The 60,948-nt window shown below is 41.0% G+C and overlaps 2 protein-coding genes across 2 annotated transcripts; one reads left to right on the plus strand and one right to left on the minus strand.

Annotated features, from left to right (window-relative positions):
• Nucleotides 1-27,604: 27,604 nt before the first annotated feature.
• Nucleotides 27,605-36,239, plus strand: slc7a14a (solute carrier family 7 member 14a). Its single transcript, XM_040137565.1, has 9 exons — nt 27,605-27,911; nt 28,283-28,519; nt 30,824-31,041; nt 31,197-31,343; nt 33,486-33,694; nt 33,793-33,940; nt 34,414-34,909; nt 35,007-35,243; nt 35,941-36,239. Exons 1-9 carry the CDS (start codon nt 27,605-27,607, stop codon nt 36,237-36,239), a joined length of 2,298 nt encoding a protein of 765 aa, XP_039993499.1.
• Nucleotides 36,240-44,260: 8,021 nt separating this feature from the next.
• On the minus strand, nt 44,261-48,415 carry cldn11a (claudin 11a). Its single transcript, XM_040136368.1, has 3 exons — nt 47,935-48,415; nt 47,401-47,565; nt 44,261-45,230 (listed from the first exon to the last, which is right to left on the minus strand). The coding sequence occupies exons 1-3, from the start codon at nt 48,158-48,160 to the stop codon at nt 44,965-44,967; spliced, it is 657 nt and encodes a 218-aa protein (XP_039992302.1). The 5' UTR covers nt 48,161-48,415; the 3' UTR covers nt 44,261-44,964.
• Nucleotides 48,416-60,948: the final 12,533 nt, after the last annotated feature.

Here is a 60,948-nt window from a genome sequence, read left to right on the forward strand (position 1 = left end):
TTGCTTAGAAAATATTTTTCCCTTTTCAATGACCTTTTTTCAGAGTGAAATGTTGTACAATCCTGAGAACAAAATGTCTGCGAGATACTAAACGGGGGGAGTCTGTCAACATTTCAGGAGGGAGCAGAGGAATGGAGACCTACCTCTAAGACAGACCACTGACGTCTATGTTCAGTTGTTCACATTTAAACTTTGACCCACACAGTGCATTCCCTTCACCTCAGGGATGGCCCTAAATGTCTTCTTCCTGTCTATGTCGACTAAACAGTAATTGGGGTTCCAGTTCTGATGTCCCCCAAGGCTAAAGAAGAAAAAAATGGACATGCCTCACAATATTAGATGAGACACTGGGGTGAGGAGTAGCTGCTGTGTTACCTCTCATGGCATGGGAACCCCAAAACCTAGACACCCCGCTCTATATGCATGGACTGAACAGAACTGTGACAATGACTCAGCTTTATTGGGCCAGAGAATGCCCACACCACCCATTTACTCTTCAGTAAATTCTCCACTTTCACTTCTCCTGTTTATTTTTCTCTCTAAGTTGTAGTGTTCCCCTTCCACTCCTGTCTAGCTCCAGCCAAACAGCTCCACATTATCATTTATTCATGGCCTGTTTGCAGCACTGGGATCTAATTTGGCCAGTTGTTCCTTTTTGGGGTCTGGTGGTTACCGCTCCATAGGGTCGCTGTCTCATATCTGCGAGTATAGGCGTGTTTATGGGTTTTCTGTGTGTGTCTGAGGAGAAACAATGGGAGTTGAAACAAGTGAAAGACAGCATAAAACAGAGGATGACATGTAACCAGAGGAGGGAAATAAAGAAAATTGAAAGAGGGATAATCTACCTGAAAGTGGATGAAACAGAAATAGAGAAAATGGGGGTTTGCTGGATGGCTCTATTCTTTGTAATGAGATACTGAAAGCTCTTTGTTTGTTCTCCTGCACCTGGCTGGGGGGTGGACATAAGCCTGAGAGGCAGATGTTGAACAAGCCCTTCTCTTTGTGTCGCAGTTTGTCTGTGTGTGTTTGAGTATGAATGTGCGCGTTTGTAAACGGTCCTGGATGCTTGTTGAACCTCGGTAGCATTTGTAGTTTATTAGATGGTGATGATGATGTGATCAGGATGAAGGAGACTCCGCTGACACCGTCTTGATTGCATATAAAGGATTATTACAAAGAAGTACAGCGTCAAATCAAGCACCTGCAGGCCTGCTTGTGAGAGGGTATGAAGCCAACGAACCACTCTGAAAATCACCCTTGACCACCGATTCTTAAATAAGGCAGTTGTTTTTCCTGAAAAACGTCACTAACCTATGGCTTTACGTCCAAAGCATTTCCTCCTCTTCAAACTGCAAGGCACCCTCTGAGGACCTTTGACCTAGGGCCTTTGACCTAAGGCCTCTATTTAAACACATAAATTCAGCTCTACATTGTGACCATACACCTCACATTTTAAAACTGTGCAATGATATTGTACTTCAGGGGTTAAAATAAAGCATGTGTGTGTGTGTGTGTGTGTGTGTGTGTGTGTGTGTGTGTGTGTGTGTGTGTGTGTGTGTGTGTGTGGCCATACAAATGTATAGGTTTATTTGCTTGGGTCTCAGACCGCTCATTAACTCCACACTGTGTGTCTGATGAACTAATACAGGCAACCAGAACAGATGAAAGACACACAGCAGCATGTAGGATCAACATTTACTCGTTTGTCTGATGAGAGCAAAGATCTTTAAATCAAACCTTTTTATTACCTCTTATTGCCTACATTTATCACCCTTTCCAGCTAATTAAACTAAGATATAAATAAAAATTAGACTGGTCATGCCACCAAGAATCATGATTAGTTAAATTTACATATGACTGGATTTTATCTAGACTAAGTGTTATCCTGGACACATACACAGATCTTTCCATTCTAGCAGCTGAGGTTAAGTTGCCCTGCTCTCTGAGGGCATCTATTTACTAATTTCCCCGAGGATGGAGCATACCATCTCCATAATAAAGGGACCACCGTGCTCCAGCAGGTTATTGTTTATTTAAGCTTATTAATGAGTTAAACTGCAAGACAAGATTTGAGAGCAAGAGGAGACAAATTCACAAGAGCAGAAGTAACGGTGGGTAAAAATGGCAGCTTTCTGTGCACTTAGTTCAAAATGTTTTGTCACTGTTTTCTCTTGCTGTTAAATCAGATTCCGAGTGCTTTAGATCGTGAGCAAGGGTGCACAAGGGTTAACGTGCATTAATTTCACTCAAATGACCACACACGCTGAAAACCAGCGTGACGCTGTAAGGGACCCTAACAGGATGACGCCTCACTTCCAGGACAAGTCCACTCAATTTTGCTTCTGTGAGTTTAAATGGGCATGCGTGGAATAAGACTTGCCAAAAGTAAGTGTGCTGCTTTGAAGATCCTGCGCAATGGTCACGACACGTTCTCAAATCTTAACTTACAGATGAAGTACTCAAATGTACTTGCTCAATCCTTTGTAATGTACTTCTATAAATTGGACTGCTATATCAACAGCAGGTCGGGTAAATACCTTGTTTGTTCTTTGGTTTAGCCTGGCCTATGATTTGTAGTGTGACACAAAACGGATGGGACTAGTAAGAGTATCATTGAACTGCATGAACAAATTAGATTTGATTATCCCCAGTTCCTATTACGACAACAGGTTAGCAGACGTTTAGAATACAGTATCTACAATTTTCCTCTGGTACTGAGCGTTGGGCTAACACTAAAAATAAAATGGGACGTTCAAACTCTAAAGCAATAACACGGATAAAAAAAAGTTTTTGTATGTTATATAATGCATTAATTCTTTTAAAATAGGTCAGACACAGTGTCAGTTGTATTTAAAGTAGTTAGCGATACCGCTGTGAAGCAAAATCAAACTTAGATTGATTTTTGCCATGCCAGTAAGTTACTGAGCTTCCACATTAGTCATTATGTTGAGGTCACTAAAGTAAAGGGTAAAGGGATAGACAGAACAAAAAAAGTCAGCATCATAAAGACTGATAATGGTGGACAGAGGGACATGGACAGCAATCGAGACCAAAAGGAAAAGAGGAAGAATAGGCAAGAAAAGAAGAGAAAAGGTGAAGGAAAGACAAAAACAGAAAGAGCTGTTTCTAAAGGTAAGGCATACTTTATTGTATTTTAGTGAAAATTAAAGTGTGTGACTGAGTCTTTGTACCTGCATCCTTGTGTGTGAGTATTTATGTGTGCATGGATGTGTGCTAAATATATTGCCCCATAAAACTCAGGTAAATAAAGTCCTTCAGACTTACCCCAAGGTTCATAAAAATTATAAATTGTTAACTATCTAACTAACTATTACTACTAGTTGTAGAATGAGTCTGTCTACTTTATAATGAATAGAATAGGAGCTAAACCAATAAGTAATATGTATTTAAGTGCTTTGTTTGGCTGTTTGCCAGTTTGCAGGGACTTGCATGGATGTGCACATTTTAAAATCACGGAAGAGAATTTTCACATATACAGTACGTACAAAAACAGGTATAAAGAGACTCACGCTCAAAAATGCACAGACACAATGCACACATGTTTGGCAAACATTTTTAAGCAAAGCCACGTTGAAAATTTGTATTTAGCAGAGGTAGAAGAAGTGCTTGTGTCTTTTACTTAAGGAGCAATACCACAGTGTAAAAATACTCCGTTACAATCAAAAGTCATGCATTCAAAATATTACTTAAGTAAAAGTACAAAAGTATTGGCATCAAAATATACTCAGAGTACCAAAAGTAAAAGCCCTCATTACGCAATAATGGGCCATTTCAAAGTAATCTAATGAATAGTATTGGATTATAATTATTCATGCGCTATTCCATACAGTATTTGATACTACCTGATATAACTTAGCAGATAAGGTGGTACTACCCTGCTGGTTGAGGCAGGGATGAAAGCAGAATATGTTTCAAAAATAGCTATAACATGATCGTTGTCTTAGTGTTAAACTGGAATTTTGAGGATTATTATAGGTCAAAAAATATTGATAAAGGACGTTGGTGTGTTCCAACCAGCTAATTGCCAACCTTGGCCTTTGCTCTGGGCCTGTAAAATCAGAGTATTTTTGGTGAAAACAGCTGCCTGCTGCTCCTTGAAAATGGTGTTGATTAAAGTGAAATCTGAAGACTTTACAACCAAAACAAATCAGCTAAAAAGAGGCTAAAAAAGCTAGAGACAGCCACAAAGTTGACTGATATTTTTCTGTAGGTTTGTCAATATGAGCAAATAGTGACTTTCACATTGTATGTAGTCATCTGATTTATTGTTAAAATAAAAAAATGTTGATAAGCGGAGGTTTATGTAAATTGTGATGACAACTGTATATGGCTTATGGTGACAGTTGTAAAACATCCCCTGTAAATATCACTGAATTTCCCCAAAACAACCTCCAAATTTCCTGAAATTTGCAGCATCTTCTCTGTGCATCTCAGATGAACATAACCACAGGGAGATCTCCTTGGGACATCATTATCTATCTGGGGTGTTACATTGGAGGGATATCTACAAGTCTGGCAGTTTTATTTCAAGTCTGAAAGGCAGAAGGGACCTGAGTTGGTTCATGGTTTTCACTAAAAATAGATATGATAAATGACCCTTGACAATCCTATTACCACCCACCTTTAATTGCTGTACAAAGAAGCGTATCTATTTATGTGTGTTTGTGTGTGCACATGACGGATGTAGGGGACATCATGTCATCACCCAGGGTAAACACCAGGGTAAATGAGTCACGGCTGGCCTGGGTCGGATTTCATTAACGGGCAAACAGCATCTATCTTTATCTATACAATGTGAAATCAAGATGAAGAGACAGACATGGCAGGAGTGGGATGTGCAGATGGAGACTTAATGATGATTTCAAATGTGATGACGGGGCAACTGAAAGTTGTGCAGACAGTAAAGACAATACTAGAAAATATGAGTGATAGAGGGAAAGAGGGAGATTATGAAAATGAGAAGATAGGAAGACATCAGCTGTTTTTTGTCTGCTTTTTCATAAACTAGAACATAGCCCCTCCCTCCATCTTCCAGCTCCATGGTGATCTGCACGTGTGGGTGAAGGGGGGGCAAACAGAGGAGAGAGAGAGGGAGCAATACTGAGGGAAAACATTCAGGGAAAGAAATAAAGAGTGAATGAGAGCAGAATGGTCAATTTCCCCAAGGCAGAGTTGGTAAATTACAGTTTCCCCTCTCTGACAGAACACTTTGACTGAAGCTTATGGCTATGACTGCAGCGGATCCACACATTATCACACACCACACACACAAAGAGGTGCAAATGCTGCAGCACAGATCTCTCACCCTTTTTATTTAATTACAGAAAGTTCTACAGAAATATTAAAATGCTCCACTCTGATATGAAAAACACTATTTCCTATTTGTTTTCTTGATCTATCTCACCGTGTTCCATTTTCACTTGGCTGCATGAGCAAAATGTCTCCCGCATGTAATTGAGTCATTTATTGAATCTTTAAATATTATATTTCCTGGGCCCGCATGGTGAGCTGCTTACTGTATATTGGTTGCTTGTAATCTGAGAAAACTGTAACGAACAGAGGCAGTGCCATATTTTGGCATATTTTGTGACTGTGCTTGTGTGAGCTGGGCAGCGGGAAAGTTGATTATGCTACTCGAGCGGCAAGCTCTTACACCCAAATTATGTATATTGCCAGTGCATTTGAACAACTTCTGATCTGCTGCCACTACGGCATCTCTACTCATTTTTCGCATGACCAAGAGGTCACTTGTTAGGAAAACATATGGCTTGTTTTAAGGGTCTGAAAAAATGATGCACACTGTGTGTACAGGTGCATAATATGAATTCAAGCTAACTGTTGCTACTGTACAGTTTTGTTCATTATGAAGAATGAAACTGCAAATTTTTAACTGCCATTTTCCAAGCCTATATATTGTGAGTATTAAAAACTAAAATGACTTTCACTTTCACTTTAATCAGCTTTATATTTGCCTTTAAACATTTTTTCCACGCTGTGTGACACTATCACATACTGTATCCAATGTTTTTTTTCCTGCCTGCTCTAACACTTTACACAAGCTATATGAACTAACAATGAATACAATATTCACATCCCACACAAAATGCTTGTACAGCCGCACGGCATAAAATGGTGATTTTCCTTATTTTTTTCTGTAATTTGGAACAACTGATGGGACTGTGATTGGTGAAAACATCCAGACAAATCTTTGACACAAGTTGATTTGCATCAGGAAGAAGTTAAATCATCTCAGCCCAAGACAATATTTTCACTGTGTCAAGAAAAATTTGATTTTAAGTCTAGTGAGGATAAGTCTGTCACCCGACTTCTGTTTAAATTGCTGCATTCAAATATCTCATCTTTGAAAATGTATCTTCTTGACATCTTAGCACTGCTTCACTTTCTACAGTAAAACAGATTGTGCCTTCATCTCTTTACATGTATTTGTGATTATGTGTGTGCTAATTTCTAACACACAAAACACACGCATGCGCTATACTTAATGCATTTAACGTTGATAATCAATAAGGATTTGATAATGATACAACTTACAGAGTGCTCCTCCCATCCTCCCATGGAAAAACAAGTAGTTGGCTGACACACTAATATACACCTGCATGTTTATTCAGTGCCAACACACGCAAACACACACACACACACACACACACACACACACACACACACACACACACACACACACACACACACACACACACACACACACACACTTCCTCTGTCTAAGCTGCATTTGAAGCTGAACCCAGTGTATGAGAATAGATCTGAGATATCTTCATCAGGGAAATGTACAAAGTACACTGATAGTGTGTGTGTGTGTGTGCTTGCATGTGTGTGAAAGAGAGAGAGAGAGAGAGTGAAATAATGAGGAGACAGCAAAGGGGAAGTGAGAGGAATGTGAAACAGGGAAGCTGCAACATGGAAAATGTTCATCCAGTGCAGATACTGCAGTATATATTGTCAGGTTACCAGTATGTGGTGTGTGCAAGTCCACGAGTGCTTGCATGAAAGAAGAAATTGGTAATGATCCTTCTGCCAATCTACTCTATCGATCAATCAAAATGGATAGATATAAATTTCAACATTGTCCCTGATACTACAAGTTAGCTTGTGTTTTTGCCTCCTCATCACAATTTTAAGCCTCTCCTCATCCCTCCATCCCACATTCCCTCTTATGGCTTTCTAACATTTTCAGGAGCAAACAGGCTCTGCAATTTCCTCTTGACTGAATTATGGCCATATGGGGGGAGATTTGTCAGACTAAAATGCAGTGTTGAAGCCTGCTCTCTCACTCCTTAGGTGGAAGCACAGTATGCTGTTAATCACTTCTGAAACAAATGCTTCCCATATAACACAAAATTACACACACACATGCACAACAATCGATACACATCCACAGTTGGAAGTTAAAAATGCGCGCACGCACACACACACACACACACACACACACACACACACACACACACACACACACACACACACACACACACACACACACACACACACACACACACACAATAAGCCTGGTTTGGGTCCAACTGTACAGAGCTATTTGTCTGTCCCTGCTGTGCTGTAGAAGCTGTTCATTGGGCCTGTTTTGTGTGTATATGTGTCTGTGTGTGTGTGTGTTTGTTATGGTGTGCAGTTGCTGAGGCAAAGCACCAGTGGAGGCCGTCGCTAATGAACCCCTCCTTGGCGCGAACACCTGTGGGAATGGCCGACCTCAAAAGAGCTGCAGAGGATCATGGGACGGGACCCACCATGCCTCAAAGAGACTCCACAAACCATGGCATTCACTCACAGCACTGCCAATTAGCAGTATGAGCCTCTCCAGGTTTTGCCTTTTGCAGACCAAGTCTGTGTCAAATTGTAATTGCAAAGGCTTAACCAGGTTTGTTTTAGCTTGTTTAGATGACAATTGAGAAGGGGTGGCCAGGCAGCATGGCGCATCGAGAAACACAGTGTTTAGAGAACCAGGCAAAAGGTGTTTTAAGACATTAGTGTTTTCAGTGGCAGAACATTTAATATTCAGTTTTTGTAAAGGAAATAGTTTGACATTTTGGGAAATTCTTTCCTTTAGTTAGGAGAGTTATTTGAGAACATGGTTCTTTAAGGATGGAGCTGTCTTTGGGAGACGACTCACTCTTGTTCTAGCTAGCTTAGCGTAAGGCTCTATCTAGCATAGCGTAAAGACTTGGATGGGGGGACACAGCTCTATCCACAGCCACGTTTCCATCAAGCACCAGCTAATTATAATGAACTTTATTATGTTTTGCCTGGATTTCTTAGTCTTCTGAAACAGCAGTTAGACCATAGCAATTTATCTTTCAGTTTAAATAAATAAAGCAAGACTTTCTAAAGAACTGTTTTAAGCTCCTCTGGTCAGCCTTTTAGGATGCAGGGGAAAAGCTGAGTTAATCTTTAGGTATAATTTTCTGAATCAGGTCCTGCAGATTGAAAAAGGGGGAGATAGGCTCCAAGAAAGACAGGGCTGGCGCGTCCTTGAAGTAACTTCACAACCAGCCTATTCAAAATAGAAAACACTTCTTGCTCAATCTATCCCTCTATCCCAACTCACTCACCAATCGTCTGTTTTGCCCTCTTTATATCCCCTGCTATCCCTTTCTGTCTCTATTACTCTCCTTCTGTCTTATCTTTAGCTCATCACCTTCCCATTTCCCTCACTTTTTTTCATTTAGCCTTTGCTCTCTTTTCCTGTCTTTATCCCTTTTAAGCAGCCCTCTTCTCAGTTCTCCTCCCTTCATCCTCCTCCACCACTGGTGTGGCAGAGGGAGAAGCAGAGAGAGAGGACAGCTACTTCTGGAGATTGCCTTGAATAATACATGCCGGCTAGAGCGGAGTCGAGGAGGCTGACATGGATGGAGGAGAGACTATTGAGCTGGATATAGAGTTTTGATAGGGTGTGAATATGGAGCATTTATTATGATGAGCTATGAGCAGGCAGGTTAGTTGCAGAGTTGAAACATCGGATTTAATAAATAAATTGTATCCAAATCTAAATAAATTAGATTCACACATGCAAAAGGGAAAAGCGAAGCAGCACATGTGCACACGGACACATCCATCGACATGTTAACAGGCAGTGCATTGTGTTAATAGTTAAACATCTCTTTGATATATGTGGTAGAGGTATTGACCCTACCAAATTCTGACATCTGAGGAAGCAGGGTGTTTATATGTGGGTGTGCCCATTCCTGCAGGCTCTGATCTGCCAGATATGAAGGGTCACTCCTGTCCTGCGGCCCAGTGACCTCATCAGACAACGTTGTATTATGGGTTTTGGCACTCGGGTCTCAGAGCCGTCTCTCTGCTTAAGGCCCAGTGATAGTGAGTCACCTCTCACTCACACACATGCATGCACAGACACAAAAGCTCTCACACTCACACAGCAGCTGGACTGCAGGGTAGCTGACATTTAGCAGTGGAGGAAAAAGCAGAGCGTGTGAGCTGGGAAAAACAACAAAAGAGCTGCTGCCATAATGGTATCAAACAACTCATTGTACTGCAGAATGGGAGCACAGAAAATCAGATGTGTGTCTTTACACTGCACAAACTTTACGTACTAGTTGGTCTGCCCCTCTCCTTGCTGCAACAAAATGAGTTATGTTTTATAATAATGAACTAATCCTTTGCCAACTGACCATTTGCTAAGCCCTGCCCTCTTTAGTTACTCTTGCACACAGTTTATAATGATAATGGTCTCAGATTTACCTGTTGAGATTCTTACAAATTTTTTAAACAATGGGTCCTTGATTTCAGACAGAGATAGATAAAATCAGTCTTCTAATTTCCTTTGATTTTGACAGCTGAAATGACAGTTGTTGACGGCAGATTTGATTAGCTCCAGATAGCCAGTTAATCAAGCTAACGTCAGCTCCGTGAGTTGGTTGAAAGCAGATTAAATAATCTAACGGAAATAACTAAAGCAAGATTATTGTTTTAAAACGATAAATTTATTGTTTTAAAATGATAATCTTGTAAAAGATATCTTAAATATGCACTTGGTGGCTATGTGCATCCTATTGTGCTTAACGACTGAGGCTAAATCTGTAGGCTATGTCCCAGACAAAACGTCAGTATCCTCACCAGTTGATAATCCATGTAGAAGACATGTTAACATAGGTATTTACAGTCTCCTTCTTACTGCAGCCCCATTCACATTGCTTTGGCATGTAGAGTAATCCGAAACTTGACTGAGAAGTGGGGCTTAGTTACGGTGGTTAAACTATGAATGGACAATTGCTGTTTGAGAAGGGGGGATAGCCAGTCAGCCGCCCAGTCATTAACAGTCAAAAAATTCATTTCTGCTTCTGTGTCCAAGTTATGTTTCATTTTATTTTGTAAGACAAATTATAATGTACTCTATTTCGTGATCAAAGATAAGTTTCTCGTTTTTTATCCTCTTCATTTCTCAGTGCAATGAAGACATGAAAGCAAGAGACTGGATTTGATAAAAATGCCAAATCTCAAACTCGTCTGGTTATCACCTAACTGTGCTGGTGTAGAGGCATGGTCTATCAGAATGATTAAGTGAACACACACAATGGTGTTTCTTCCATAAAATGGTTGCTGCTGTGCCTCCGACGAAGCAGCATTTGGGCCCACGTGACTCTTAAACATTCTGAAACTGCACAGATGAAAATGTGTGAGGCTGAATGGTAGTTACTCTATGTGAGTTGGATCACTGCATCCCCTGGTAATGCCGTTAAATCCTGCAAATGCAGACGCATTCACGGCCTCTCTCTACCTGTCAGCTTCTCTCTCTTCCGTGCACACGCAGACACACACAATGCGGCTGACATAAATAGGTTAACTATGGCAAATAACTTGGCCATCTGTTGAATATTTGATCAGAGACCGGCACTGGTTTAATAATTTAGCAATAGGCCTTTACATGACTCTCACTGCCACTGCCTTTGGAAATGAATGGTGGATGTTGGGGATGCATGACATTACACACAACTGCAGGGCTCCAAGACGCCCTCATGTCATTGCATCCCAGGAAATGTCACATGCCTATAAAATGTCCAATACCTGTCTAAATCTGACGTCATTAAGTTTGACATAGGACGTGTCCTATGTGACCTACACCGCCCACTTTGCATCAATGAGGATGATTTGTTGCTGCAGCTCTGTGGCAGTTTCACAAATTATTGATCTCTCGCATGACCGTAAAGCAATTACCAGATAAATTGGGAGAAAATTTCTTCAAATGAAACTGTGAAAGAGCAAACTGTGATCCATTACTCACCTTAACCACTATGGTGGTGGACAAACCAAATTATGTTTTGTCTGTTGAAGCCAGTAACATACAGACTTGTAGTTTTTCCTGCTAAAAGGCTAAAAAGTGGGCAGGAGGCCGAGGGGCTGGGCTGTGTGAGGCAGGAGTTGCTTAGTGACATCCCTAGGCAAGAGAAAAATTGAGAGCGACACAGAATTGCAAGGCACCTCTGCTCGAGGGCTCTTTTTTTAGGTGGAGGCCTTTTCACCTCCAGAATTCCCTGAGGCCAAGCGGTGGAGGACTGTGGTGGTCCCGAGCTGTATCAGTTTGGGCCGTTGGCTGAGGGTGAGGATGGTTACTCCTGCGTTTTTCTCACATGTTTAGCCTATGTAAAGTCCTTTTCTTTTCTTTTTTTTCAAAAATCCGAATAACTGACATTTATTTGGCACAATCAATTCTTTACAAATTTGCAAAAACTGTTTGATGCTTTCTTTGACTGAATTACATGCAAACTAGAGCCTAGACATTAGTTAATCTGAATCAGGTATTAACTCCTTTATTTAAATTGACATATATTAGATGGGTAGTTCATGACAGAAAAATTAGTCTTTTTTGTGGACTACCAGCAATATAGGGCACTGAAAAAAATGCATAAAACAGCTTAACCTATCTTTAAATGATCTTTTTTCAAGAGTAGGTTATAAAAAGTACATAATAAGTATGATTTACCACTATATAGAGAACATAAAATATGGGGATATTGTGGGCACGTTATGGCAATAATCCTTGTGTCATGGCTGGATCAGTGGAAATCACGGGGGTGGGCTGGAACAAGGACGTCCGGTCAAGCTCGGTGTCTCCTAGCCGGTCGGGGGCGATCAGGAAACAAACCGGATGAATAATACACCGTGTCGTCGGTCACATGTCGTGCAGAGGACTCCTGAATGATTTAAAGCTTTTTACATCATCAGCTTCACCCTCTCCCTCCCTCCCTGCTTCCCTCCCTCCCGCGCTGTCTCCCCGCTGATGCACCGCGCAGCCCGGAGATGCTGCTGCTGATGCTGATGACCGACTGCAGCATCCGACATGGGCATCCTTTAATCCGGCCGTGCCACAGTGAGTGTTTTTCCACCACTTTTCTCTTCCTTTCATCCTCTCGTTATCTCCAGCTAGATCACCCATCCACTCCTTTCCCTAAATACTACCCCCCCACACCCCTTCACTCCTCCACCTCCACCCTCCTCTCCTCCCTTCTTTGTTGTCTTCCTTTGTGCAGTTTTTATTTTTTTATTTTTTTTTTTATGAGCGGTGGCGCATAACGCGGCGAAAACCGTGCGTCCTGACAGACGTGATGTTTGGCGACTCCGCGGAGCGGACGGAAACGTCGGGAGAGGGTCTCTTCCTGTATGTGCACCTCACCTCAACGGTGTGCGTCTTTGCGTGAAAAAAGGGAAGGGAAGAGAGAGTTTAGGGCGGGTGTCGTTTCTCCCACCGGACTAGAGCTGCAGCAGGCTACGTTCCGAGGGTCGAGAAGAGTACAGGAAGAGACAGAGGGGCGACTGAGACCCGACAGCAGCAAGAGGGTGGGACGTTTAATGAAGTGTCTTCTTGTTTTTTGTTTTTTATTTTTTATTTTTCTTGCAGGTGAGAACATGTGGTTATTGATTATATGGTCTGCTTCAGAGAGAGAAAGGGGATAAACAAAGATGCCACGATGAGACTTATTGTCTCAGGAAGGGAGAGGAATGAAGAGGGCTTTTCTGTGCTTTCGTTGTGTAGAGGTACATAGTTTTTTTCAATCCTTATATTACTCTGTAGAGGTATGGTAGCCTATAATGAATGATATAAGATACAACAAGGTTTTTGCAAGGGCCGAATCACAGGGCTTTATCACAGCGCTGCCAGCTGTTACGGCACAAATTCACCTCTGTCACGCAAAAACAGTGACTTTTATCTATCTATCTATCCGTCTGTCTATCTATCAAGCAGTGAGGCAACATAATGTGCCGCTGGATGTATTTGTGTGTGTCTGTGTGAGGACAAGAGCACTCAGACACTGAAAGCCTCGAAGCTGTAGAACTGGGCTAATCCCTAATGACATGGCCAGATCCCCCTCTCCCTCTCTCTCTCTGTCTCTCTCTCTATCACCCACGAGATCTTGCCTCTCTTTTCCTCTCCTCTTTAACTCTCTCTTCTCATCCCTCATACTCAGTTGTGGTGACGTGCTGTCCGTGGTGCTGAAAACAGCCATCAGCAGATTGCCTGCTGACACGCTGAGGCTTGATGGCGCTGTCAGGGCTCAACAGGTGCCTATTACCTACTGTAAGAGGCAGCTGCCCAGGAACAGAGAAAGTTGATTCCGGTTGTGATTCAGTCACTGTTAGATGGAGGTTGTGTTTGCATGTTGGAACGGTGGGTTATTGTTGGACAACTGCATGACCACCACACAGCAAGTGATTAAATTGTCAATATAGAGTGATACTTTTTAAAGCACTGTAGGCAATTCAGGTCTTTGGTTGACAAAGTCAGAACATTTTCTTCATGCTGATACTCCAAAATTCAGGAAATAACAAAAACGAAAGTTTCGGTATGACCCATTGGGAAACTATAACAATACGGACAGGGATGCTGCTTTAGTTTTGAAAATACACTAGGGTAGCAATTACAAAAGCTTGAATTCTAGGCTCCCCTAATATAGTACCAAAGAGCAAATCCATGTAAGCCAGATGTATAATGAAGCCAAAAACAATTGAGGCCAAACAGGAGGAAGAGAAATACGGTGTTGATGATGATGATGATGATGATGATAGGGAGGGTGAAAACAGCATCAAGAAGTGGAACCAGAAGATTATATAACTGACCAATTTAGCAACTGCAGTTTGTCTTCCTGCATATCCCTCACACACACACACACACACACACACACTCACACTCACACAGCCCCCGAGACATGCAGGTCTCACATCAGAGGGCTCAGAGTCACATGTAAGGCCACAACACTGGAGCAGCTTGAGGTGCAGTGACTTTGCTCCTTGCTCAAGGGCACTTCAACAGTGACGGTGGGCACAAATGGCATGACTGCCTTTTAACTGTAACATTCCAGTAGGTGTTTTTTAGAAAGATTGGCTGATTAGCTTGATAAAGATCTGTTTTTAAATTATTTTTAAGGCTTTTTTTTTGTGCCTTTATTAGATAGCAATAGTGGAGAGATGATAGGAAGTGAGGGAGTGAGGTCCCCGCCTGGATTCGAACCGGGAAATGGTCGGCGTCTTAACTCCTAAGCGACAGGGGGGATGGCTAAAGAATACAATCTTGAGTATTCATTCTTTTTCAACAGTTCCCAGCACATGTACGGACTAAAAATGTTCCTTCATATAAATGTAACTATAAAGAGTATGGTCTAGACCTGCTCTACATGAAAAGTGCCCTGAGATAAACTCTGTTATGATTTGGCGCTAAATAAATATAATTGAATTGAATTGAATTGAACTTTAAGTATGAAGATTATTAAACTTGTGAAAATAACATAAAATAAAGTAAATATTTCCTGTTTTAATTAAAGTATTCTTTGATCTAGCCTTTGTAAGTTTTGCTTAATAGTGGCTACTTTGGCTACAAGTATTTATGGAATAATGACACCAGACCAAACCCTTGTGTTTTTTGAATGGGGCAAGGGTGTGTTTTAATGACAATGAATTCAGTTTTACATTTGTAAAAGAATGAATGTGCTGTTTTTTGTTCAAAGTTCAAATAGTCTCACTTTATGTCACCAGCCTAAAGCTCGAAATACACAGAGTAACTGTGTAACTGCAGGGCTTATGAAATGCTGTTGGTCCCACATTCATCTTTATTAGGGATAATGGATGTTGAGTGAATCCTGTGTGAGAGTGTGTGTGTGTATTGTTTTGTGTGTGTGTTTGTGTGGGTGTGTGTCACACACAGCCACACACACACACACACACACACACACACATACACACACAAACAAACAAACACACCATAAGCCACCATAACCATATATGAATGGTTGACTGGCCCTCACCACCCTTTCTCAATCAGATGCTGCTCAGCACTGACGTCAGTGAACTTGCCTGCCCATAAAGGCTAATAGAATCAAAACCTCACACACACACAAACAAACACACACACACACACACACACACACACACACACACACACACACACACACATTGTATCCTTTCCTTTGTTTCTGGCAGCAGCACAGACAAACACACACACACACACACACACACACACACACACACACACACACACACACACACACACACACACACACACACACACACACACACACACACACACACACACACACATTGTATCCTTTCCTTTGTTTCTGGCAGCAGCACAGACAAACACACACGCACACACACACGCGCACACACACACACACACACATACATACATCTCTGGTAATTGGTTTGGTTCAACAGGCGCTAAAGAAGGAGAAAAGAGAGGGAGAGACAAAGAAAAGAGACAGACAGAAAGAGAGACAGAAAGATATTGGAGGGCCAGTGTGTGGGAGGTGTACGCCCTCGGGCATTATCATTACAATGTAATCTGATCTCTGTTATAAATTTGTGACTGTGGTTGCTTTCCTATAGATATATCAGTAGTTTTGAATACATGTTCTGCTTTTTACCTTCATCTCTTGTAATTTTCAAAACAAGATGCCCTAATCTTCACTTTATTATATTGATAGCCAGTGACTCACAAATCTAATAGCTGTTGCGTTTTAAGATGCTGTATCTAAGCCACAAAAATAATCTTTCTAAAGAGCAGATAGTTATTATAGATGGCAGGATAATACCTATAATTTGCTTGTTCTCTCTTCTTCTACTGTAGGTAAGAAAAGTCTGCGCCTATTAATGTATTTGCCAGTTTTAGAACCAATAGCTATCTGTTCTACTGTTGGTTTGCTTTAGTTTTCAAAATAAATAGGCTCCCATGGTTTATAAGAAAATATTAAAATAGCAGACAGAGGCATTATGTTGCAGTGACAAACACAGTCAATCATTTTGCAGATTCACAATGTCGTTCTAATCTGGAGGCTGACTGAAAAGAAAAAAAATTGCATGTCTCTAAAGCTTTAACCCAAATATTCCCCATAATAGTTCTCCCTTTCCTCAGTTTAGTGTTTAGAGTTGCCAAAAATAAAGAGAGCTATAAGAGGTCGAGGTAATCAGTCTTACAGAAGGCAACAAAGCTCTAGCAAAACAGACATTAGGAAATTCAAACTGTGGTAAGCACACAAATAGTCATCAATGTTACAGGAAAGAATAAAATTACACTGATATGATCCTTTTTGTGACATCGTGGAGTCCATTATGAAACTTGAGCTGTTAAAAGCTCATAAAACCATTGTTACCTACCACACTTTCACTGCTAGAAAATGCTTTTGTTTGGAATTGGTTTATGCTCCACTTTCATGTTTTTACAACCAATGGACCCTCTTCAAGAACTGTGCGGTTTATACTGTAACCACACACACATGTATTTAACAGTAGTAGCTATGAGGTTGTCCTTTTCCATAAAAGACGGTTACTACGCTGACACTTTTATACTCCTACTAATATAAAGACCAGGTACTTAATACAAAATGCACATTTTGGATCCCCATTTAATGTCATTAAAAACTGAGGTTTCTATATTGCCATTTTCAGCTATTAATATATGAAAGAAAAAGGTTCTGATGCCAGCACAGACAGACACAAACTGAATGTGCTGCAGGCACAAGATATGGCTTCATTTACCTAAGCCAGGCCCAACACTATTGAATATCACACTACAAAATATGTCTGCAATGGGAAACTGGATTTATCAGAAATTAATTCAGTAGGAGACAATGAGAAATATACTCATCTAATGACCATTTAAAAAAGCACAGACTCCTGTTCTGGTGAATCATGGTGGTGCACACTAAGCTAATCTTAAAAGTCAGAGTTGTTGTTGGTCTGAAAAACTTGTTGATGGACAAACACTAGTTCAGGGAATTTATCCATGTGGTTGCCATGGTAAAGCACTCCAAGGTCGGCCCCTGGGAAAAGACAGAGAAAAAGAAAAACAGAAACAAAGACACTCAGAGAGCGAAGGGGAGGAAATACACTTGAGAATCTAGAAAGGGTAACAGGTGAGGGTGTAATCGATGAAATAAAAAGGAGCATCAACTGTCAGCACATCCTTTGACCATAGTGAGTAGTGCGCACAACAGGCATTGCACTCATTTGCTGGCAAGCAGTACAGGCTGACAAACAACTCGCTGCACTCTCACAGAAGAGCTGAGCGTATGGAGGGGGAGAAAACCAGAGAGAAAGTGAGGAGGTTGTAGGGTATGAGGGCAAAGAGATACAGTAGATACTGCCTGTGGCTATGTCAAATGCATTTTCCTTGAGTCTTTCTGTCATAAATGACCAGGGAAATATATGTTTTAATGCAGTGATACTATATAGAAAGCTCTCTCAGATGCTACAGAAGGACAATACTGCCCGCAACAGGAATGGGAATTAGCAAATTGGATCGATAGAGACAAGACTGTAGGGGAAAATGCGTTTTTGGCAACAGCTGGCAGTAATTCCTTTTTCCATTATTTCTGAGTGTTACAAATAATTTATGGTATTGGGGTTTCTCGTCAAAGAATTAGTCAGCAGAATATGTCTGAAGTCTGGAACCAGAATCAACTAGCCAGTTTTAGGTCCAGGTTTTAAGCCTTGTCTTATAGCCTAAATGTCAGGTGTGGTTTATACTCAGTCATCAAGTTAGTCTACAACTGGGGTTAGTCCCTGATTGTGTGAAATGACCCTGTTGTTTTTTCAGAGCTTCAAGCCACACAGACAGAGATGTCATTGATATGGCTGGTTAGCCAAGGGGCCAGAGGGAGTGACTCCGTTGTTTTTATTTATCTTGTAGTTTGGAGCCTGATCCATTTTGCTTTAAGCTTCAGGCTCCCACTGTGCTGCATTAGGCCAAGATAGATGGGGATGCGGCAGGCAAATTTGTGAGTGAAGGGGGCTGGCTGACGGGTCAGTCATGCAGAGCAGTTTGCCTGTACCCTGGAACCAGAGCCAACAGTTGATACACCTTGAGCAGATAGGCAAACACACTACTGATTTTTATTTCTGTTCCCTCATTACTGACAAATCAACATGTTTGAGCTTAACGGTCAAAACCAGAACTGAATCAGACCCATCGGCAAGCCAGAAAATGAGCCAGTATGTCAGTAAATGAGTAAACTGGTCAGACAGCCAACTAAGTGAAGCAGAGGGACATCCTTGTTTGTGTTTATATTTGTCTACTACCAGTTACAATCGTTTTTGTCAGTGAGACATTGCACTAATTGGATAGGAATGACTGGATGCTGGATAATATGTAGCCAGTCATTTATATGTTTTTACTGTACCGCAGAGTTAGACTTTGCCTCACTTTGTTTAAAGCTTTATGTAAAGCAAGACTTTTTTCACTTCAATTTTGGACCCAGTTTCCCATGTTTTCTCGATAAATTTTGACCAGTATCCTCTACTGGCACACTGATCATTCGCACTGTGTGGCATCCATATTTTAAGTTCCAAGGGCAATTCTCCAAAGTCTGCTAGTCTGCTAATTTTGACTTGTGTTCCATTTAATTAAATCCAGCTTTCCAATGAATAAACCAGCGTTTTCACAAGTCCAGGAGGAAAGGAAAACGATGAATGACAACTTATTTGAAGATCTAGACCACAACAGCATGGCAGGTGTTCCAAGTAATGATGATCTCGTGGGATTGCGGACGAACTAGCACGCCACTTTCGGGGACATTCTGTGTGTCGTTCTTATCCATTCTAAGCTTGTGATGTGCCATTTAACACCATTTTGGTTAGGGCTAGGGAGAAGGTTAGGGGTTAGTTGGTTGAGAAATGAAGTGGCAGGAAACGACATGCGAAAAGCAAAAAATGCGTGGTGATAACACCAAAAATGACTTAAAGAAATTGGTGTGTTGTTCATACGCTATTGGGTGGGACCAAACTGGATCAAAGAGCTACATCTCTGGCGGGACCATGACTGATTTGATGCTGTGCTCCTATTAACACACAATATAACACAATCAAAAACCTGTTTCAATTCAAATTTTCAGAGTTCTCTACATTTTAGCACTACGTTATTCATGTTTTTGTTTTTTTTACACACGCACTGGCCTTACAGCACTATCACCTGTCCTAAATGATAGTTATACAGCATGTGTACCTGATTGCTCATACATAAAGAAGAAATAATAGCAAATAAAAACATGACCTTAGCATAGTCCACTCATAATACACTCCTCAAAATATACATATATAGCAGGACATAAAGTATATGACATGTTATAAAAGCTTGAATCATTATGTAAAAAATATATTTGCTTAACGGGGCCCTCACACCGTAATGAGACATAAAAAACCATAAATGAAAGTTACACATTCATCATTTCCTCATTTCTTGGTTTAATTATACCTTAGCCATTGTTATACAATGTATTTGTTTACTCTTTCCAAGATGGCTGTGTCTTTTCAACCCCTAGTGTCATCATTTAACAAGGTGAAGTGAAGTTTCTTGAATAGCTCCACGTGTCTGAACTAAAGAGCAGTCATAGATAAGAAGAAAATGAAATTTGTGCATCTGAATCAGAAAGACATGGCTAGATTAGGATCTCCAGTGTCATCTAGGGATTAAATTTCAAATGGCCCCCAACAAAATCAGGATTCTAGTGTATTTCATTTAATATTGTCTATGGTCCTTTTTTTTTTGTTTTTTTTTTAAATACAGCTGTTAAAATCTCCATGTGCAAAAACATTTAGTCAAATACTTTCTTGGATCTCTGTACAATAAGCCTGTTTTTTCTTCTCTTTATAGAGCTCCTATTAATAAACCCATCATGGCTCTCAAGTTAGTCTACTAAACCAATCGAGAAGAACATGGGGGAGGTTTTACAAAATCACCGTGATGACTTTTTTCTTTTCTTGCACATGTCGGCACACTGGTATCCTGGGTCCTCGGTGCACACCCAAGACACCCTTCTGGTCGCTTAGACCATGCAGAGCTAGATAATTTCACATTTGTAAATCAAACAAAGAATCTATCAGAAAATTACTGAGCCAGACGGGCAGCCTGCTCAGTGAAACTGACGGGAACATCACAGTTCTTACTTAAAAATCAGTCTCTGAACAGTTTAGACGGACTGGGATAGTTGAATTGTGACTGATGACAAATGAAATCAACCTGGCAGGCGGCAATTTTCTCTTTTGCGTCAAATGAGAAATCAGATTCATTAGGTCTGTCAGATAGGGATGCTGTGGCCGGTAAAGCCAGCCACTGAATTAGCCAGACAGTCACCAAAGTCAGTCAAGCGCAAGAAAATGAATCTAGGACTCCATATCTTCACTTTATAACCAGCCAATTACTGCTGATATCTCCTCAACTGGGTCTATTTTAATGGATGGTTTTCTGTGTTGCAAATAAGTTAATTGTTTTTGACCTACAAGAACACAATATTAAAAATAAAAATTAATATTGCATTTAACAATAAGGCCTACAGAAATGGAAGGAGCAGTGATTAAATGAGCATTGATATACTGTTGGTCACAGTGATTGATAGTAATGCATTATCGTGTTCAAGAGATTAGACTATTGACTGCATGGTGCTCTGAGCACCAGTCCAGAAAGGCTGGCCTCATAAATCTTAAGGCACTGAAGTAGAGCTGTGCACACACTCACAAATTAATTTTGCACAGTCATATTTCCTCTATCTATCTATCTATCTATCTATCTATCTATCTATCTATCTATCTATCTATCTATCTATCTATCTATCTATCTATCTATTTATCTATCTATCTATCTATCTAACTATCTATCTACACATGCACTAGGCTGTTTATGTAACATTGTCCTTTGACCTCCTTTCATCCTTTGCTGCCAGGCAGACAGACAAACATGCAAACAAGCAGATAGAGACCAAACGTAGGCAGACACATAACAACATGTAACAGCTTGACTCCGCTTTATTAACATGACCAAGAAATCTGTCCAGTCGCTGTTTAGACATTTCACTCAAATGATCGTGGTGGTGCAGGATAAAAAGTCAGGTAATCTCCAAAACCAGTAGGATTCATCATCTGGTAACCATGACTGTCTGTATTTGTGCCAATCCATCCAGTGGTTGTTGGGATATTTCAGTCCAATTGGTGAACCGACAGACGGACTGACTTATTCAGACGCACCTTCCATTAACATTTTCCTCAAAAGCAGCATGCCAAAACATCAGCTGGATTTAGGCAGAGTGAAAAAGAGGAAAATAGGAAACTAAATTCACAGAATTTGACAAATTTTCCTGACTCAGGTATTCTACCAGATGATGAGTTGGTTCCTCGTTGTTTTGTCTGTGGGCTATAAGAACTGGGCCAGGGCACCTTGCCAGGTTTGGTTTTTTGTAGGGATAAGGGTCTTGTGATGCAGGACGGTTGCCAGGTTGATTTGTAGTGAATCAGAAGGGCTCTCAGCCTTATTAAGCCGATGTAGCTCTTACTGGAAAGGCAATGAGAGCTCAATCAGGTTATTCAACCAGCAATTCAGACACGGGCAGGGGCGGACACAGAGACAGGCTTAGTCATAGCTGATTAGACACAAGGATGGATGTTCTGACAGCTCTCTTATCTGGAGACGAAACAAACTAATGCTAAGATGCTAGAGGTGTTGATGACGATTAAGGTGACAGGCATTAAACTATTGATTTTTTAAACAGCAGCACTCTGGCTGAGCAGATAATGGGCGTTTGTTTAGTGATATAATACTGAAGAAAGGTGTTGTTTGAAATTCTATTACATTGCCTGTCTGTGTGTAACAGGGCAGCTGTAAACACAACTTCAATGAGTTGCTTACATGCTGGGAGACAGCAGTTTTTCAAATCTTGTTATTTTCTGTTCGTGCTGTTTTGTTCACATTTACGCTTTTATTTTTTTAATGGCTTGTGATGAAATGGTGAGAGCAGTTTGAGTAATTCCATGGCTAGAAGTTTAAATAAATATAAAATTTATTACCTACACTCTCCCTCTATTAAATAATTCAGTAGCCACTGGCAGTTTAGTTTGTGCTCTGTATTAAGGCTGAGAAGAACAGCACTGTGCCTGTCTCTGTCTTGGAGAAGTACCAGATGCCATTGTTTACATCGTGAGAGATGTAATGAATTTTTATTAGCGAGATATTTTTCTCTCTCTCTCATAGACTGTAGTCATCTGGGATTCATTTGATTGCACTGGTATTGTGCATCAGATTTGGGCAGTGGAAGTTAACTTTAAGTCTGCTGCAACCAGAGAATGCCTACCTTAAAGGAATAGTTTGACATTATGGGAAATACACTTATCGGCTTTTAAATGAGAGTTAGAAGAGAAGATGGATACCACTCTGTATGTCTGTGTGTGAAGTTTGAAGCTGAAATCAGGAGGTGATTAGTTTAGCTTAGACTGGAGTCAAACAGCTTTTTGCAATTTGAAAAGGGCGTTTTTGGCCATGACGGTATAATTTTATATAATATACAGTGACAGCAGGATCTGAAAATACCTTTTGTTATGACAGCTGTCATGTATTCTAAGGCATTTTCGGTAGCTACCTGGTTTAGCTAGTGCTTACTGTAAGATTAGCCTAGAATGGGTCAAACTGGTTTTGCTGTGAGTGAACGGGAGGCTCCGCTGGTTGCTTGGAAACCTAGCGGTGATGAAAAGACTCCAGAGTTTGTTCAGAGCAAAGCTAGCTGTTTTCCCCTGCTTCTAGTCCAGCTTCCTTTATGCTAAGCTAAGCTTTTTGCTTCCTGGCTTCAGGGTGGTATCGATCTTCTCATCTAACTCTCGGCAAGAAGGCAAAGCATATTACCCAAAATGGCAAAGTATTCTTTTACTAAACTAGGGAACACAGATAAAGGGCAATTTATTATTTCAATATTATTAACACTACCAACATGCGGTAGTTTTACGAGATATAATATTTTCCACTTTTCCAGCTTGGGAGTTTACAACATCCAGGCATTAGTTCAGGGAGAGAAGGGCTGCTGTCTGACGGGGCTGCAGCCCCAGCTAGTGGTGGATGTCTCCATAACACAACAGTTAACCAGCGTTGTACATTAATAAAATATTAATGATTAGTTTGACCAACTAGTATTTGTGATGCCGACTAGCAAAGGTGGCGACGTTTAATTGTTTAGTTGACTTATTGCGCACACCTTTAGTTTCAACAAAGTTTACATACTCTCAGCCTAACCTTTACCCTGGGAAGTGCTGTGAGTTTTCCAGCACATAGCAGATGGAACACCTTCTGCCGCAGGGCTTTGTGCAGCTCTGTTTTGGTGATCTATATAATATCACGCACTCAACACGGCACAGGTGGTGGTCACTGTCGATGAAACTAGCCAGAGAACATTGAATGTAACAGATGTTTTGGAAAACAAGCTACTTGCATGATTTGATTTGTAATATGGATTGATGAAAGGCTGTATGTGTGTGTGTGTGTGTGTGTGTGTGTTTGTGTAATATGCATCCCATAAACAACAATCTCAAACAGAGCCTATGTCGTCCCAAGCCATAGTTAAGTTATACCATGCATACTCACACACACACACACACACACACACACACACACACACACACACACACACACGCACACACACACATCCTTGTACTTCTATCTTTGTGAGAACACTCATAGACATTTTGCATTTCCTAGCCTCGTACCTTAACCTTAACCATCACAACTAAATCTCTCTAACCTGACACTAAAACCCAAGTCTTAACCCACAAACCCCTTTAAAGTTGTGAGGACAAACCAAAATGTCCCCACTTTCCCAAAATCTCCTCACTCCCAAGGTCTAAAACTCCATCTGGTCCTCTCAAAGATAGAAGTACAATCAGACACACACACACACACACACACACACACACACACACACACACACACACACACACACACACACACACACACACACACACACACACACACACACACATTTATTGACAAAGCTCAACAGGATGATCAACCCCCAGCGCAAATGAAAAACAGATTTGCTGTTTCTCGGTCTGCACATCCTCCTAATCTGTTCATCTTCTCCTGTTCTCACAGACACATTCACACACAATCACTTATGCACTCACTACTGAGTTTTAAATTGTGCCCACTTGCGTGTGTATTTTTTTTGGTTTGTCTGTATATGTATATATCTGTGTGTTTGGGATGAGTGTGTATGTGTATGCCATTAATGTGTTTTAGCAATAGTGTTAAAAGTTATGTATAGACATTCAGTTTCTGGTGTAAGGATTTGTTGAATATCCCTTTTTGTGATCAATAGTTAATTGGCAATCGGCAGTGGAATATCTAACTAAAGAATAACTGTATAATTTAATTTCATTATGGACTAATTTTCAAACATGAGATAACCCAATATCTTGATTGAATTATACTGCTGAAGTAAACTGAATCACACTTTTGAGTATCTTTGGGATCACAATGAAATCCAGTTTTGAGCCAGTTTTCAATTAATTACATGGGTCACTATTTCCAGATTTTTACGCCAGTGAGAGTGCCAAACCATTCGCCCTGAATTCCATTATGAAAAATAACTGGCAGGTAAAATCCTTGTCTGTCCAAACAAAATGTGGGAGAATGTTTTTTTTTTAATTTGAAAAAGTAAACTTCAGTAATTTAGAAACAAGTTACAGTCCTCTGCCCGCATTAGAAAAATGAAAGTGTACTGCAGCAAAGACAGGTACGGTGGACACTGCCAGCATGAGTCTCAGGGCCATTGTTTGATGATGAGAGCCCTAACACTTGTAGGACTCCAAAAATACTTCACCTGCATCTTGCAGAGCTTGCATATTGTATGAGTTATGTCAAGCTCCTTCTCCCCTCAAGAAAACACAATAAAAAATGTGCTGAAACGTTTGAAGATACTCTAGACTGTTCTAGTGTGTGTGTGTGTGTGTGCGCGTGTGTGTGTTTTGTATATCATCCGGAGGCTGCACTGTGCTTTCATGACATAGTTTTCCTTTTCTGGCTCTGGGTTAGCAAGGAGGAACCATGATGATAACATCATGATAACATAATAATGTACAAGAATCAATTTTCTCTCCTTCAACCCACCTTTTGATTTTGATGAAGGTTCATATTTTGATGCGACTTCTTTTTCTTTTTTTTCTTTTTACCGACTCTGTTACATCCCTGCAGCTGAATGGACAACACATACTATACTCGTGTGCCACTGTTTGTTTGGATCCGTTTCATGTCACATACCTTGCTTTTCTTGGCTATCCTTCAACAAGCAAATTGTGAAATCTGAAAATCACAGCACATGTGAGCCGGCTGTGTGACGGGTCAAGAGCCTCCGCCCCAACCCAACACTCACCATCACGCACACAAATGTATTCACCTTTTCGGCTTTTTCTACCACTGCACACGCTCATACTCTCACTAAATGTAGTGACAATAGCAGCATCGGCCCACTCTGGTTAAACAGCTGGGTAATAGCATTCATCATTTGAGTGTCTCATATTATAGCTGAGAGGCTATGTGAGTACAATGTACAGTATGTCAGTGTGTGTTTGTTCAGTAACTTGCGCTTGTTGTTCAAAGTGGATGAATGGTGAGTGTTAGTTCGCTGCTGCTAAGAGAGAGAGGTGGAGAGGTGGACTGGGCTACAATTGATGAGTATAACATCTCCCTTTTCAACAGCATCTCTTATCACACTATTACTCATATGACATCAGAGACATGGTTGAATAGGCTGTGGAAAGGTACATTAAAGCCCGTACAGCTTGGAAATGTCCCATCATTGTTAAAACATAATACATAATTGTTATAATTATTCCGCAGGAAAAAAATCTACAGATTTGAATTGTTTCGCTGATTGCTTACGTTCATATTCAGCAGCACGTTTCTTTTGTTCACCACCCCTCCGCACGCACATTTCTGAAATTATTCCGACAGACAAAGCGTTTTCAGTTTGTTTACTACAATTTCGAGGTGAGGTCATGCCTTTTTGCATTGCTGCAGAATACACAGTTGTGGAATAATTATTAAGATCCCTTATATAAATAAAATGAAAAAATATTACTGAACGATTTACTTCTAAATCATATTGTAGTGTTATCAGCAAAATGTACTCAAAGCATCAAAGGTAAAGTAATACATATCCAAGAAAACTTGGATGTCAAAACTTCCAGTCCACAATAATTCAGTTAAGTTATGGACAAAATTACTGGGTAGTTATTAGTTTATATACTAATCTTTCAAGGAAAATTTTGAATTGACGCAAATCTGTTTTAGTGGTAGACAAATTATCAGGTAATCTTTGTGTAATTTTCACCCAGTAATTTACAGGGTTTTGCAAGTACAGTCTCCATCTGCAAATAAACTTGTAACTATAGCTGACAATAAATTTGCATGAAGAGCGTAATATTTCACTCTGAAATGTAATGGAGTAAATGTATAAAGGACCGTAAAACTCTAGTGAATTACAGTTTCCTCGAAGTTTTACCTAAGTACAGTACTATAGTAACACGGATTCTACATATATAAATCTGTAATGTGAGACTTGTGAAAATTAGTCACATCATAAAGCTACCAAGCAGTACTGTAGAGTCATATCATAAATTCATCTATATCACAGTGAAATCACGACAGCTCTGTTTGGGTCTCTATTTACAGATTGGAAGAGGTAAAGTGAAATTATATAAGTATATACAAATGACGACACGTATTACTCTTTCTCCCTTCTACAAACAAGAGAAAATGTTTTGGCGTCCTTTGCCGTCACTCGTGAGCTTGGCTACTATAGCAACAGGGCTACAGGGAGAAGATTGCTAATTAGCTGCTTCCTCATTCGGGTACGCTTCATTTGTCGAAGAATGTGTAATAGCTCTCCACCATTGGGCTCCTGTGTCGTGGCGTGTACACTCAAAAATATGCATTGTCTCGGACAATTAATAGGAGGTGCTGTGATATGCTGCATAAATAATCTGACCTTTGTTTTTCAGATAACTCCCTCTCTCACCATGTGGGGAAAAACTGAGATGGCATTCCACTAAATCAGGATAAGAGAGCGAAGTAGCAGAAAATTGAGGCACGGGCGACAAGATCTTCTTGCATCATTTGGATTAGGAATAATTCCTCTTCCTCAGTGCTCTACACAATTTTTTTCAATTGCTCAAGAAAAACTGTGAAAGAACAAAAGGAAAAGGATCAGAGAATCAGTATCTCTCCACCCTTCCTTTTGAAATTCTTCCCTTTGACTCTGACCCTTGACCTTTAGCCGTCAGTATGAGCGGTCTGGTAGGAAAGCTGGACCCTCGCAGAGTGCAATGGGGCTCGACATGGAACACCTTTACGTCCCGTGTCCTGAGGACCAAACCCGTGGAGTCCATGTTGGATTCGGCCATGTCAGGCACCAGCTCCCACGGGACCAGACTGGCCCGGGTGTTATCTACGGTGGACCTGGTGTCACTGGGTGTGGGCAGCTGTGTTGGGACGGGGATGTATGTGGTCTCGGGGCTGGTAGCCAAGGAGATGGCTGGCCCGGGCGTCATTGTATCCTTCATTATCGCCGCTGTGGCCTCCATACTGTCTGGTGAGACTGGAGCAAATGCAGATACACACATGCATACACTATCTTCTGGTCTTAAATCCTCTCTTACTGTCTCTTTCACACAGACTAGACTAATTATAAGATACTATATTCCACAGTATAGAGGTTACCTTCCTATCACATTACACTGATATGATTTATATGAAGAGCCTTTTAATAACTATGCACTTATGACAAGGGCAAAGACATTGTACGGGCAAAAGTATAATATGAGAGGCACTCAAGGGATATCTTAGCACTACCTTAATGTTCCTGTCAATCCCTTCATCTCAGCCCTTCACTTGGAATATAATGCAGTCAATTCACTGACACATGTATGTGTGTCTGCATGCATGTGTTCTTCTGTCCCACAGGAGTGTGTTATGCAGAGTTTGGCGTACGTGTGCCTAAGACCACAGGTTCGGCCTACACATACAGCTACGTGACTGTGGGTGAGTGCGTGGCGTTTTTCATCGGCTGGAACTTAATTCTGGAGTATCTGATTGGCACGGCAGCGGGGGCGTCGGCCCTCAGCAGCATGGCGGACTCGCTGGCCAATCACAGTATCAGCAACTTTATGATTTCACACATTGGGACGCTCAATGGCTTGGGTGAGTGAAAATAGGATGTGTGCCTGTAGAGTTAAATTAGGATTTTATTTGACTGCTTCTAATTTTGAGCTTTTTTAAGTTTAAGCTTTAGGCTTTGGATTTACATTAGATTTAGATAAAGCTTTAGATGTGGTTGCACTGCTGGGGTCAGTGATATGGTAGGGGTGGTTTAAGGATCTCGTACTGTTATGCAATAGAAAGTCAGCATGGGAGAAAACTGTACGGTAAATTTAAATTTTTTTCCTCTCATTCTCTGGAAATACCGAATGCATAGCGAATACAATGTATGGACAATAATGTATAGTTAAAATAAGGTAGGAAAAATCTACACCGATCAGCTACAACAAACCAGTTACTGGTTTTAATGTTGTGGCTGATCGCAGTATTCTCGTGTAGTTTATTAGGTGGTGATGATGATGCGAAGGGGATGAAGGAGACTCCGCTGACACCGTCTTGATTGCATATAAAGGATTATTACAAAGAAGTACAGCGTCAAATCAAGCAACTGCAGATCTGCTTGTGAGAGGGTGTGAAGCCAATGAACCACTCTGAAAATCAGCCTTGACCACCGAGTCTTAAATAGGGGCCGTTGTTTTCCTGAAAAACGTCACTAACATATGGCTTTAGCTTTACCTCACTTTTCAGACTGCAAGGCACCTTCTGAGGACCTTTGACCTAGGGCCTTTGACCCATGCCTCTATTTAAACACATGGCTTCAGTTCTACATATACGACCATACACCTCACTCACTAGCACATTTTTTATTTTGGTTGATTGAGCTAAAATAGTAATTGGAGTCTTTTACTACATTTTTGCAGTCTACAGCTTATCAGCAGTCAGTCTATCAGAAATGAACGGAAATTCACGTAAGTGACCTCTGGAAAGAACTTGTGCTTTTTCCTTCTGACTCTCCGCAAGAATGTCAGAGTCAGCTGCGTCCTGGATTGAATGACAGTTATGTCGATCTGTTGACCCGAAGGAGCAGATTTAATAAACCGTATCTTTAGTGTCATTCAGTATTTTTCTAGTAATGTTGCTTTTCCCTTACAGTCTTGAATTACTTTGTGACAATATCCGTATCACCAGAAAAGATGTTGAATGACACTGGCGAAGTGGGCTACTCTATATGAGTGGCAGCACATCCTTCAAATTTTAATTTAAAAAAATGAAACAAACAACATCTGGGAAACCATCCAGCCCATACTAGATTTTTTTTCCAGGGAGCATCCAAATGACGTTTCTGATGTTTCTGATCTTGGGAATCAAGTCGTTATGGAAAGTAAGATCTTGGATTTCTAAATGATTCATGCAACACAGTTTCCCATGTCATAAACCGTACCGTGAGGGGAAGGCCTACTAATCTGGTGTAATACTATAGCTGGCGTGTGTTCCAACTGTGTTCCTATCTGGACGATACTGCCCTGACACTCTCTTCCTGTTGGACACCAACAAAGGAGAGGTAATGGTCACATGACAAGCAGCAAGGCCAGCTGTTCCACACCATAATGGAAAGTTACTGTTTCTTTTTCCTGCTGAAAAAACACAGCCGTTTCTCCACACCCCAGAGGAAATAAAAAATTTAGCTGAAAATACATCTCATTAGTTTTCAAACATACACAGAGTGTGTTCTTGTGTAACATATGCTCTGTTGAGTTGGGTTTAATAGTAATTATTGATATATTGTTTTATTGTGCTAAGTGACGGAGTGCGTCTTATTTAGAAACTCAGTGTAATGCTTTATTGTGATTGACAGCTTACTTGACAAAAATAGTTTTAAAGTGGCTTCTTTAAATAGTATACTTGAGCTTGAACATCCCTGGAAAAAATATCAACATAAGCTTGAACTTGTTTGTGCCAAAGTTTTAATGTTGTGGCTTTTGTTGTTTAGCTTAACTACCATCTCTGTTATAACTGAAGAGCTTCCTGTGGTTGAAAGCCCTGGAATACAAGACAGAAAACAACTTTGACAACAGTTCTAATAATTGATCATTTAAATAATTTGTCATCCAAAAGTGCTAAATATTATGTGCTTCTCATATTTGAGGATTTGCTGCTTTTGCTTTGACATTTAAAATCTTTGGGTTTTGGACTGTTGATCAGACCATGGGCTCCAAAAAAAAAAAAGAAATTTATAGGTTATTAATAATGAAAATAAATGTTAATCTCAGTCCTAGCCCATAGATCAGATAATGTATCCAGGTTTGTTTTTTGTGAGTAGTTTCATATCACCGGCCGCCAAAGTGGATGGATGACATCACTCAATGTATTTCTGTGTATTTGTGCATGTTTGTGTTTCCTTTCTAGGTAAAGGGGAGCAATCGTACCCAGACCTGCTGGCGCTGCTGATAGCACTGCTGGTGACGGTGATAGTGGCTTTGGGAGTGAAGAACTCTGTGGGCTTCAACAACGTGCTGAACGTCATCAACCTCATAGTGTGGGTGTTCATGATGATCGCCGGGCTGTTCTTCGTCAACGGAGAGAACTGGGACGAGGGGAGATTCCTGCCCTTTGGCTGGTCGGGGGTATGCACACACATACAAACACAGAAAGAAATCCTACGTCGCAAGCAAGCAAATAAAACATGAAGAATGACACGCAGGTGCGTAAGAAGATTATAGCCCATCTGCTTGTGTTCTTTATGTAAGCCACCATTCCCCTTGCTTCTTCTCTGTCCCAGGTGATGCAGGGAGCAGCCACCTGTTTCTATGCCTTCATTGGATTTGACATCATAGCTACAACAGGAGAGGAAGCCAAGAGTCCCAACACCTCCATCCCCTATGCCATCACTGCCTCACTTATCACCTGTCTCACTGCCTACGTCTCTGTGAGTTACCAAAGACTACAGACATACCGTATACACAAATGCTAATAATAAATGTGTCATTTTGTTGGCATAACGTGTGTCAAATTTGTTAGCATTTGAGACATACAAAAGTAGTTTAAAGACATGTAAGAATGCAGAGCACCCTTATCTTGTTACTCAAAGTATCCCTGTCACAGCAACTAAACACATTTTTCATAGCTGATTTTAATTTTCTTCTGGCACGCAGCCTGGTACTGAGTTGAGGTAATGACTTGGCTCACTGACTTCAATGTTAGAAAATTAAATTTCTATTTCACAAATGAATATCATCAGATCGATTGTGGGAAGACAGTAGGGCTTTAACCGCAGCTTGTAATTCATTCACCCACATAGTTTTTTGAACATTTTGAAACAAAAATTTATGTGTAATATAAGGAATTACCGCGTTGAGAATAAAAGAGAATTTCAGTGATTTCTAACTATCTTTTGTTCACTATTTGGTGATTGATTATTTTCACTGTCTTTTTCAAGATGACATATTTTAGAACTACCGCTGCTGTATTATTTATCATTGTTCATCTTCAAGCCTTCGGCTTTAGCCTCATCTTTTATTGACTTACTTGTGAATACAGACTGAAAGTGTTATCCCAAATTTTGGGAAGAATCTGACAGAGAGATGGAAAGATCAAACATCAAAATGCGTCCCCATGCACTCCAACTGCGTGGGTGTGTATCCCATCTTTGATCTTTACGTATTCAGCTTGCACAGCCTACCAGATTTCTCTACTTTGACACGTTTGTGCTGGATGGTTGTTGCTATGGGTACAGTGTAAAAGCGGCCTATCAGGGAGGAGAATTCTTCAGCATCACCTGGGGGCAAATATTGCATCAACTTCAGAACTCACCTACTTCTCTTTGAAAACCGCGTCTCTCTATTTCTTTTCGTCTCTCAGTCGCATCTGTTCCTCCGTATCGCTTGTCCTCCAAAATCTGTTTTGTCAGCCTCTCTTAATCTCCATCTTTCTTTGATGGCCCTCACTCTCAAACTTTTCTGCTCCCATCAGGATCCTCTAGCAGCTGCAGTTCAACATCCCAAATTATTTTAAGCATTAAGCACATTACATGTCACACCTAATTTTTCTGGTGACAGTGGCTTTACAGTACATTTGAATAAGACAGTGTTAGCTACACACTTTAGCTATATTTAAAATTGTCAAAATTAGTAGGGCTTTTCCTTCAACGCTCATAAGTGGGCATCAGTACAAATTCACTAAAGATTGCCATGAGGAAGAGAATAATGTTGAATGATGTTTCTGAAAGCCCCTCAGTAACAGTCAGGAGTCACACGAACTAGCTGACAGTGAGCTAAAATGGGCACTGTAGGATACAGTTTGGGATCAGCTTTGCCCTCTCAAACAAAGACATTAAAGAGGATCTGTTGTAGGATTCCCTCTAGATAAGTATAGTCCCCTTTGACTGGGTCACACACACTGCCAAGCAGCCTGTGCCTGGATTGGACGAGGGGTTAAGGGCACCAGACTACTAGGGAGAAACTGATCTCTCTATCTTCCTCTCTTTGAGGGTTAGTCTTTTTATTATTTCTCTCTCTTTCTGTAATCTGTTCAAGCAAATCCCTCTTTTGCAGCACAGTATCCGTGACAGATGGCCCTGCATGATTTCACACGTCAGATGCGAGGTTTAAAGACACACACACTTACACACACACGCACGCACCCAAGCATACACACACACACACACACACACACACACACACACACACACACACACACACACACACACACACACACACACACACACACACACACGCATGCACGCACTCACACACACAGTGAGAGACAAGCAAGACCAATGAACATTTTGCATGTGGTATGATGCGGCTCCATACTTGTAAGTATTTACATGTTTATGCGATTATAGCATTCTGATGAGGCCGAGAAAACGGTCTCACCACGTGGTCTATGTAGCAGCCGTTGTGAAATTCTCAAACAATCTAAGAATTGTTTCTAAGATTCTTAGATTGTTGAACAATCTCACAGCACTGTCCATTTGGTAGCTTTTCTGTAGACTAGCAAGCGAATAATGTAACATTGAATCACCTTAAATAACCAACTCTGTGTTTGTATTTAATCCTCTTCCATCCAGGTTTCTGTCATCCTGACTCTGATGGTACCGTACGATGAGATTGATGCAGACGCCCCGCTCATGGAGATGTTTGCTGTGCACGGCTGTATGTTTGCGAAGTATATCGTTGCAGTTGGCTCCATAGCCGGACTCACTGTGTCCTTGCTGGGGTCCCTGTTCCCCATGCCCAGAGTCATCTACGCCATGGCCGGGGATGGTCTGCTGTTTAAGTCAGTGCACACAGCTATTTAGTGTTGTTTAATTTTCATATCAATCTTGATGACATATGACTGTGTCTCAATCTACTCATCTTTGTGTGTGTGTTTAGGTTCCTGGCAAACGTGTCTTCCTACACAGAGACCCCTGCTGTTGCCTGTGTGGTGTCGGGCTTTCTGGCTGCCCTGCTGTCCCTCCTGGTCAGCCTCAGAGACCTAATAGAGATGATGTCCATAGGAACCCTGCTGGCCTATACCCTGGTGAGTGGTGGATAATGACGGCCCACACATACATATAGACCATAGATGGTTATATAGTTAGTTTTATAGGTTAAAAAAAGGCTCTGCTCTTTGAGGAGAGCTCTCAGTGAGAGCACATAGCAAGAGGGATTTTGCTGGGAAAACTAATCCATCCAGCATATGAATTATACAGAATAATGTGATGGCTGCAAACATGCATAAGTAGTAGGTCTTAGCAAAGTAAAAAAAAAAAAAACAGAAGGGTTTAACATATAAACAGGATGTTGTTGTGATGGAGGCAGCTGCAGCAGTAAGCGTTGTTGTCATGAGCTGATATCAGCCACGTTACCTTCTGTCAGGTTATAAAGGCTGCTCTGTGCATGCATGTGTGAATGCGATTGGACGATACCAGACAGCTTACAGCCGATCAGTTGATTAGCTTAAGTCTTTCTGCTATAAAGTGAATCAACCAAGTGTTCCCCTCACGGTTGCAGGTGAGTCTCTGCGTACTGCTGTTACGTTACCAACCTGAGGGCGACATCCACGGCTTTGTGAACTTCCTCTCTGAAGAGCAGAACAACAAGAGGAAAGAAGGCGTTCTGGCTGAGTGTGAGAAAGACGCCTGCTCGCCAACCAGCGAGGCAGATGAGTATGGAGGTCCGCCCACTAACACCTGCGGAGCCAAAAACCTGCCGTCACTGGGCGACAACGAGATGCTGATAGGCAAACCAGATAAAAACGCCTACACTGCCAGTCACCCCAACTATGGCACGGTGGATATGACCACCGGCATTGAGGCCGAGGAGTCAGAGGGTGGGATGTCCCGGCGGTTGAAGAAACTGATTGGACCACGCTACTACACCCTGAGGATCCGATTGGGCCTCCCGGGAAAGATGGACAGGCCGACTCCAGCCACAGGGAAAACTGTCACTGTGTGTGTGCTGCTGCTCTTCATCGTCATCTTCGCTTTTTGCTCCTTCATCATTTTTGGTGAGATCACATTAACAGAATTCACACAGGAATTTATAGTGTAGTGTGACTATAAATTAAATCCTTCTTTCTTTATTTTTGATTCCTGTCCTTTCAGGAGCAAGGAGTATCGGGGAGGGTCGCTGGTGGGCTTTGTTGCTACTAATCTTCTTCATCATCTTCATTGCCCTGCTCGTCGTCATCATCCTCCAGCAACCCGAGAACCCCAAGCGGCTGCCCTATATGGCGCCCTGTGTGCCCTTTGTACCTGCTTCAGCTATGCTGGTCAACATTTACCTCATGCTTAAACTGTCTGCCATCACCTGGATACGATTTTCAATTTGGTGCTTCGTAGGTAAGGGACTAATTCACTGAATGTAAGTTTGTCTTGCATTTATTTTTTCCCTCTTTTATTGTCAGATTTTAAGACAGGATTCACATCGCTTCTACCATCCAGGACAGATGGGAACTGAGCATGTTTTGACCTAAAACAATGATACACCTTGGTCGATCTAAAACAATGGAGTGATTTCATTTCTCTTTTTTGGCCCAGTGAGCAAGTAAAACCTAGTGTGTGCCTCACTTATTCGCTTTGTTTGTTTTGTTATGAAAGAACAAGGAAGTCTCATTTCACTTTTATTTCCTGTATCTATTATATCTGTGTATTTGTATTTGTGTTTGTAATTTTGTCATACAACTTACCATTTAAGTCCTGTAACACTTTTTTTTTTTTTAAATGCTTATGTTAAGTCAGAATTATTGCAGACTGGTGTCCACCAGAGCTGTTTTTGTCCGTACACAAACATCTTGGACATCTGTGCATTTTTTTCACCGTGTGAGTAGGAATGCTGTGTTTCTTCTGACTCACTCACAGCGGGATAAATTGTTTTTAAGCTGGTAAAGAGCTTATTCTGTCTTTCTGCTGTTCATTTTGCATTTGAGCTCTTAAAATCATGCCAAAAGCTCTATTAGTATCTGTTTTTTTGGCTATGTATGTGTGTACATACTGATCAATCAATCAATCTACCCGCAACAAATCTGTGTCCTTTCAGGTGTCCTCATCTACTTCGGCTATGGCATGTGGAATAGTACACTGGAGATCACGGCCAGAGAGAACGAGGTGCACGCCTCCACCTACCAGCGCTACGATCAAGGTGTGGATGAAGGCTTCTGTGGCTTCGATGATGATTTCTACCCACCTACCACTGATCCCTGGGGTGCGCCTGAGGGGGGATCAGGGCTCACTCCGCCCGCTCAGGCAAAACCTGAAAGTGAAGGGATCTCATCAAAAGGTGGTGGCAGGACCGTTGCCGATCACGGCCTCGCTGAGGAGGATCCGATGGATTTCTGAAGGGACTGACTCTATGTTATCCTGAATGTACTGCCTTGTCTGCTGCCTGGGGGAAGGGAGGGGAACAGTAGTGTGAGTGAATGAATGATTGTTTGTGTGTGAGAGTGTGTGTGTGCATGCCTGCATGTGTGTGTGTGTATTTGTTAGCGTGTCTAACCCTTGGGCTAGATTGTTTCTTGGCAGTGGAATGGCTTTTCTTTCACCTTTCTCTACCACGCTTGGCTACCCTGCTCACACAGCAAATGTGGACGTCAAGGTCATGAGTGTCTTATCACAGTCACTTGTTATTCACTTACTGGAGTCCACATCCCACATGAAGAAAGGCCAGACAGAAAAGTGCGCACATAACAAGAGATAAAATGCAGTGTGGTTCACAGCGGTCATCTGTTAACTGTTAGTATCTACGAATTTAGGGGATACGGGAGAGAAGAAAGTGATGAGCGAGGGACAGATGAATCAGCACCTCTCTTCCTGTTTCAACATGGACAGGCAGGAAAGTTAGATGACAGCATGCCAAGCCCAAGCTATTTCCTATGTCCAGGTCGAGACTTTTCTGCATGTTTTTATTTCAACAGACAGGAAAATGGTCACACATGCTCTGAAACACATAAATATTTTTCTTAAAACTCAAAAACCACTTTCTGGGTATCTTTAAATATTTCCCCTGACCCCTAACATCTAGCCCAAGGGACTCAGGAGTGGAGTGGGAAAAAGGGTGTTGATGTTTTCTGTCACAAATAGTACTTGGACTTTGCTTGCAATAGTGCCTTCATCAACTGTAGGTGTATGTGAGTTTCTGATTATGTCTGTTTTCTACTTTAATTTTGCCTGTGTACGTGTGAGGGTGTATGTGCAATCAAACTCCACCTTTTACATTGATTCCCATGTCCGTGTGTGTAGATATAAAGTGTGTTCTTCAGATTGTTTTACTGTGTGTGTGTAGGTATTTGTTTCGTTTCGTTCTTTCCACTCTGTGCCCCAGCATGAAACTCAAAATCAGTCCACCTGCAACAAAGCAACTCCTGCTGCAACATAACACGTGCTTGTCAGCTCATCAGCTACCTAGAAAGAAGAGAGAGTAGAGGCTATAACAGAGAGAGAACAGGTTGAAACCTAATTGACAACCTGCATGGTCTGTTTTGATGAATGTCATATTTTCTTTTCAGTCTTTTTTGTGTGCTTGTCTCTCGGTTGATGTAGTTCTTGCTGTTTACCAGAGTTGGGAAGGAATCAATTTTCAGTTCCATCAGTTCAGAAAATGAATTTTCTTCATAGTTCGTGTCTTTTCTCCTACAGATGAAATCAAATTAAGGGGCTGTACAAAAATGATTAGAGAGGGTTTTGGGTCAAAAAAGGGGAAGGGTTGACTTTGTCTTTTTGGGAGAACTGTTAAGGATCTTTTCATTTTATCCAACGCCAGATTTATATTTTATTCAAAATGTTCATAGTAGATTCATTGTTTAAAAAAAATAGAAACTTACATTATTTTGATATATTGGGGTGAGGGTATTTCAGTCCCTTCCTAAGTCAAGAGGAAGGTTCAAAGGAAATAGTAATAATACTGTGGAGGGTTTTTGCTTTTGTTTTTTTAAATGTGAAACATATGTTCCAACGACCTTCCCCACACCAATAATTTTCATACAGTCCCTTACTGAATAGGAATATGTTATAAATAAGTTGGAATTTTACTTTCATATTGAATGGACTGAAATCCTCCTCTTCCATCTGTCCCCTTAACCACCCCCCCCAACCCTGCGCTTTTTGCTCTATATTTTTTTATCCTCTAACTTCCACAACTCCTTTGCTCTTCTGGCCCAACTCTTCCTTCAGCTATTTGCCTTCTCACCCTCCTCTTGATATCCATCGGGCCATGTCAGCAGGGAGTTACCACTGTAACTCACAAGTGATATTGCTGAGATTGGTTTTCAGTCAGGATTTGAAGCAGCAAGCTGTTCCTGGCCTGTCGGTGCATTAGCTGTTTAGCCTCTGAAGCAGCTAATGCAGTGTCTGCTATCGCTCCTCTGATTTGTCATCAGAGCATTTACTCCTCTCCCTCTGGTTCTGCTCTAACCCAGGCCCCCCCGTTCTCCCTACCTCTTCAGTTTTTTGTGCATGTAGCTAGTGTTGAAGTCCCACTGTACATGTTACCTTCACTGTTGCTGCACCCCGAAGTATTGTGAAAATCAATCAAATCAAATCACGGTCCTGTATAGCTCAATGTGCAGGACATGTAAGCTAATGCTGCCAAGGTTGGGGATTTGATTACATACTAAGAATGTATGCACTCATGGCACTGTAAGGGAATTTGGCACACACCAAATAGCATGCTGTTATGTTAATAAGTTAAGGGCGGGGGACGCGTCTATCATAGCTGCTGCTGTCTGCCCTGATTGTCCTCCTTGTACCTTTTCCTCGTGCCCCCTGTTGCTGCATCTGTCCCTTATAGGGAAGCCTTACCTGTCTAATGCACTAAATCAAAGGATGCCAAGCTAAACCCCCACCCTACCTCTGCTCCTCTCACACTCATCCACACTCAAAAACAAAAAGATTCCTCCAGGAAGGAAGAGGTCAAAGTTGGTGCTGTCCGGTGAAATATTTGTGGTACCCATCCCAAAAACACAGCCCAGTATCCTGAGGAATTAACATTGGATGATTCTGGATGATCCTCACAAACACCCACCAAACATTAAGGTCATGTCCTCTGTAGTGGCCTGGAGGGAGCTTAAATTCTACAATTGAAAGTTGCACACGGTGTATATTTTACAATCTGATTACAGTATTTTTAAATTCAATGTGTTTAAATTACACTACCTTTAGGTGAACAAAAATGACTCGATAATCAATTTAGTATCTCCAAACCGAAAATTGTACCCGATTGAGTGGATAAGGCTTTGAAACAGCTCTTAGACTGTCATAGGGAAATAAAAATGTACAGACAATAAGATTGCAAAAGAAATAAATAAATAAAAAAAGATATTCCTTTTTGAGTCTGGTCCAAAATTTCGGAGGGGAGTAGGGTTGTGTTGCTGGGACTTAAGTCCTGATGTCGAAAGTTGTTAAAAACCCTACTTCAGCCTCGGGACCTACAATCAAAGTTACCATAACCACGATCTTTCAATGACCTTGATAAACTTTTTTAGCTGCCAAACCTCAACCATAATTTATTTGCTATGACCACAATCATGGGTGTTGCAGCAATGTATATTTAAGAAAACATTCAAAATGTTGCCATTGATCATAATCAGAATCATCCAATATTGACATTCCCTCTACAGGGAATGTCAACAGGGTTGGAAAAAAAAAACAGCACATCCTAAAATGTTTGGATACTATATCTCACACATATCCACACATATATCTCACTGTTGTACTATTCAGCCAAAATACCTTCCCCACCCAGATCGCCTCTCTTTTGACTTCTCAGCCAAAAGACTCAAGCAGCTTTGCAATCATAGCTCAGCCAAAACAAGAAGGCAAATTAAGGCGGTGACATGCCTCTGACACTGAACTGTACAGTCAACTTTCTATATTATCTGCTCTCTGGTATGCATAATAGTGTGTGTGTGCACGTACTGTGTGTGTGTGTGTGTGTGTGTGTGTGTGTGTATGTGTGTTTCTGGTCTATGCCTGCGCCTCAATGTGACTGTCCGGTGAACGTGTAGCATGCTGTCATGCACGAGGCCTAAACTGTAAATGTTGTACTTGCATGTGGTGACTGATCGCAACGAGACATAATAGAACACTAACCCAAACCAAACACAGGCTTAGTTCTTATACAATGGGAATGTGGGCCGCTGAGCTTTGGGAAGATAACAGGTGTATGCAACTGAATCAGCATCAAAAAACACCATCGTTCAGGATCCTTTCCAGGGAGATGAACTAAGAGGTATTCATTGCACCCTGCTATCGTTTCTATTCAGGCTCAAGTCCAAAGCATTTGTTATTACTGTACTTTAGAGCTCAATATTATGTTAGATTAGAAATGAATTCTCTGAGCTAAAAGAAGATTATCTGCTGGATTCAATTCAAATCATCAGACATTCTCTCCAATATTTCTGAGCTCATTAAGTAATCTCACCCAAGTATGGGAACCAGGGCTCCGTTTGGAAAGGGGGTAGAACATGTAGCAAACACACGGCTGAGGGGATGACACATCTTCCCTCAACCACTTACAGTATACCTACTTCCTGTATATCCCCTTTATCAACCACAACCTCTGCAAGCCAAAGTCCACAATGTTTGTTTACTTTCCACGTACAGGAGACTGTAGTTTCTCCAAAGAGAACACTTAAGATACAACAGAGCTAAGAATTTTTCTTGCCAATAAGCTACTAATGTCAGTTTATCACAAGAAGACTGATTTTTTTCTCACAGTGACTTTATTCAACAGTGCAATGATCATTTTTAGAATCCTAGTTGCTAAGTATTTCATTGAAAGATCGAAAGTATTAGTCTAGACTCCAAAGACTACATCTGAGCACTGATATGATACAGTGAAAAAGTACGTTAAAGGAGGAATGAACTAAAAGGAAAGTATTTTTCTACAGTTGTTTCCGATCCACAGACCTTCCAGGGGTAGGTGTGCATAAAAGAGCTGGGTGGAGTTAATTGGCCTTCACTTTCTGTGTTTTTGTTTAATCCCTAGGAGGCCTGGGAGAAACTGCTAAAAAAAATATATTTTTAACAACTGTAGACTCTCTAGAAAGATAAAGCTCATTTATAAACCTTAATCCTTTCCTTTGAAGGATTTTGAAATGATTGGTCTAGACGTCAATAGGACTGTAGAAGGTTTAGGAGTAAGAGTGCTACAGAGAACATGCAGAAACTATTTTAATACAATTCTATAAAGGGTAAACCACAAGAGTAATCGAATATTGCCAATATTGCTTTTAAAGTCAGCTACTATTTGTTTATTTTGTCTCGGAGAAGGCGCGCCATGTTCTTCCTGTGCTCTGTGTTCGCTGTGGCCAAGTGTCCAGTCAGTGTGTGTTGGACTTGTTGAGATCGGCTTCTCTCGCAACAACTAGATATTCCTTTTATATTCTGTATATTTTGGCACAAAGCTGTATAATGTAGTTGTTTTTTATGTTGATTTTTAATGGTTTCTTCCATAAGTGTGGTTATTTTGCTCCTGGGTGCACTGTTTTTGCTGAGTTGTTTGATATTGCTTCCATGCAACAATGAAAATTATTTATTGCAAATACCAAAAAAAAAGGCTTGCTCGTTTATTCACAAACAAGATGAATATGCAAATACATTCATATACAGTTATGCAATGGTATTGTGCATGGTTGTAAGTGTGGAAAAAAATCTGGTTTTAAACCTAGTATGACCCAGATGTTTTTCTATGTTTCATCAGATAAGGAAGAGCTTTGTAAAAAGCAAAGAGCTTTCAGGGTCCCTTTTGGGCTGATGAGCTAAAAAGGGTGTCTGAAAATCCCTTCTTTAACTCTAAAGAAACAAAGCTGCTGGTGATGTGCCTTGCATTTCTTGGTCCTTTTGTTGTTAAGGGAATTTACCATGAGTAGGAGGAGAACATTATTGATGGTAATTTTACTGTAGCATTGTTTCTGTTTTTTTGCAATTTTGTATTTTATTATATAGAGGTCTCAGCAAAGACTGGTAGCAGGGGGAAAACAGCTGACCTGGCTCTGCCAAAGGTTTCTTCACTGGTGCTTCTTCAGGAAGTCACAACAACAAGTTAATGAGTGAGTTTTACAGGTGTTAGTACAGTAGGTGGCGCGTGGTCGCAGCGAGCCAGGCTAGCTGTTTCCCCAAACGTCCAGTCTTTACACTGAGGGAAACCAACCATCCCTCCATACTTTTGCACATGGGAATGGTATCGATCTGCTCATCAGGCTCTTGGCAAGAGGGCGGATAAATGCATGTACCAAAATGTCAAACTGCTGCTTTGACCAGGTAAATATACTCACATCAGTCAAATGTTGCACAGTTGCATGATTAGAATAGTGTTAACTAGAAATTTAGGATATATCAAAAAGTATCACTTGTTATTAACAGGGTTTTGCATCTCTCCCACTCAACAATCAAAAATCAGAGTGTGAGAAATCCATCATATAATATATATATATTTATATAAACAACATGTAGCATGTAGCTTCAATAGACCAGAACACAACTTTGCCTTGATAAGAAGCCTTCACTTTCTCTCCCTGATCCCTGGGAAATTCACTGATCTAATGTTAAAGTTATGATTTTTGCTTTTTTTTCCCCCAGCCACAAGAAAACACACACAGTGAAAGGGAAAAGGTTCATGAAAGTTCTCCAAGTATTGTTGAATTGTATTCTGGACATAAGTAAAAATATACAAGGCAAGTTGATGGACTGTGGAGATACGAGAAAAGAAAATCAAATACTTCTAATCAGAATTGCTGGAAAGGATAAATATATATATATATATATATATATATATATATATATATATATATATATATATATATATCAGAGGATTGAAGCTGGTATATAAGAACATCCAAGAGGAGTTTAAAAGAGCAAGATAAGAAAAAATTCTTTTAAACTTTTTACATTGTTGTTGGTGTTGTTGATAGATAGCAACCACACATCAATGTTTAGCATATCATATCATAACACTTCCAGTCTCTTTCAGCAATACATGACAGCTTGGTTTCCTACACTCCCACTGCTCTCCTTTGGACTGGATGGCTCAAAGCCTGAAAAGCATCACGTTTCAGGGAGTACACACACTGACATGATCACACACAGACACACACCTGCACGCACAGCTGTGCCAGGAAATTCAGAAAGACAAACTGTAAAGTGACAGAATGATGTGTAGAAATACAGTAACTGAGTGTGTCTGTACGTGTGTGTGAAGATAAGCTGAGGACAATGAGATACCACATATTGTTTCCAAAGAATCATATAATATCTGTGGTATGACTCAGTGACCTTGATATGGACAGAGAGGCACACAGTCAGCCAACGCTGGAGAGAGTTGTCTTTGCACACTCACACTGTGTGTGCATGCGTGTGCATGTGTGGCTGTGCGTGTGTGGCCGGCCGGGGAGGAATTGTACAGTGTTTGGCTTTCAGAGTCACAGGGACGGGCTCTTCTGTGCTGACCTAACTCTCATTACGGATATGATACATTAGTAACAATTAATGTTCTCTCATTGCTCTCGGCTTAGTTTCACACCAACATTGACACTAACACTACACACACAATTATCAATAGTCCAATGTTGCCAATCTGCAACAAAAAGCACAACAGACAGGTTGTTCCAGGGCAGTGATAACCGTATATCATACACAGACACACACACAAACACACACAACCGCGTCAAATACCTCATCCACCCTCTGCCTGCTGCATTTGTAGTGATGTGCGAGATGAGAACGTCTTATGATCTCAGTTCGACAGACTCGAGACAAGGGCGGTTTTGATTTATTTTATCTTTATTATATAAATCAAACAATAGCACATCAGTGAAACAATAAATAACCAGCTAATACTGCGTCTATACGGTCGTTTCTTCCGTTTGGGAATATCAGGTTTCATCTGTGTTCAGAGCACATTTGAAATGTTGAACATTCAAGTCATCACATTCCTTCAAGAGAAGCTTGTCTTCATAATACTGATTTCTTTAAATGCGAACTAATGAAACACACTTTTAGCTGCTGACCTTTTTAACAGCTTCTCTTTGTGAGGACGTTTGACTAAGATGTTTAAAGGATATTTTTTAATTCCACAGTTACAGGATAGACTCCTTTTTTGTCACTCAGTTGTTATCCATACCTAAAAGAGAAGCAAGTTAGTCAATCAATTATGAAATATAGCTATTAGATGACAGGTTTATGAACAAAATATGAAAATGTTGTACTCTACTTTTGCCAAGTCAGTGCACATACTAAGGCTCTAATTCAGATTGTAAAACTGCTGGCTAAAGCTCTCCAATAAAATTTATGTTCCCATCATTCTTCTGTCATCCTGCAGAGGCTAGGCAAAAACAGTGCTACGTTTTTTTTTTTTTTCAAGTCTATCACTCAAGAGGCAAACGCACTAGAAGGTTCTACAATACTGTGGTGAGAAATTAGAGAGAATAAGAGAAATCAACGTACATAAACAATGTTAATTAACATATTTTCAACTCCAAACATATTACTGTCATACCCTGCTCTTATCAAAAACAATAGATCATGATATTATGATATAAAAAATATATTTATCAACAAAGGCACTCATAAGTTTTCATCTCTAGGTGCACAATAGAAAAATAGATGTAATATAGAAGATCAATTTTCAGTCCACAGGGCCTCAGGTGATCAGAAATGCAGGCAACTGTGGAGGCCGTTACTCAGGAGCTTGTACAATTATGTAAGAGTATGTTGAGTCCACAACACGCCCAAAATGAGGAGGCTGGAATATAAGCTCTGCGATACAAACACAATCCACAGGCGAAAAAAGAGCTCCAACAAAAACAGTCTTTGTGTGTTTGGATGTGTGAATGTCTTTTATGTATGTGTTGTGCTCATTCAAGAATTTTTCTCGTGTTCTTCCTGACATAAACCAACATGAATGAATGTGTGAATGCGTCTCTTTCTCTTCCAGTATAAGTTTGCATGTAATTGTTATTGTACTGAAAGTGAATGTGTGTGTTTGTGTGCTTTGGTGTATATGTCTCTACATACAAACTAGCTACAGTCCCCCCTACACATCCACGTGGGATTCAGGATCTGTCCCGGCTCAGACGTGGGCGCTCTTGGCGTGATTGGTGGAGGAGGCGGCTGGCGCGTTGCCTGCTCCCTGTTTGGAATAGTAGAAGCGGTTGTTTTCCTGGTAGGGGCGGGAGGAGGAGGACTCTGATGAGCAGCAGGTGAGGATGGACCCACCCAGCAGGGAGAAAATAGTGCCCACCCAGCCAGTGTAGAGGGAGAAGCCAAACGACATGAGACCGTGCTCCTGGTGGGCCCCGATGGGAAACCAGACCGTAGATACCATGCCACACAATGCTGAGGAGAAAGAGGTAGAAAAACTGTTAAACTGGGAATATAAAATATTGCAACTGAAGGCAACATAGACACACATGTAAATTACTTTAAAAAATAGTGAATGTAAATTTGGAATTCAAAATGGTGCTGCTGAATGTAAGGAGTTCATTAGTGCATTTATTATCACCCCACAGGGCTGGTGTTTAAATACAAACGACATAATAAAACTAGGGATGCAAAATGGAGTAAATGAGCAGTGTACATAAACTCAAAGCTGAATTATATTGGAAAAACAAAATGGTACTGCTGAATAGGATAAATACACATATACTGTTAGCCTTGCTTCGTCACATAGAGCTCGCATGCGCTGGCACATGGGATGAAAAAATAGTGCAAATAAAAGCTTCCTCTACACATATGCATGCTCTATCATCATCATCACACTCTGGTGGCAAAGAGGCAGAATTCCAAATAATAAGATGTAAATAAACTTGGAATACAAAATGGTGCAGCTGAAGGCACAACCTCAGCTGCACCTGACCTTGTGCTAAAACGTTCAACGAGCATGACCGAGGCTTGGTTAGATGAATAATTATATGCTGGCATGGGTACACAGCACAGAGACACATCGGAAATTTGAACTAAGCTATGGCTTCACACCATAAACTCCATGCAGTATGTAAACCACACGTTCAAATTCATAATCCACTGAGTACCCACTCGGGCTGTCAGTAACTTTGTAATGATCAAAAGCATAAAGAGTTGTACGTCTTTGTGTATTAGGACTTCCCCTTGAGTATCTACAGTCTTCACAGACAGACTCGTTGTGGGAAATAGGCACATACTGTATGACCTTACACATACAGTGGCTGTACAAACACAGACCAAAAGAGGTGTGATAAGATAAATAACAGATGACAGGAAAAAAATAAGATTTAGCATTTTAATATTCTGATGCTTACTTATGATACTTTTTTTGAAGTTGGAACAAGAATTGAGGAAGCATTTCAAAAATAAAGCTATAACAGTTCTATTATATTTTTATATTCACGCAGGACACAAGGGAATGACCGACTGAAAGAAAGAATGGGTAGAACAATATTAGTGAGCAGAAACTAAATTGTGCTATATAAGGTTTGCCTTGAACTTCAGAAGAAGGGCTTAACCTCTTCCGAGACCTGTACTAATAGTGAACTCCCCCTGACGGGGACACATCAACTGTACTATATGTTGGATTTTTGCCATTATGCATCACAGGCTAACACAGAACAGCGGTATTAAGTCATTTTACCACCTATAAATGTTTAATATATTGAACTAGAATGGGCAAAAGCTGAATCCACAAATATTGTGTGGACTGAAAGCCTTCCCAACTGATGCTTCAGAAGACACTGTAAACAAAAACAAAAAAATTTGACTCAAACTAGTTGTTGCTGGGATGCTCTTTGCTGCTTTTATGGACGCAGTGAAAGGCAGTGTGACAAGCATCTTAAATTCTGCTGTGCACTTTTGTAAACAAGCAGACATAAACACAAAAATTAATCCTCCCTGATATAAAAGTGTCCCTCAGGACGAAACAGAAAATCTTTTCACTGAGTAAGGCCTTTAGCTATTTTGTATATATGCAAAATTACAATGAGGTTATTTGGTGATGTTTGCAATTAAGGGAAATTGTGCACACGTCGAAAATAGTTTTGCATTGACTAACATGGGCAGTGGAAAAGCCAAACAGGTGGCACAGTTGTAAATTTCATTCGAGGGACACAGACACTGGAAAATGCTGCAGCACAAGTCAAATATTTTTAAGCACAATAAACAGGGCAATTCAGGGAGTGAGTTTCCATGTGGTTCAGGACAAAGGCAGGGTGTGGATGAGAGTAGGTGGAGTAGAGGAATGTGATGGGATCTGGGGGGAAGGGTTCAGTGGAACAGGAACATATAATTGTGCGTGTGTGTTTGTGCATATATGTGCACCCTAGAGAGGAAAACAGCCATATTCAACATCCTCTCCTCTCAGCACCGTGTAAGCTTTTGAGGTGAGGTTAAAAGAGGTCAGTGTCATTGTGTGCATGTGAGTGCAAAACAATTTGACCAGCTTTGGTTTACATTATGTCTGCCCATGACATTTGGTCTTTGTCCACTTAACAGTTTAAGTTGTTCTATGTGAACGAAATACAGTTGAGCCTCTTACCGACTATTAATAAAAGCACTCCTCCCAGGACGGTGCGTTTGTTCTTGGAGCTCTGGGGTTCGTCACCAAGGCTGATGCAGGGCATGGACATGAGGAGCATTCCCACGGCTGGGAGACCCAGGATTGAACCTGTGATCATCAGGGCACGGGTCGTCTGGATATAGGCTGTAGAAAGACACATACTGCATGAAACATATGATAGTACTGTCCAAAAAAAAAAAAAAAACAAGGAACTTCCATCATAAAGCCAAAACTTGTGGGTAATGCTCATGGACCATGGGAATAAATAACAACTTGAGTTACATAACAAATTCGACAGGTCAACGGATCTTTGATATCAGAACTAAATATGATTGTCCAATTCCAGATTTTGAAAGTACAGATGTAGGATCTGTAAAGAGAAGAAGTAGTGGAAATAACACGATGTAACTAACTGCATAACATCAAGTGAGAAAACAGAGTACATTCCAATATATACCTACACTGTATAAAACCACTATACTGTTGCATGGATGTACACAGAACCGTTTCTACCTGGCAGGTCAAGGATCTGCGTAAGGGAGACGCAGTGGTATAGTCCCGTGGAGATGACACAGTCAGCCCAAGGTCCCTTGGCTCCTAGCTCATCCATCTTCTTGCATGTGTTCAAACCGTATTTACACATATTCACCCAGTCGTTGGTGGCTGTCGCGATCACTATGCCCAGCCAGCCGAGGCTGCTGATGAGAAAGCCGCTCAGTTGGAGACACGAGTTCGCCATCACGCAAACTGTGCGTAGAAGTCCCTTGTCCCTTGTTCACAAACCGTTAGAAAAGTATGAAACTGGAGTTGAGAATGCCTGGCAAAATGAACCCAAATGTTGAATAACACGGCCTGAACTCTAATATTTGAACTGATATTCCACCACACAAGTTAATCCAGGGTTAAAGTTTACTTTTTCCCTTCCAACTCAGTAATTCCATCAATTGGGCTCTGTTGCGCTCTTCAAAAGAATTGAGATTTCACATCATCATAGGTTTTATAGGGGGTAGTTCAGTAAGGGAAAAAAAAAAAAAAAACTACTCTGAAACTGCCAGCCAATCAGATACATACTTAGCTTATGCGGACAAAAAAAAGAAAAAAAATATCTCCCACTTGCTCACTTGTATTGTTTCTCCAAAAAGATGGAGCGAAAAAGCACCCGTCTTGCATGAAATGACTCAGGATACCCTGTGCAGACCGATCTGGGATCTGGCTGAACTGGGAGCGGAGGAAATGTAACAAGAAATCTGCTGCCATCTACTGGTCACACTAGGCAGTCGTGCCATACATGTGCGTTGTTTCCAGCAGGATACCTCATATAGATCACTGAAATCACTGAAGTAAAAGAAGGAAAATATGATCACCAACAAGTAAAAGCAATCCATCTGAAATGTACCTGAGTAAAAGTATCCAATTTTCAGCAAAATGTATATAAGGTGTCAAAGTAAAACCACTCATTATGCACCTTAGCCCCTTCCTGTATATATTTCTATACATGTTATTGTACTGTTATCGATGTGTTAACGTGTTACCTACATGTCAATGCAGATGATCGAGGTGGAGACATAGTTTGAGCTGCTGTATGTGCGGGAGTGTAGTTAATCTAGAAAATATTAATTTACATTGTAATACTACATCTGTTCTACTAACTACAACTGTACTGTCGTAAAAAGTGCAACATTTTTCACTGAAATGTAGAGTAGAAGTATGAAGTTGTTTAAAAAGGAATGTCCAGTACCTGAGTGAATGTGCTCCATCATGATTATTACTCATAAACACACACACACACACACACACACACACACACACACGCACACACACGTAGTTACTGAGCCTGCTATATTTTGCACATGGTCACTGTCCAGGTAATTAATCAGCTACACTGCACTTGCACAACGGCAACCAATGACCTTTAATGTATACCACAAATCCTGTTTTTGTTTACTGTACTGTCTTACCACATGATATATGGTCCAGTGTGTCAGGACTAAACAGCAAAAAACTCTTAGTCGTTGCAGTAGTTACACTTGTCCAAGAAAAGTTACGTTTTGGCATATTTGCATTGAGGTAGCCCGTGAGCAGCTGTTATCTGTATCTTGCTGGAGGTACCTACATTTTGGAACCACTGCTCTGTACTAAAAATCATCAACAGAGGGTGATGTAGAACAGCAGTGGTCTACAGTTGACACTCAGGTGTTTTAGGACACGGTGTTTCCTTCCTCCTGTCCTTGCTGGATGGAGTTAAGCAAGTCCTCCATCACTCACATCAGTTCAGTGACATTGCAGCTGCATAGCAATCAGTCTAAGAGGAAGACAGAGGCCGACTGAGACGCTTCAGAGAGTTGCACAAGGTCACTGTCGTTAATGGCATGTTTGCACCCCTTCCTCTGGTGTTGTGCTCATTGCTCTTGTGTGTGTGTGTGTGTGTGATCATATCCGAGGCTATGGTTACACTGACTGATAAATCACATGAGTCTCAGATCAGCCATCTAAACAAGTAAAAGCGTGTAATCTTGTCTGTTTTGTTATGTGAACACGAACAATTCTAGACTAGAATAAGATATCTATAAGTAATCAATATTCATTTCAACACATCTGTCTTTTCACTTTCACCTGGGGCATCCCAACAGTATTATCTTGCGTATCAAAATCTAATGCATTGTTTTTCAACCAGCTGCACTGACTAGGAGAAAAGTAAGGAAATAAAAAGGAAAAGACTAAAGTGCTACAACAGGTCAAAATGCTGCACGAAAACAAAAGTTGCACCCAGCAGTATTGTGGCAACGGCACGGTATCTTGTTAATACCTGCTCCGCAGTTCCTTTAGCTGCTTCAAAGTGAAAGCCTTCAACTGAGGATAATCAATTATGGCTTCTACTGTGGATTCACAGCAGATGATTTTGAATTTTGGTCATTTAGTGTAGCTTTGTTAAGTTTTAAAAGAAACTACAAGTTGCTGTTTTTATGCTTTGTACTTTTTCCACTGCTTTTTGTGAGAACAGATGCATTTTACTAAAGTCAGTTGCTTAGATGTAGAGCTGCAGGCGCTTACTGGGGCTTAGGCAATTACAAAGCGCTAACAAACAATCTACAAGTCCCTGACACTGCTCTGGTCAGCCCCTCCAGCACATTCACCAAACCCCGCTGACATTCCAGCATGGATGATTATTATGTCTTTTTCTTGTCATTGCAGCTGGCAATTAGGCTGTGTTTTCACTGAAAAACGGTTAGGGCCGTTCACATGAATGGTATGCTGAGTGTCAAAAAGTTGAAAAAAAAAATGGAAGATTGAAAACTGGTATCGTGAACTGTGACGGAGCTTTGTCCCTCTGACACTGTATGTGTATGTGTCACATCCAGGCTAAAAGTGGTAAGATACAGAACACATTATAGATCATTGGGGTAAGTGGTTTGAGCCAGCCAGCCATGTGAACAGACAGTTTTACACTTCATCTCTCCCACCATTACACTGTATCACATTCATATCTCTCTGTTTCCCCACAAGCTCTCTCGCCCGACTCTAATAGAGTTGTTGCGTGAGAGTTGGAGAGCGAAATGAACAGAGATATTCAAAGAAGAAGTAGAGTGAGAGTGAGCAGGGCATATCCCACTATGATTCCCAGAGCAGTTTGTCTGATAGAGGGGTGAGGCAGCAAGGGAATGGGAATATTATGCTAATGGGGTGAGGATTGCAACAGTGACGCTGACACAGAGGGATGATGGGATTTTAGCCCCCCTGGGGAGGGGAATGATGGGGGCGGCAGTGCGTGTAGACTGCGCGTGTGCGCGCGCGCGTGTGAACGGGGCATCTAAACACAGCGGAAAGTTTAAAACATAGTGGAGCAGGTGGGAGAGGAGGCACCACCGAGTAGCCCCTTTCCTACCCTTCATGCTGTCAGGGCTGTCAGCCGGGCGGTTGAAAGAGATGAGGAGCAATGACACATTCTTTGTCTTAGCAAAGCAAGGCTAGTGGTCAAAGGGAATGAGTAATGTGCAGGGAGGTGAAGAGGAGTAATGATAGAGTTACTGGAGGAAGAAGGGAACCTTTTTAGGCCAGCCCACTGTGATGGAGTGGCAGCCATACTGGATGAGTCATCCAGGCCTGGGGGAATGATGGGTACTTTTTCAAACAGTTGTCAAGTCGCATTCTGTGATTAACAGGAGGTAGAAGCCGAGGAGAGGAGGATCAATTTTCTGCCACACTGCAATAGTGACATGACTTGAACCGATGTGGTTTTCTGTCAAAATGCTACACAATTGATCTGTTAGGAAAAATAACTATGTTCATCATTTATTACTCATTATCTGGTCTGCAAAAATTAAATTTGTCTCATTTGGGAACTAAACTCTTCATGTGCGCTTGCAATTGCTATTTCCTAACTTACCCCCTGGATTACTGCTTCTCATAATTTGAAACAAGAAAGTCAATTGAAATTGCAGGTTCTTATCCTTTCTTTCCACACAAACTGTCTCTCTTGGGCCTTTGTGGGTCTGGCGGTCGTTTTAGCAGCATGTAGTCCACAAAGAAATACACAAATAGTTCTCAATAAATGATGCTGAAGTTCTGTGGAGTAAAACAGGAATTTTGGCATAGTTTTTTTACTTACATCTCTAGATTTGAATGTGAGGCATTGTCACAAAACCCCTTTCTTGCAAATGTACTTTATTTCAGAGCTTCCACCAAATTTAAGTTGCTTCTTAGTTATACTGGTGAAAATTATTTTATATCTCTGGCCCTATGCCTGGTGTTGACATGCATCTCTTGTCTGGATTTTGCATAGACATGACTGAGCTAGATTACACTGAAATCTGCTTCTCTATGCTATTATACATATCCACTGTTCACATCACTTTCTTTCACGATGTTGTCATCTGAGCTACCTTACTACCAGTTTGGCATGAATGATGCACTTTCTGGTCAATTTTTCTGTGTGAACTTTTGCACAGTACCTTCGTGGCCAAAGTGCTGTTATATTGTTCCACGCAGATCTCTTTTGTTTCAGACTGCACTGTAGATGACAGAGCGGATGGCCCATGTTACTGCAGCGGGAACCAAGCCGCAACTTGATTTGTGTCTAATCCTCCAGTGTGTCCGTGGTTTAGCAGCCATCGCTCACCGCTGACTGTTTTAGCCATTAGTATCAATTAATCTCAACAACCGCTGTTGGCCATTACACTCAATACATCACCACAGGCTCTGCGAACTATATACCACGCAGAACATAACAGTGCGGCACAGCCACGTCTCTCTGTGGGAGAGGATGAGAGATACGTGTGTCATTCCCCATATGGCTAAGTGGGGGGAAAAAGAGAGTTACAACTAGAAACAGGGAAGGAGACAGAGACAGGGAGAGTAGAGTGAAAATAAGGTGATATATAACTCATTCTGGACCTCTGGGACTGAGGAGTGCAGCCTCTGTCAGCACAGTAAATATACTCTCAGAATTTGTCGTAATAGTTCATTAGTGCTGGGAAGAGATTTACGTAGGTAGCAGAGGTGAGGAGATTGGATTAGGAAAAGGGCATTTTGTTTTCCAAAATACGTGTTCTAAAACTGTTATATATAAACATATTTAAAAATTCCTGGACAGTTGGCACCTTACCACATCAACTTATTTCCATTAAGCCCTGACTCCCTCCTTCCCTCTCCTTATCCCTCTATCCTTCTCTTTTCCTCTCTCTCTCCAGCATTTTCAAACTACTTAAATTAGCCTCCTCATCATTCTGGTCTTTATAATCCTCCTCCCCTCCCCTTTTCTCCTCTGTTGTCACCAGGAATAGAATAATCTATTGCTCTTTACATGCTGGACTGTGCATTATCTAATATAGGAGATGGGAATGTGTTGGGCAGTCAAACAGAGAGAGAGAGAGAGAGACATAGGGAGAGGAAGACGTGTCATGACTCGTATATCATGTTGATGAGAGGCTCTGCAGTCCTGGACTGAGTTGAAGTTGGGCCACATATGGACCATAAGATTACATTACATTACTTATTCTTACTTATTCTCTGTCTTTATGAGAGTGATATCAGAAGAATCATATCAACCTCATGTCTTTTTGTTAAATATGGAGTGGGAGTCAGGCGGTGTTTAGCTTACCTTAGCATGAAGACTGGAAATTGGGGGAGACATCCCAGCCTGAAAAGAACATTTCTATACCCACAACTCTAAAGCTCACTTATTTAGCCAAGTCGCACGTGGAGAGAAATGTAAAAAAAAACAATATGTGATGTAAAGGGAAGCTTGGTGCGCAGCATCCGTGGGTGTTACATGTGCTGCTAGATATGTTCAGTGAGCTGACCAAGTTTTGGCTGTGCTCTTTGTACGATCAAACATGATCGTACCAAATCTGGCAGCTTTACTGTAACAACAAAATTTGTGAAGCTGCACTGTCGTCACACCCACCTGTTGTTCGCCAAGAAATAGTTCCAGCAAATTACTTTTCTCAAAACCACAAATTATCTACATAAATATTTTGTCTGTCAAGGTGGTAAACAAATGAGACAAAGTACTTACATATGTCGGTTTTAGAGTGTACTTTGGGCATAGCCAGGCTAGTTGCTTGATTTTTACACTAAACTAGTCCAGCTCCTTAAGAGAATAAGTGTAGGACTATCTCCTTAAATTGTTTGAACTCTTTAAAGCTGCACTAATTAATATTTTTTATTTTAACAGTGGGTTAAATGATTATGTAATGTGAAAGGGATCAGTCACAGTGACAAACCTACAGAGAATTATCATTCATTCTGCAGGTCCCCTCAGCTCTTCAAAGCGTTTTAGCATCTTCCAGCTCATTGTTTTGGTTTTATGGCCCTCGATTTACTGTTTGGTTCACCCTCACTGCTCTCATCAGTCTCATTTTCAATCACAGCAAGAAGCTGTTTTCAGCTCTGATAAAGCCACTGTTCGCTACTTGCCCTGCACCAAAGCACAGAGGAACAAACACAGTTGGACTTGCATTAGCCAGTTGTATGCTAACGTAACTGATGGATGTGTAAACAGGCAGATGTTTGCTAACAAGTTCACCTTATCAGTTTATTCCACAGCTGCCAAGTGGCAAAAAAAAAAAAAAAAAAAACCCAAAAACCCCAATCTATTAATACTGTTTTAAAGACAGACAGGGAGCCTGACAGACAGGTTCTTCGGTCAGTCAGACACTTAAAATAGCTGTAGCTGGTCTGTGGGAACCAGCTGGTTTTTGCTGCCTTTTAAATTGGCAGCAATCGACACTTTTCAGAATGAGCGCTGACACATTGGCATGAGTGCTGACCCGCTCCAGGTTTGCCTTATAGGTGAATTTCATTATTTATTTTCCAGTTTAGATTAAATCTAATGGACGGGGGTCAATGACCCAAGAAGATCATTACTTATCCACTGACTCAGGCACCAGCCCATACCTTGCTGTTCCTCAATTACCAGCTGACAGACAGGCATGTGGAAACAGGGTCATGCCAAAGCCCCAGCCTCCCCCCGTATATTAGGCTAAATCTCCTTCCTCTCACCCCACTACCCCTCTCTGCGACTCTTCAGGGAACATGGAAGAGATTGAGTGCTCCATTGTTTCTGCTAATGCGGTTTAGCTGCCTGTCAAAGAGGCAGTTGGGAACTGCTACAGTTTTAACCACCCGCTTGTCTCTCACAGTTACTGTGTATGAATGCTTGTGTACAGGCACGTGTGTGTGCGTCTGCCTGTGTGTACATGTTAATGTGCTTGAGTGTGGTGGCATGTACTCATACAGTATGTATAAATGAATCACATGCATTTGTGTGTGTATACATAAATTGCTTGTAAATATTTATTTCACCTTCTTATCAGTCTTTTCTCATGGTGCTTTGCTATATGTTCCTTTGCCTCTGTTATCCTGCTTCCATCTATAAAAACTTGCATTTATCGGCTTCTCTCTAATGCCCCCCCCCCCCAACATTCCATATGTATGCTTAACCATACAAATGCATTTAAATGTATTTACCCCCTAACTGCCTTTGCTCTGTGACTGCCAACCCCGCTCTCCCCCTCTTAAATAAACCAATTTAATCATGGAGGCTTTTTTGCCCTTGTGCATTTCTCTGTGAGTGTGTGTGCTTCCGTGTGTGTGTGTGTGTGTGTTTTCTTGTTTGTGCATAGAATTACTGTGTGTGTCTAGGTCTGTGCTATAGAGGCAGACAGAGAAAGAGAGAGAGAGAGAGAGAGAGATCCCCACAGGCGTGTGTGTGTGTGTGTGTGTGTGTGTGTGTGTGTGTGTGTGTGTGTGTGTGTGTGTGTGTGTGCTTGCAAGCGTGCACGTGCATCCTCCTCTTCCACTGTCAGCGCTGGGTTCATTGACGCCCAGCATACTCTTCCAAACTCCTCGTGACCTTGCCAGTCAGCTACTCAGTCAGCCATGGAGGAGCATCTAGTACACCTGCCCTCTGTTGCTGTTTGGGTGTGCTTGCATGTGTGTGTTTGTGTCTGTGCATACAGTATGTGTATGTGCGGATATTTCCTCCTACTTCCTGTCTTATTTGCGTCGCTTCCACTGTAACAGGCAAACAAGACCCCATTTTGTCCCCCAAGATCAGATGATTAACATCTGATTGGGCCTTTAATCCTAATGACTTTTTCTACCACACGCTCTAAGATCAGACTGGCTTTGTCCCCCAGTTCCAGCCAATAAAACATTCTCCCTTCGGGCTTGTCCTGAAGTGACCGCAATAGTTTGCATAATGTCACATTTTGAATATATTTTCTGATTGAGATCAGAAGACAAGCTAGGAATACCCTGGCAACAAATGCTCCCTCTCCCCACTACAATTACTATCAAAATGCCCTGAAGCATTTATTAAGTGCTTATTCCCTATTTGCTTCATTGAAACTATTCAGTAGCTGACACTTTATAACTCTAATTGCTTTTTAAATGCTTAGATGTGAATGTTTATAACTATAAACATAAATGTGAAGCAGAGTGCTACTGCAAAAAGAGCCTAAGTGCTGAGCAAACGTCTCCTGGATAAATAGAGATTAAAAAACAAACACGCACACACACGCACGCACACACACACGCGTGCGCACACACACATACACACATACACATACACATAGTAGCCAGCAGGTCTTATGTGAAATAGACCAGACTCAAGGCAAATACCAAACAATGCAGCAAGGAGCTTAGATACTGTAATTTCAGGGCAGGCGTGAATAATTCTGCCAAAGAAAATCCTGATCTCGCATCTCATCAATCATTTCTGTGCGAACAGCAGCACCTGCATGTGTTTTGTTCTCATTCTGTTCAGTTCTGTAAACTTCCTGTCTCCTGTGGAGGGACTTTGGGCTTAATTCATTTCTCTAAAGGAGTAATCTGGCTGTGGGCCATTCATTGGAAAACCAGAGCGGCGTCTCTATCATCCTAATATTAAAATGGCCCGCATGCCTACTTCTGCCCCTCATCTGCTTTGGCTGGCATGCCCCAGGGCCGTTTGTCACACACACAGCATCTCATATGAGAGTGGGGTTGACATCAGTCCGCCAGATGACACATTTCACTACACCTTTATACAACTGCCGAGGCTTGTCCATCAAACTATTGCAGAGTAAAAGAGTGTAAACCCAGTGGTTTAATGCACAAATGAAATGAATATTGGTTCTGATTCATCATTTCTTCTTTTCTCTCTTCTCCATTCTCTCTACTCAGCTGTCATCTTCTTTCCTTTCTTCATTTTTTGTCTCTGTAATGGCTTATAAAGACCCAGCACCCTAACTTCACTGTTGGCTCATAAGACATTACAAAGGGGCTGGATTTGTTTGTATTTAATTATTTTCGGGTCCTGAAATGCAAACTCAAATTAACACACTGGACACTAGTGGCTGGGCATTTACAAACTGATTACCGCTGATGTCTTTATTAAGAAGCGGACTTGTCAAAAACTGTAGATCTTTACTTTTGGGGCCCTGTGCGATCTTGATTGCTCAACCTTGTTTTACTGATGTGACTTGTTCATGCTGCACCTGTAAAAACTAATTACACGCCTTACTGAATTCTGTTTTTCTTTAGAATTCAAATTTGTAAAATTGCCAGTAATTGCCAACTTCTCATAATTTATGTAAATGCAAGTTTAGTCCCCCAACCCCAACCCTTATGTTACTGAAAGCTTAGGGTGGCTATCGTGGCTATGATGTTTAATTGATCAGTGTTTTTAAAAAAAATTCAGTTATTATTCTAGAAAAAAATAACATTTTTATAAATTAAATGTTGCAGAATCACGAGCCAAAATGTGGAAACCTGAAGAATTTGAAATCAGCCGTACTGTCCCTGGTGTGCAGCTGACATATTTTGTTTTTTTGTTTTTGTTGAAATTCTTTTACCTTCTTTTTCTTCTCCCTCCTGCAGGCTGAGATAACTGTTGAAGGTGAAGGCGATCAGAAGAGCTGGTGAGGAGGAAGAAAAGTGGCAGAGGGGGAGTTGTCTAAATGGGAGTAATAGATGGACGGGCAGGGATCACAAGGAGACGTGGGAGGGCCGCGGAGCTGACACCAAATTGTCTGAATCAGGGGTTCTCAAGGACTTCTGTAAGTCACAGTCTGATCTTGGCCTGGAGGATTGCGGGGAAATGAATCGAGGAAAGGTATTGGAAAGCAAAGGAGGGATGTGGAGGAAAAGAAGGAAGGAAGGAAGGGGTTCCCAATGACCTGAATAAATTGAGAGAACAATCGGGTATTTTAGGAAGGCGAGATGGATTGGTATCTGATAAAGTGTAACAACGATGACAATTGGACCCTGCTGTTTTTCAGAACCACATCAAATAGGTGATACTTGGTGCTCCTCTGGCTCACCAAAAGTGTTTGGTGGCCAGTGCTGACAATTAATGAGAACAGGGAGGCTGCCCAACATGGGAGATTAATGTTGGATATTCAAGCTAGCGGTGGAGGAATCGAGCTTCAAACTGCCAGTTTGAACCACGCTTATTACTGATTAGCAGCGGAATACACTATTCAGTTAAAAACAGCTCAATTGTTACTTGGCACACCACTTGTATAAGTGGTCACATTGACAACAAGTGACCTATCATCATACTAATTCAATAGTGTTCTCTGCTTTAGCTGGGCTGCAGCAACTTTATTGACTGTAAAACAACAGAGCACTAATTGTCTCTTCCATTTGCAGTGCATTTAAGTCTTGAGAGGATCGCGTCCTTATCAGCACTGAGCCAGGCACCAGGAAATGGTGCTGGAGACTCACACAAAAGCACTCTCCAGTGGATGTATATACACATATAAAAAGGCACATGCAAACACAGACATGCATGTATGTTCAGACAAGTAAATACACATGCACCCACATGCACATTTGCCTACATGGACACACAGAAAGACCCGCATGAACACGCACAGGCCTACCTGCGAGCGGACAACCCAAGAAGCTGTTTCATTTGTCCAGTCATGTATGTGTGTGTGTGTTTGAATACCTCAAAGACACTCCGCTCCACTTGCTCTGCAGCCCTAAGCTGCGAGAGTCAAAAGAAAAGGGATTTGCAAGTTCACCAATGCTAAAATGACTGCAATGCTTTGGCGAGTTCCGCTCATGTGGGATTTAAGTGGCTGAGAAATTTGAGGACAGTTTTTACCCCTCTGATTCAATCCACTGACTGATCTGTCTTTGGCAGATTTAATACACGAATGTAAGATTTAAGACCTCTGGGACGAAAGAAGCTCTTGACAACTTCGTTTTCAGCTGGTTGTAATAAAAAGTGTCATTGTGCGGGAAAATACCCTCCGTAGCCAAACGGGTGCAATTTACAATATATTTGTATATCATGAACCATGCATACGTAGCCAGTCCACAGACCCAAGTCACAAATGTTTATCACTATGTATTTACGAGGCAATTATACAACACATTGTGAAATGGCAGAGTTAATCATTTATGGTTGCAGAATTTCTACATAACATTTTTTCCTAAATCTATCCAAAGTGTCACTTCCAGTGGTTTGCTTTTGCTTATCCTTAAGCCAGGACCAGCTTAGACTGATAAGAGGAGCTAGCCGAGGGTCATCAGCCGCTTAGCCTGTATAGGCCTGTGTGTGTATGTGCGTCCGTATATGGACGTATGCATCTGTGCATTTCACTATGGTACATTATGTGCACGTTTGGTTGTGTGGATGTGCATGTATATGTGTCGCTGTTCATTACGTGCCAGCACACGAACAAGCATTGTGTGTTTTGCAAGCAGTGGACCATATATATATGCAGAGGTATTCAGAGAGGTTAGGGATCCTCTTTATCTCAGCTCTCCGTTGCTGTATAAGAAATCCCTCCCTGACCACAATCAGGGGCCAATCCTATATTGGGCACCTGCACCTGCACTGAGATATGGTCATACAAGTAAATAAGATTATGGCTGTTTCAGTATGCCGAAAGGAATTAGTGTGTGCATTCCTCCATATTACTGTAATTTTGTTCTGTGCAGTGCTTTATGGCCCTAGCTAACTGTACTCAGCTTTTAATTTTGCTTACTCTGAGCTTCTCCATTCAGCTGCATATTATTATACTATATTCATTTCTTATGTATCCTAATTCTCTACTGTACTATTCTTCATTCTATGTAAGTCTACCCTGTTTCTCTCTTTTTTTTTAAATCTTCCTCCATGTTTCTCAGCCTACCAACATTGAATTAGGGGGTTAACAAGATGATGAAGATGCCATGAAAACTGTGAACAAAATGGTGAAAAAAATTTAGAACAAGTCGTGCTGGACAGGCTGCACTTATTGTGGTAATTGAGACCAAATGTAGGTTTTTTATTCCGTCTCAAACATTTTTTTCAAATTCAGTTCTGTTTAATTCGGAGAGTTCCAAGTTGAGCACAAAAGTTAGTTAGAAAAGGGCTGAGACACAGTTCGCTGTCTTGATTCCACACCAATAACATTATGTGAGGTAGAACATGCTTGTACACAATCAGACATACATAATAGTACAACTAGCCATTAGTGCTGTATACAGCAATTCATTAGTGTCAAACTTATAGTGAATCCAATGGCTCCACCAGTGGTTCCAAGGTCTCTTTATTCCATTAGTTGTTGATATGTCATCTAATATTTGGTTATATATAACCATTAAGTGATAGCATATTTTTCTGACTGAATTGATATTGTTAAACCTCAATCCCTTTCTGAGAGTTAATGTAAAGAAAGCTTTAAAAGGAAAAAATGAAAAGAGGCTGAGATGTGTACCAATCTGCATGCAGTAAAAGCCTGTGATTTGGGCTGTAAGTACTGTAAATGTTGCTTCAAAGGGGTGAAGACACAGAGCTCTACTCAGATCTGCTTATAGTGTGATCTGCTGAAGTGCACTCCATTCTGCTTTACTTTATTCTCGTATATGTTGTAAAACACCCATCTTAGAATTTCATTTAGCCTTTAGTATTTTTACTTACACAAAGAAACCATTTAATTTGGCCATTTAAAACATGGCATAAGGCAGATCAAGAAGATAGCTCTAGAATATTCTTAGAACAAGTTTATTTGCATTGACATTCAATGAAATAATCTCAACACATTT

The sequence above is a fragment of the Xiphias gladius genome, chromosome 10, assembly GCF_016859285.1.
Source record: "Xiphias gladius isolate SHS-SW01 ecotype Sanya breed wild chromosome 10, ASM1685928v1, whole genome shotgun sequence".
NCBI lineage: Eukaryota > Metazoa > Chordata > Actinopteri > Istiophoriformes > Xiphiidae > Xiphias > Xiphias gladius.

What these genes read in the sequence shown, in the direction of transcription:
- slc7a14a (XM_040137565.1), top strand. Translation starts at nt 27,605, where the DNA reads ATGAGCGGTCTGGTAGGAAAGCTGGACCCTCGCAGAGTGCAATGGGGC. An exon ending in TGGGACGCTCAATGGCTTGG is followed by an intron (nt 28,520 to 30,823) that starts GTGAGTGAAAAT and finishes TTTCCTTTCTAG; the next exon opens with GTAAAGGGGAGCAATCGTAC. An exon ending in CCCTGCTGGCCTATACCCTG is followed by an intron (nt 33,941 to 34,413) that starts GTGAGTGGTGGA and finishes TCACGGTTGCAG; the next exon opens with GTGAGTCTCTGCGTACTGCT.
- cldn11a (XM_040136368.1), bottom strand. Translation starts at nt 48,160, where the DNA reads ATGGCGAACTCGTGTCTCCAACTGAGCGGCTTTCTCATCAGCAGCCTC. An exon ending in GCAGATCCTTGACCTGCCAG is followed by an intron (nt 47,566 to 47,934) that starts GTAGAAACGGTT and finishes GTCTTTCTACAG; the next exon opens with CCTATATCCAGACGACCCGT. An exon ending in AGTGCTTTTATTAATAGTCG is followed by an intron (nt 45,231 to 47,400) that starts GTAAGAGGCTCA and finishes CTTTCTCCTCAG; the next exon opens with CATTGTGTGGCATGGTATCT.